Raw genomic sequence first — 71,014 nt, 5'->3', positions numbered from 1 at the left:
TCTGACAGCTCCCTGTGTTCTCTGAGTGACCCAGATTTTTTTTTTTGGCTGTGTGCACGTGTGGCATGGGGGATCTTTAGCTCCCCCACCTGGGATTAAACCCACACCCACGGCATTGGGATCATGAAGTCTTAACCCCTGGACCCCCAGGGAAAAGCTGACAAGTGGTCTGACAGCACCACGCCACCGTCACACGGTGTGGTCATAACATTAATAAGACTAATGGCATTTACCGAATGCTTCCCATATGCCAGGCATGTTGTTTTCAGTTAGGAATTTATTCACCTGTGTAGAACAGACACCACCCCCCTCAAAGAGTGGCTTAAGCAAGCAAGTGCCTTAAGCGAGAACTATTCCTCCCACGGTGAGTCTGGAAGTAAGTATATAGAATAGAGTTGACGCGGGTGTCCAAAGAAATCATTTGAAAGTCAAATTCCTTCCAGTTTTCTGTTCCACCATCCCAAGTGTGTGGTTTCATCTTCATGGTCTCAAGGTAGTGGTTGGATGTTCCACATGTGTGTTTCTGACAAGAAGATGAATGAAAAGTATATCCCGTGAAATGTTGTCCTTTTATTGGGTCTTGCCCTCGACAAGACTTCTATCTATTTGTCACGGGCCAGAACTGAAGCAACTGCCACCATAGCTGCAAGGGAGGCTGAATATTTTGGCAGGATACATTGCCATTCCAACAAAATTAGGGTTCTCTTGGTAAAAAAAAACAGGGGGAGGATAATGGATATTGAGTAGGCAACTGGTTGTGTCTGCTGTAACATATACTAACTTAATTCTCACAATTCCATGATGCAATTTTTGTAATTTTATTGTTTTTGATTATGAATGCTATTAGTTTTGAAGTTTTATGGATGAATAAATTGAGGGACTGGGAAGTTAGGTGAATTTTTTAAAAGATGGAGGAGCTGGAAATGGCATGTTTAACTATCTGTGATCTCCTTGGAGGGAGTTTCACAGGTGGCTCAGTGGTAAAGAATGCACCTGCAAACACAAGGATATGCAGGAGACTTGGGCTTGGTCCCCGGAGTTGGAAGATCCCTTGAAGAAGTAAGTGGCAGTGTTCTTGGCTGGAGGAATCCTATGGACAGAAGAGCCTGGCGGTCTACAGTCCATGGGGTTGCAGAGTCCGACAAGACTGAGTGACTGAGTGTGCATGCAAATCTGTATGAGACCATAAGTAACCTGAGGGTGTGACCATGTATTTATTCTTTAACTTGCATTGCTATATCTCCATCACTTGACAGAGTATTAATTGGCTTAAAGACTGACTGGATGCTTTACAGACAACCTGATAGAAGTCTCTACTCATTTCTTAGCTGGCTTCCCTGTTTTCTGTTTCATGACAACAGAAAGCAAGATCAGAAGGAAACTCTAACCTGGCCTGCCTTCCTCAAGGCCAAGGTCATCTTGGATTTGATTGTGAAGAGTAAGGTATGCCGACTGCCAGCCCATGCTTAGCTGAGCACACCAGGACTTAACAAGATCTGAATTGTTTCAAGGAGTGTTTTTAACAAGTTGTAAGTGTATTTCACCAAGTACCATTGCTGTATATAATTGATGCAGCTGATGGAAAGCAGTCATGATCCTGTGAATCATTTCTGTCTGTTTACAAGTACATCTCTCTCCCTGTCTCCCAGAAGGATGTGCAAAACAAACTTTAAAGGAAAATGTATGCTATTGACATATGGTAAGACTGGCTCATGTGATATGTGAAAAAGAAAAAGGCAAATTCATAATTACTATAGATTTTACTTTTTAAAATGCCCACAGATAATTGCTTTTAAGTATAAACAAGGGCATTTGCAAGAATGATTATTTTATCTCCACTTGGTTTGCTTTAAGAAATATGGCTAACACCTTGGGATGTAATTATTTGCTTTCACATCTTTCTCTCTCAATTCAAGAAGTATTAATAGAAAGCACCTCATTCCAATTTATGGCCACCCTTACTTGCCCCCCATTGCCCTTGCTAAGGCTTAGCACAAGTCTTCATTTATTGAATGTATGAACAAAATGCATAAAGGAATAAACCTGGAAGAAAAACTAAAAACTTTAATAGGGAAGCATTTCTTGCTTGTAGTGATTGAAGTGGTCTAACAGCTTGTATGGCAGTTGGACTTAGGGAATGAGAGTAGAGGACTTGAACTAGCAAGGTTGTATCAGTCAGTTATTGCTATAGTCATTCTGCATAACAAACCACCCCCTCAAACTCAGTGGCTTAAACTATTAGTGATTGTTTTCACAGTCTTGGATCTGCAAGTTGATTATAGTATGGTTTAATCTAGGTGGGCTCAGCTCCAACCTACAGGATAGACTCAGGTCTTTTTCCACTTGTTTTTTTTTCTGGGGCCCAGTCATAAGTGGCAGCATCTGCCTGGTACACAATCTTCTCAAGTGGATCACTGAAGTATAAAAGAACCAAACTCATTGCACAAGAAAACTTCAAGCCTCTGATTGCTTCCCAAATACTAACATCTTATTGACAAGTCATATGGTCCACCCAAAAGTCAAGGAGTGAGGAATAACATGAGGCCATAGAAAGGGTGGGCAAGTAAAATTTATTAGGAAGCAGTGAAGCTTTAGAACCAAAAATGCAGACTACCATGAAGGAAGTCACAGGAGTATAGAGGAGAACAGATAAACGGGATGATAGACAGAAAGAATAAATAGAAGGTGGGGGCAGATGGGATGTAAGTGGGAAGAGGCAGGGGAAATCTAAGATACATCTAGGTTACCAAACCAAGACTTTAGTCCCCTGAAAAGATAAGAAGCACTACTGTAGGCTGGAAATTCCTGAACTCAGGACACTTCCTAAGGCATCTCAAAGGCCTTCCAACGTAATGATGTTATCGTGGCATAAAACTTATTCTGTAATATTGTAATTTCCTAAGAGGTCTTAAGTCTATTGATGAGAATAGAGAACAAAAAGCAAAGTTGGAGGTAAGATGGTGGGCATGTAGCTAACCCACCCAGTATCACCTGTGGGACTCCTTCCCCAGCCGATCAACTCCCCTCTCACCTACCTGCCCCATGGCTTCTGCTCCCCTCTGGGCCCCACTCTTCTGACATGACTCGCACCAGCTCATCCGTCATTTTCTCCATGCTAAATCCAATGGACACCTGCCACCTCTCCTTTTAATTCTCTCTACCGTGGAACACTGTCGACAACTCCCATCTTGAAATTCCCATTCCCTGGGATTCTTCTTTGTGATTTCCATTTGCAGCACCCTCCTATCTCCCTGAACAATTTTTTCTCACTGTCTTTTTTTTTCCCTGGCTCTTTTGAATTTCCAAGGAGGGAAATGTTGGCAACGGAGATAGGGAAGAGAAGTAGATGGCAGTAAATGGTCCAAAAATCTTTTGCCTTGGAAACAGCTAGAGCCTGATGCTAACAATGCCTGCTGTGATGTGGAATTGGATGGATAGTGAGCTCATCTGGGAGTTATACTGCCTGTTTGAACAGTGACCCCCACCGCCCCGCCCCCAACCTCCTACCGCTTCCAGTAATAAATACAGCCAGTATTGGCCACATCAACATTTATAACTCCTTTCTGAGTTTCTGGAGGGAGATTTTGAAGCTGAACCATCTGAGTCTCCCACACAGCCCTAGGATGGGGTCTGGCACACAGTAGGCGTGCTCTATTGATGGTATCAAGTTAGCATGTATCATGCATGCAGAGCAGAAGCGGCACAGCCCTGAGTTAAAAAGCTAGAAATCTGCTTCTCCCGCTTCACAACCACTTTTAACCCATCTTCCCATTCCATCTCTCCACCCTTCACCCATTTGTGCTTCATTATGTTTCCTGGTGGCTCAGATGGTAAAGAATCTGCCTGCAATGCAGGGGACCCAGGTTCGACCCCTAGGTGGGGAAGATCCCCTGGAGTAGGGCATGGCAACCTACTCCAGTATTCTTGCCTGGAGAATTCCATGGACAAAGGAGCCTGGCCGGCTACAGTCCATGGAGTTGCAAAGAATTGGACTTGACTGAGCAGCTTGCACTTTCAGTAGTCCGTCTGAGTCACCATTCACCTCCCCACTCTCTCCTACCCTTTCTTCATTCATGTATGTGCATGCTAAGTAGCTTCAGTTGTGTCCGACTCTTTGCAATTCTATGAACTGTAGCTTGCCAGGCTCCTCTGTCCATGGGATTCTCCAGGTAAGAACACTGGAGTGGGTTGCTATGCCCTCCTCCAGGGGATCCCCACTCAGGGATCAAACCTGCATCTCCAGCGTCTCCTGCATTGGCTGGCAGTTTCTTTACCACTAGTGCCACCTGAGAAGTCCTCTTCATTCACAGTTCCGTTCAAATGCCACTTCTTCCACAAAGCCTTCACTGCTTTTCCCTCAGGAAACACCTGCTTTGCCTCTGAACTCCCATAGCCCTCTCTCTGCATTTCTTCTGGAGCATCCTTTTTTTTTTAACTTTCCACCTTGTGTCACTGTTTCTTTTGTCTGCTGCTTACATATTTCCTTACCTGATGGCCAGTTCCTTGTCATGGGAAATTTGTTTCAAGTTGTGCTTTTCCCTAGTATTTAGCTAATGATGTGAATAGAGAAGGTCCTCAATAAATTGGTCAGTAATAAGCAAATGCAGGTGGGAGCGGCCATCTGGGGAGAAATCTGATATGCTGTTAAAAACTCCCTTCTCAAGCCTGTAGGTTGGGCAGAGAGAAGAGTAAAATCAGTTTTTATTGAATCTGTCTCCTGTTTGCAGAATTATTTTGTGGTTTCATTCATTGGGCCAATTACGTTTATGAAGATGAATTACGACAGGCGAGAACCCACTTGCCTGCATTACTGTGTGTTAACTGTGTAATTAGCGGCCAGCGTCTAAGGAGGGGAGTTTGGTGGATATTTCCATCAGAAAAAAAAAAGCCACATTATGATCCATAAAAAACAATGAGCAATGATCATTTCCTTTTTATTGGTCATTTAAAAACATTCACTGATAATTCTCCCCCTGCTTAATAGGCATATGTTTGCTTCCTTCAAAATATCTCTGTAAAACTGTTACCAAAAAAAAAAAAAAAAGACTCTTACATAATCATTCAGCCTCCTTCCATCACGAAACCTTAATGAAAGATTTTCAAAGACGGAAAGTGTGGAGTTCAGCGAGGGGATTAAACAATGGTGGTACAAGTTATCCTGATTCAGCAGGTCTTTCCCCAGAATGTGGCCTAGGCCAGGCCCCAGGCAAACTGCTGCCTTGTCCTCAAGCCAAGAGACTTATCACACCTGAGAGGGTTTATCTTCTGTTTTGCATTTGAATTAGAACTGGATGAGTCCTTATGACGAGCACTCCTGGCTTTCCATAGATAATCAAGAGGGGGCTCCTGGTCCATTCAGGGTACATGTACTCCAGCCAGGCCAAAGGTAAACCCAAGGCTTGCTTTTGTTGTTTCGTTGCTGAATCGTGTTTGACTCTTTTGGACCCCATGGACTGTAACCCGCCAGGCTCCTCTGTCTGTGGGATTCCCCAGGCAAGTATAATGGAGTGGGTTGCCATTTCCTTCTCCAGGGAAGCTTTCTGACCCAGGGATCAAACCCATGTCTCCTGCATTGGACCTGAGACAGGTGATAATAAATGTTAACTGTATGCGTGAATGACCCTCGGCTGGCTGGCTGGATGAATGAATGTTAGTTGGATGGGCAGATGGAGAGCTGGCTGGCTGGCTGGATAGATGGACAGATAGAAGTGTGGAGGGACGGATGGATGGATTCTGTTGAATTGGATGGGATTTCCCATATCCTATTTCTTGTGGTTCTGGCAGAGACTGTTGATCTCACTGCCATTGGTTCCTAGCTCTTAAGGAAGGACAAGCAGATTCTTGAGCTCCCAGGGAGCTAGTTACAATCTCTGGACCTGCCTCTCAAGTTCAGAAAGGAAAACACTTTCATGTGTTTCCAAAAACACCTTAGGAAATTATTTCAATCTTCCTAAGTAGAAATTCAACCCTCCCTGTGAATTGTGTTTTCTTTTCCTTCTTGTTCTATTTGGCTGTGCAACTTTGTTCTGTGGCCCCTGTCAGACCCTTGGCATCTAGGTTCACTTTCTTACCATGTGCAAGGCCAGAAAAGTACCAAGGCTGACCATGAAGATTGAAGAGTCAATTGGCAGCCTCTTACAGGCTGGAACCCAGCTCAGCAGCCTTCAGGACATTTTGGTTTCTCTCCAGAAACAAGATCCACCAATTGACTCGTGCTTTGAAATGCTGGAAGCCTGACCAAATTTCTCAGCACGGGTGTGTGTGTGCATGTGCGAGTGAAAGTCTGTATGAGCCCATGTTTCTAGAATTCTCCCTGTGAGGGGGAAGGTGGGAGAAGGAAGGATGGAGAACACTCTAGGACTTGTTCCCCTCCTTCTGAGCATCAGGCAGGACTGGATGGCTGCCAGTAAGCCAGTGGACCAGGCCGCAGACTGTATGTTTGCTCCTGGCTGAACTGCAGGTAAATATGGCCCCTCTCTGAGCTAAGCTTGCCTGGCAAGTGCTTATCCAGTACGCTAGGTGTCTCTGGGACTGAGACACAGGTTACTCTCCCCACATTCCTGCACCAGTGACCATTTTGTCAGTACCTGTGGTTCCCTACAAGCAAAGCCCAGCTGCAGCCTGGCACCCGCTCTGCCATGGTGGCTCTCCATCTGCCCTTCTCTTCACTTCCATTTGGCTTCCTTGGGCTCTCCAGACATCTCCTGCCTGCACTGCTCTCTAACACTGTATAGCAGCTTTCAAATCAGTATTTATCCCTGGAGGATCATGGAAGGGGCTGAGAAAATGAGCCAGAAACACCCATCGCTGCTAGCCTGGCTGCAGCACTAAGTTCCTGTCTTCCTGAGGGTCATCAGAGGATTGTCCTGGATCCGAAAGGATGAGACATGTTTCTCTGTATCCCTTAGGAACATATCTGGAATGACACCCACTGGTGTGGCTTCTGTAATAAGCGTGTCCATGGAATTTTCCTGAGTTGTGAGGGGTCCACCGTTGGATGATGGAGGAAAATGTTTATGATCATTACTTAGATTCTAGGAAACGCCTTGCTTTAGTCAATGGAGTGGATAATTTTTCTATATTTGTGTGATTTTCCCCCTCATTACTCATTTGCTCATTGATGTGTTTGATTATTCACTCAACAAACATTTCACAAGCACTGAATGGAACCACTGGGTAAGAGCAGTTAGCTGGCAGCTGGGCACCCAGGTTCAATTCTCAGCTCCCTCATTTCCACACAGTTTTTTCAAGCCCCCAGTTCCTCATCTGTGAAATACAATTAGATATAGTATCTGTGTCATTTTATTGTTCTGAGGGATTCAGTAAAATCACCTTTTAAATCCTCCATAAAAGTCCACTACTATTACTGCCGCTGATGCTGTCATTGTTCAGTTTAGTTCAGTTCACTCAGTCGTGTCCAACTCTGCGACCCCATGGGCTGCAGCATGCCAGGCCTCCCTGTCCATCACCGACTCCCGGAGTTTACTCAACCTCATGTCCATTGAGTTGGTGATGCCATCCAACCATCTCATCCTCTGTCGTCCCCTTCTCCTCCTGCCTTCAATCTTTCCCAGCATCAGGGTCTTTTCCAATGAGTCAGTTCTTTGCATCAGGTGGCCAAAGTATTGGAGTTTCAGCCTCAACATCAGTCCTTCCAATGAATATTCAGGACTGATTTCCTTTAGGATGGACCAGTTGGATCTCCTTGCAGTCCAAGGGACTCTCAGGAGTCTTCTCCAACACCACAGTTCAAAAGCATCAATTCTTCAGCGCTCAGCTTTCTTTATAGCCCAACTCTCACATCCATACATGACCACTGGAAAAACCATAGCCTTGACTAGATGCACCTTTATTGGCAAAGTAATGTCTCTGCTTTTTAATATGCTGTCTAGGTTGGTCATAACTTTTCTTCCAAGGAGCAAGCGTCTTTTAATTTTGTGGCTGCAGTCACCATCTGCAGTGATTTTGGGGCCCCAAAAAATAAAGTCTCACTGTTTCCATTGCTTCCCCATCTATTTCCCATGAAGTGATGGGACCAGATGCCATGATCTTAGTTTTCTGAATGTTGAGTTTTAAGCCAACTTTTTCACTGTCCTCTTTCACTTTCATCAAGAGGCTCTTTAGTTCTTCTTTGCTTTCTGCCATAAGGGTAGTGTCATCTGCCTATCTAAGGTTGTTGCTATTACTTTTAGCCAAGTGTCTGGGGGGATGCTGGGGAAGCAGAGATAAATAGCATGGCCCCTGCCCTAAGAAAGCTCACAGTCCAACTGCAAAGGCAGATACAGATAAGACAAGGGTCACTGAGGGTTAGCGGCAGAACCGTGGAAATGGACTGTGGGGATTACAGAGGAGAGACCTGTGAACCGCACCTGGGGGAACAGAGAAGGCTCCTCAGAGGAGTTAGGTCCATTCAAGTGGGTCTTGAATGGTATTTAAGATGCTAATAGTCAGAGATGGGAAAGAATGACATTCCAGGGAAATAGAAGACCATGAACTTGGGCAAAGGACAGCTAACCATCTATAGTAGCTGAGCATCACATGAAGATGACAACAAAGAAGAGGATGTTCGTGTGGCCAGATTACAGAGGGCTTTGAATGCCAAGCCAAGGCGGGGCGGGAGGGGGCGTTTGGGTTTTATTCTATTGGCCTTGGGCAGTGCTTCCAGCACCTTCAGCAAGGGAACAATAGGATCTGATTGTTGCCAAGGGTACAACCTGCCATTATAAAAATAAATACATTCACCCGAGACTCTGAGGAAATTGGCAGGAATAAGCAGCCAGATTTTCAGTGCTTTGCCTATGTGAGTTAGCTTCTTGCCACAGGCAAAGGGGCCAAGAAGAATGATGTCACGGGGGCCGTGGGATGCCTCGTGTGCAGAGCAGGTGGCCAAATTGCGCCTAGCAGGCACTGTGAGGCTGAGGAAGTAAACAGGAAGGCATTTAGCACAGCGGCTCACTTCCTCCAATCCCTGCGGCTCCAGCCGACTCCTGGCAATCTGGGGAAATTATAGATGGGACGCCGAGGTCTGGTGGGACCGGTAACAAAGCACATTAGAGCCAGATGCATCCGAGTCTGAATCCTCATTCTGCCACTTAATTAGCTGGGTGACCATGAGGACCAATTGTTTAACCTTTCCAAGGCTCAGTGTCCTCATCTGTAAAACGGGAATAATAGTGACTGTTTCTTCCTGTATCTTCTCAGTGGGAGAAGGTACAGGAAGTTTTAAGCATAACACCAGATATGCAGTAAGTGCTCATGTTAGAGCAGGTGATATGGATGATTTTTTTTAGTCGCTCAGTTGTGTCTGACTCTTTGCAACCCCATGGACTATACAGTCCCTGGAATTCTCCAGGCCAGGATACTAGAGTAGGTAGCCTTTCCCTTCTCCAGGGGATCTTCCAAACCCAGGGATCGAACCCATGTCTCCCGCATTGCAGGTGGATTCTTCACCAACTGAGCCACAAGGGATGTTAAAAGGGACTTTGGGACTCCCCTGGTGTCCCAGTGGTTAAGAATCTGCCTGCTAATGCAGAGGACATGGGTTCGACCCCTGGTCTGGGAACTAAGATCCCACATGCCACTGGGCAACTAAGCCTGTGTGCCACAACTGGGGCCTATGTTCTGAGGCAAGAGAAGGCACTGCAATGAGAAGCCTGAGCACTGCGATTAGAGTAGCCCCTGCTCGCCACAACTAGAGAAAGCCCAGATGCAGCAACAAAGTCCCAGCACAGCCAAAGATTAATTAATTAATTAAAAGAATAAAATAAAAGGGGCTCTGGGGACTTCAAAAGGCTCTGCACACAGACCTTCCTCACCTCCCACACCTTCCTCTGTCAGATCTTCTTGCAGTTGCGCTCTGCCCACACTGCCAACAGCCCTGGAACTGGCTGGAGAAGAGCAGGAGTACAAAGATAGCTCCCCGCCTCAGAGGGTTTATTGTCAGAAAAAACAAAAGCGTATCATACATTTTTCACCACTTTTCTCCTAAGAGGGTAAAATACGCATCGTGCATCTTTTTTTCCCCCCAGAACCTTACAAATTTTAGCTGTAAATGGTAAAACACATCAATGAATTTCTCCATGAATATTTATTGAAATTGCACTTTTAATACAAAGCCATTTGAAAAGTGAAACTCCAAGGAAAATGCATTTTGTGCAGCCATTGATCTTAAAATATTTACTATGAATATGCTCATCCTAGAAATATTGCACACTGCTTTTTATTATTTGTTCTGGATGAAATCGCAGGGATTTGGCCAAGATGGTTTTTACAAGCTGAGCAGTACTGGCAAGATGATCCTCTGGATGGCATTCAGCTTGCTTCCTTTCCAGTCCTCGGTTTGTTGGTTTCTGGCAACTGTTCCATAGATACCTCCGGGATTCAGACATGACTAGTGAATGGAGACTAGAGGCACACCTGGAGCAGGTGAGCTCTGAAAACAGCTAACTAGAAAAGCATGGGTCTGAAGTGGAAGGATCGTCGAGGTCATCTTGTCCAATGCCCTCACCTGTACATGACATGAAAGAAAAGTGAAGTCGCTCAGTCATGTCCGACTCTTTGCAACCCCATGGACTATAGCCTATCAGGCTTCTCCGTCCATGGGATTCTCCAGGCAAGGATACAAGTGGGTTGCCATTTCTTTCTCCAGGAGATCTTCCCGTCCCAGGGATTGAACTCGGGTCTCCTGCATTGTAGGCAGACCCTTTACCATCTGAGCCACCAGGAAGTCCATGACATGATGGTGCCCTTAAAGACTGGATACCATTTCTCAACTCACCCGCTGGATTGGTAAACCTGGAAAAGAGTGATAATTCCTAAAGCCTGTAAAGATGCAGGGAGATAAACATTGTATACATTGGTAATGAGACTATGAATCATTGCAAACTTTTTTGAGAGCGGGCCATCAGTGTTGATTAAAGTTGTAAGTACAGGACTTCCCTGGTGGTCCAGTGGTTAAGAATCCACCAGCCAATGCAGGGGACATGGCTTCCATCTCTGGTCTGGGAAGATTCCACAGGCCTCGGGGCAGCGAAGCCCCTGCACCCCAACTACCGAAGCCCCTGTGCCCTAGAGCCTGTGCTCCGGAGTAAGAGAAGCCACTGCAATGAGAAACCAACATCCCACAACTGGAGAGTAGACCCTGTCCACTACAACCAGAGAAAGCCCACGCACGACAGCCAAGACCCAACACGGCCAAAAGTCAAGAAAATTTTTAAAAATTGTAAGTACACATACCCTTTGAATCAGTAATTTCACTTTTGGGAATCTGTCCTACAGATCTAAAAGCATTCGTGCAGAAATGCATATGTAGAGTGATGCTTTTTACAGCCTAGTTTGTAGGGGCCCTAGCTAGAAACTGCCTAGATATTCACCAAAAGGGAACTGTGTGAATAAAGCAGTCCCTGAATCTGTAGACTGGTGGTCTCTAAGTATTATTCATTGCTCATTTAATGATAGCATGTACTTTCAGAACACGGATATTTATTTGCATGTGTGAATATCTTAAGTGTAGGGTAAACAAATACAATGGAGAAGGCAATGGCACCCCACTCCAGTACTCTTGCCTGGAAAATCCCACAGACGGAGGAGCCTGGTAGGCTGCAGTCCATGGGGTCGCTAAGACTCAGACATGACTGAGCGACTTCACTTTCACTTTTCACTTTCATGCACTGGAGAAGGAAATGGCAACCCACTCCAGTGTTCTTGCCTGGAGAATCCCAGGGACGGGGGAGCCTGCTGGGCTGCCGTCTATGGGGTCACACAGAGTCGGACATGACTGAAGCGACTTAGCAGCAGCAAACAAATACAAAATAGAAATTTTAAAGAGTGAGATTAAAAATAAAGAGATAGAACTTTGAATATTTTTTCTTTGTGCCAGTGGGGTGCAGGCTCCCTGTTTTGGAGACTATCATGCTACTAGAGAATATCATGCTACCTTCCTAAAGGAGTGAAATCAAATATTGGGGACCATCATATGATTTTGCAAAAGTGTGACTGTACAATGTAGATTGTTACGCCTTTTTATCTTCCACTAACTGATGCACTATCATTCATGGATATAGATATAGTCACACTCACACACACATGGTTTTACATATTCATAAGACTATAGAGAGCAGTATGAATGGATTATACCAAGCTGTCACTATTGGGACTCTATTGAGGGCAGGACAGGAAAGTTAGAAAAGAAAGGAAATTGGGGAAAGGGGGAAGATCTTTAAAAAGACTATAGCAAAATGGAAAAATATTCCTAACATGAAACTGAAAGTTGCTCAGTCGGAATCTTTACAACCCCGTGGACTGTAGCCCACCAGGCTCTTATGTGCATGGAATTTTCCAGGCAAGAATACTAGAGTGGGTTACCATTTCCTCCTCTAGGGGAGCTTCCCAACCCAAGGATAGAAACTGGGTCTCCTGCAGTGCAGATTCCATCTGCCATGGAGAACAGGCCCGTGCGCCACAACTGCTGAGCCCCAGGGCTGCACGTACTGAAGCCCGTGTGCCTAGAGCCTGTGCTCCTCAACATGAGCGGCCCCAGCAGTGCGAAGCCCATGCACTGCAACTAGAGAGTAACCCCTGCTCGCCGACACTAGAGAGAGCCCTCGAGAAGCAACGAGGACCCAGTGCAGCCAAATATAAAATAAGGAAATCAGTAAAAGCTTAAAAAACAATTCACTTACGGGCTCCACTGTCCAGCACAGCCGTCAGATCTGAGCTGACATCCTTTGCATCTCATGTCCTCTTTCCAGTCCCATGACTTGGCCTTACCCTGAGCAGCAAAACAAAGCTCAGTCCGGTGATGAGAAAGAGAGAGAGAGAGGTTTGGGCACAGGATCCCCAGACAGGGCAGCTATGGTTGGGATAAGCTCTACTTGCTGCTCCAAGGGGCAGGAGACCAAGTCAGGCCCAGGATGCTTCCTCAGTCAGAACTCACTGGTGTCAGAGATGGTCCCACTGTCCTTGGCTACTGGGCCGTTTGAAGGGAAAATTGAATTATAATCCTAACATCTTCTGTACATCTGAAAATTTGTCATAGTAATTAAATGCTAATAAGGCGAAGGAGATTAAATGGATAGTTTCCTTAAAGATTACACTCCACCATCCAAGGTCAGGTGGAAATTATAAGTAATGTAGTGGTGTAGTCAGATCACTCCGGCTGAATAAATGTCACGACCAAAGCAAGGAGTCACTCAGTTTTCTATATTTGAACATCTCATTAGAGCCTGTGTCATTCAAAGACGTATCGGGTGGCAGAGAGGTGACATTTAAGGTCTCTCATGGACAGCCAAACCCTTAATTATCTGATGGAGGTTAATGTGGCTATGGAACAGGGGAAGCCTGAGTATAACAGGAAATAATGGATTATGCTAAGAGCTGGTTTCAATGGTAACCCCGGGGAGTGGACCATCCTGGTAGGATGTCGGGCCAGGGCCAGAGTTTTCCTGCCTTGCTGGTTCCCTGCCAGGCTGAATGGAGGGAACCAGGACAGTCCTCCTTGGTATCAAGAAGCGATGCCTGATGGAACTTCCCTGGTGGTCCAGTGTCTAAGACTCGGTGTTCCCAATTCAGGGCCCTGGGTTCAATCTCTGGTCAGAGAACTAGATCCGGCGTGCCACAGCTAAGAGTTCAAAAGCTGAAGCTAAAGATCCTGCCTGCTGCAAAGAAGATCAAAGATCCCGTGTGCCGCAACTAGGACCCAGCTCAGCCCAATAAATAAGTAAAATATATATAAAAAAATACAACACTGTTCCTGTCTTCACTGGTTTCAAAGCCAGTGAAACAAATAAGTAAATATAGCTTTTCAAGTGAATGGAAAATGTTGTTGAATTGATTGCTGCCGTGTTAGTCGCTCAGTCATGCCCAACTCTTTGAAACCCCATGGACTGTAGCCAACCAGCCTCCTCTGTCCGTGGGATTCTACAGGCAAGAATACTGGAGTGGGTAGTCATTTCCTTCTCCAGGGGATCTTCCCCACATCCAGGGATCAAACCCAGGTGTCCTGCATTGCAGGCAGATTCTTTACAGTCTGAGCCACCAGGGAAGCCCATTGAATTGATTATCGAATTTAAAAAAAGAAAAGGAAGAAGAGAAGAAATAAACAAAAATCATTTTTATGTTAAGAGGATTTTACTTCTCCTAGGGCACTATCCATTCTGGAGGAGACCTGACAAAGACTGGCTTTTTCAATATCCAGACTCTTGTCACTTGCAGTGGTCAGGATGGCTGGCATGTGATTTAAAGGGACAGCTGTCTTCAGCAGCTGGAGCCCACACCTGCATGTACACGGAAACACACAGACTGCTGGGCTCAGGTCCACCAAAGATGCTTATCTAATAATATTTTGGAGGAGCAGGGCCTTTCTGTTGCCTGGAATGCTTATGACTAAGGAATGAAAACTCTGAGTTCCTGATTTAATTGACTGTTCAGTCACTAAATCATATCCAACTCTGCAACTCCATGGACGGCAACACACCAGGCTTCCCTGCCCTTCACTATTTCCCATAGTTTGCTTAAATTCACATCCATTGAGTCAGTGATGCTATCTAACCACTTCATCCTCTGCCACCCCCTTCTCCTCCTGCCTTCAATCTTTCCCAGCATCAAGGTATTTCCCAATGAATTGGCTCTTCCCATCAGGTGGCCAAAGTACTGGAGCTTCAGCTTCAGCATCGGCCCTTCCAATGAATATTCAGGGTTGATTTCCTTTAGGATTAACTGGTTTGATCTCCTTGCAGTCCAAGGGACTCTCAAGAGTCTACTCCAGCACCACAGTTCAAAAGCATTAGTTCTTTGGCACTCAGCCTTCTTTATGGTCCAACTCTCACATATATACTGGAAAAACCATGAAGTGAAGTGAAGTGAAAGTCGCTCAGTCATGTCCAGCTCTTTGAGTCCATGGGATTCTCCAGGCCAGAATACTGGAGTGGATAGCCTTTCCTTTCTCCAGGGGATCTTCCCAACCCAGGGATTGAAGCCAGGTCTTCCGCATTGCAGGCACATTTTTTACCAGCTGAGCCACCAGGGAAGCCCCATAGCTTTGACTATATGGACCTTTGTCAGCAAAGTAATGACTCTGCTCTTTAATATGCTGTCTAGGTTTATCATAGCTTTCCTTCCAAGGGGCAATTATGGTCCCCATCTCTAACCTCAGACCTTTGAAAAGCCCTCCTCCCTCTGAGGAAGGCCCTTAACATTGAACTCAGGTGCCCACCAAAAATATCTTGGCAAAGAATTAGCAGTGAAATGAATGGGGTCACTTCCAAACAAGCTGAATGTGCACAATTGCCTCAATTCTAGAAACTTCTGGAAGAATTATAGGGATGCAATACAGGAGCAATCAGGTGGTTTCAGGGAAGGAGCCCATATTCTGGCCCTAGCCACCCCCACACCTCAAAGCTTCATAGGAAACCCACCCCCATTCCCAATCTCATTTTTCTTATCTGCAAAATAAAGGATTTGAACTTCGGGCAACTCAGTCTCAGAAACTAAATTTGGCAAGGATTGAATGAGACAATTTATGGTTTGGGTTGGTCAATCAAGAGGATTGATTTTTCCAAGGAAACCCAGGTGACCTCATTATGTACCAACTTAAAAATGCTACTTGTCCTGGCTGACAGAGCATAGCTTCCTACTGAGCATCTCACATCCACCCCCATTCCTGCAAAAAGCAACTTCTTAATCCGACAGCTCATTGTTGTTCTTATCTCTGTCTTCATCTAGTTCTGCCACAGAGATAGAGAATATCAGAATCCCAGGGTCTCTCAATCCAAGCCCTTTGTAAAAAACCCTCTGGGCTGTAAGTAACAAAAACCAAACTCAACCCAACATAAACAATAAAGGGAATTTATTGGCTCATGTAACAAAACCATCCACAGGCAGGGCCAGTCACAGGCAAAGATAGATCCTATGCTTAACAGCATCACCAAGGATCTGGTTTCCTTCTGCCTCCTGACTCTCCATTCTGTTGTCAGCTTCATGCTGGGAGGGGTCCCCTCCAGGATTCCCAAGACAGCCCCTGTCAAGACCCAAGGTTACCTACTTCTTTGTTGACATCTAGCAAGGTGAATAAAAAGAGCCTTTACTCAACATTTCCAGAAGTCTTGAAATTCCCTCTGGCTCCGTTGCCTTAGGAAACATGGCCATCACTGTAGCCAGAGAGATGGGATGAGGTGTGGACTTAGTCCAGGTCATGCATCCCACCCCAGAAATGATGACAGAGACAGCTCCAGCAGAACATAACCCGACGCTGCCAAGAGACATCAGGGGCTGCTGGGAAAGGAAATGGGGAAATGAACACCAGGGATGCAACCAACAGCCTCCATCTCATCTCTCATTTTACACATGGGGAACTGAGGCCAGAGAGAGAAAAGGCTTGTTCTAAGATCACAGCAGAGAAGAGCTGGACCATGACCCACCCCTTTAATCTGCAGACTTGATCCTATTTCCACTCTACTCTAATTCGACCTTGTTCAGGCCAACTCAGGAAATATTGAGCGGTCATCAAGGTGGGTTCAGATCAATCAATTTCTCCCAAAACCTTAATGAACTACTTTGGAAGCATCACATTTTAAACACCTCCAACAAATTTTCAGCCAAAAGAAAACAAACCTCAGTCCCAGGAATTCTTGCAGCCACAAAGATCAACCCCAGCACTTCCATCTCCCCTCTTGGGGCCCCCTAAGAACCAAGTGGCTCCTGTTACTTTTAAGGGGAAAAAATGCATTCTGGTGTGCAAACATTCTCGCATATTCATGCACTCCAAATCTAATTTTAGCTGCACGAGACTTCATTATAAGACGCTCACATAATTAAGCAGTTTTCTTCCCAGGGTTTGGAAGCCTGTCTATTCTTCTCTCTCATTAACACATCACTGGGATTATCAAGAATGAGTTTCAGTTTTTTCAAATTATATATTTTGGTTTTTCCAAATTGATCCACAACGGGAGATGAAATCCATGAAAATTACATGTTTTAACACAGGTTTCTGCAACTCCACAGCCTTGCTATTAAAATTGGAATCTGTAAACAGGATTTCTCTGTTCTGGTCTGATTAGCTACATCTGCCATGCTTCTCTCCTAAATTCAAGCCTGTTTTACTCCTTGGCTGGCTGGGACAGCATCTTCTTTATGGAGAAGCTGAGAGCTAGAGATGAGACCTAACTTGAAGAAGGACAAACAGACTTTCCCAAAAGAACAGACAAATCCCCTTCCCGTGGTTCTCAGGAGCTGGGTGGGGGGTGACTGCTGAGAACCATTAGCACAAGGGGCCTTAACATCTTACTCACCCAACGTCCAGGATCAGGTGCTGAGGTTCAGGTGTCTTGCCAGGTGGACTGACTCAACACAATGCACCCCAATCCCATCATTTCACTTATCTGCATGCCTGGCTAAGGTGCACAGTAAACTCCAAGGCCATCTGAGCAAGTGGCCCTCCACCTGAAGGGGTGAGGGTCTCTGGGTACCTGGCAGCAGGGAACAGTCTCATCATCTATCAGGAAGAACAGGCTGGGACTGCTGTTCTCCTGAGCCCTGGGGTGATGGGGGAAGCCCAGGGGGCCATGCCCTGGCTGCAGTCCTAATCGGTCCTCTAGCCACTCCACTGCCCTTTGCAGACTCCTTGACATTTGAGTCTTCTCCCCAAAGACTGTCTGGGTGGCCAGAAGAGTGAGGGTCACTGCCAGGGAGCCAGTCTCTGGACTGGCTTCCCTCTCCTCCATCACCCAGGGCTGCAGTCTCCTTTGAGATTTTAGGTTCACTCTGGGATGCAGGTATTCCCTGGACCCCCTTCCAAGGCAGGGTGAAAACTCCTGGTGGATTTCAACTGCTCCTGCTACTCAGGAGAATCAGCCTCATCAGGGCTCGTCGCATACTTGATCCTCGAGCCATGCTGTATCAATAATTGCTTATCAAGACCCTGAAGTTTCCAGCCTTGAGCTGAGCCCCAGCAATGCTTTAGAAGGATCTAAAATGGCCTCAGCATCGGTGTGGGTTTGGGGGAGACTCAAAAAGAACTTGGAGGCCACCGGAAATGGATGCTCAAGGCCATTCATTAAAAATTGAAGGCTAGGGAGGCTTCCCTCTGAGGAAGGGCCTTTCCTCGAGGGCCCTCAGCTCTGCCTGCCCCCAATGGGGTGCTGTCAGTTCCTGATCTCCAGCCAGGGAGCAGACGGTCCTACATTCCCATGCCCGGCTTTCCCAAACCCCTCACGCTGCTTTCTCCTGCTGATGCAGAGGTCAGACCAGCAGGCCCAGCCCAGGCCTGGAGAAGCTGCAGAGGGACTCAGGGGCTGCCCAAGTTCAAGCCCATCCACCTTTCTCCCTCACAGGGGTCAGTGTGTGACCGAGCTCTCAACAGCCCTCCCTGGGTCCCACTTGTCCTGGGCTGTGCTCCCAGTTTCACCTCACCCTCTAGACTTCAGACCCCTGGTCTCTGCAGCCCCATTTCTGAGCCCAAGATGTGTAGTGAAGGGTGACCCAAGAAGGTAATTAGCATCAGCACCCCTCCCCCTCCCAGGCTGAGCACTGGCTGGCAGTGAGGAGACTCCTTTTCTCTGTCCCCTCCTCTGTCCTCACCCACCCACTCCCACCTTCTTCCTGCACAGACTCAGAGGCACGCACCCACACCCACTCACCTGCTCTCAAAACACACAAGGGTTTTTCCAAGCCTCTGAGCCTTCGTGCGTGCTGTTCCCCCTGCTTCAATTCCCCTTCCCCTTCGTTCCATTGGAATAATGTCTACAGACTCCTCAGGACCACTGCAGAGCCGCTGCAATGCATTCTCTGACCTCCACACCCCGCACACACACTTGTCTCTTGCTGGATTTCTCACTCCCTCCCCCAGCCCCTCTAGGCCCTGAGCAGCGAAGAGGAGGCCATCTTCTCAGGAGCCCTGTAAGCTCATCCACAGCAGAGCCGGTAGCGCCAGCTTCCCATATCCCCGAGTGGGAAAGATGTCAGTGTCACAGAGACAGAGGTGTGACAAAGAGACCCAGTGACAGGAAGTGCAGGGTGAATAACAACCGAGAGGGCTGGCGGGTAGGGGTCAGGCAGAAGCTGCAGCCGTGGCCTCTCCCCCCAGGGTCTTGATGGGCCATGCCGCCCCCCACTTCCTCATGACCAGGAGTGGGGGGATCCTGCGAAGAGCTGTCAAGATGGGTGGAGCAACCAGCCCAGTGGCCCCCAAGACTCATCTCTCCTGGGTCTGCCCAGCCCAAGCGGCCCCCTCCACTGGCACTGCTGGGATACAGGCCCTCTCCTGGAGGCCCTGCCCCCTCCCACCCAACCCGCCACCCCCACCCCTGGTCTCCTCACCCCTACACCCTGCTTCTGGGATAAGGCGTGAGACCCCAGCTTTATGGCGAGAGTCGGAGAAAGAAGCCAGGCAAGGAGGCGCCAATTCAAGGAGTGCTGATATTGGATGGGGCGGTGGGGGGTGCACAGAGCTTACAGCCGGTCCTGAGGTGGGGGTGTCTGTGGGCGGCTCTGCTCTGCCTGTATCGCCACCAGCCCATCCAAGGAGAAGGGAGAGGCCAGGCTACAGAGCCGGTCATAACACCACGCACACTGGGGGATGCAGACGTGCGCTCAGGGCTGCCTGGCCCGGCGGCCATAGACTGTGAGCCAGTTTCCAGGCCAGGGTCCAGGCTCCTCGGGGCACTAAGCCCACCCAGCCCAGCATCCTGCAGTCAAAGCCCCTGACCAGCAAGCCTGCACTGGGCTGGCGACAGGAAACCCCGGGTCCCTGAGAACTCGGGGTGCACGTGTGTGTCAGGGTGTTGGAGAGACAGAAAGGCAGCCCCTGGGAACACATAACCTGGCGTCTGCGGGCCTGCACTGACGTTCGTGTTTGCAAGTCTGAGAGTGTCAGGCACGCCCAGGGTGGTGGCTTAGGCGCATTAACGGGACACCGTGAGCAGAAAGTGGCAGGTCTAAGCGGGTCTGGCAAGGAGTGTGTGTCTCTTTGCATCTGTCCTGCGACATCGGGTCTGCTGGCCGGGAGTCAGGCCCAGGTGTCCCTGTGCGGCAGGGACGCAGCCCCTGGGCAGGCCTCCGTGCAGATGGCACAGGCCCCTCCCCTGAGCATCCCAGGGAGGCAGCGGCAGGCGAGAGTCCCAGCTAGCACGTGCGCAGCCCCTTAGAGGCGGCCGGCTCCCGGTGGGGCGGGCAGAGCGGGCCTGGAGCCTATCATCTGGGCACGTACTCCCGGGGCAGCCCGGCCCAGTTGTGGTCGCGCAGGGCCTGATCCACCGTCCGGATGTAGCCGTTGATCAAGTCCTTCATCTCCGGGGTGAAGGGCTCGGGGTCGTGTGGGCGCCGGCCGCGCCTCCGAAAGCTGCCTTCCTTGTTGTTCTCTACGCACAGCAGGCGCTCCTCACTCACGGACACGTTGAGGAAGGTTACCATCTCCCTCAGCGTGGGCACCAAGCTGCGCCTCAGCTCCTCGTAGTGAACCACCAGCAGTCGCTTGCCATACTTAAGCCAGTCCAGCACATGCGAGGACCACCATGACGCATAGCTGTTGACAAAGTCCGGCCACTCTGTGGAGAAAAGAAGGGGTGCCATGTCAGAGCCCCGCCCAGCAGGCCTGGGGTCTCCCCTTCTGGGGGCCAGGATGCTCCATCCCCCTCTGCCTGGGACCAACCTGCCCCCACCAAGGAAGGATCTCGTGAGGGGTGACCTCGTGAGGGGGCCAGTTACTATGAGGCTGGGCTCTGAAGAGCCCCAAGCCTGCCTGGAAGATGTGACCTTGGGTCCGCCTTCCCCTAGCAGTTTCCATAGAAACACACCAAGACACATGGGTCTGAATGTTCCAAGAACTGGTTCTCCCTCTGATGGACCTTGACCTTTGGAACCATCCCTGGACAGGAAGAGCCCAGGGTCTCAGGCCTATGGGACACAGCGGAGTTAGACAAGCAAGGCTGGGCATCTCTGTTGAGATGACCCTCAGTTCACCTTGATGTTGCCTCGGCAACTGTGCACATCATCCAGTCTGGGTGATGGGGGCTGAGCAGTGTGTGAGGGCAGATGCTGGGCTTCCCAAGGACATAAAGATGCTGTGCAGGCTGGGTTTCCTGTCCCAGGTGCTCCTATGCAGCTACACGGGGTGCTTAATTGATGCTTATTGACACATGGGCGTGATCGCCAGTTTAACCAGTGATGTACAACAAGGCAAGGGTTGGAGCTGCAATCTTGGACAGATGATCTGGTCCATGACATTTTTTTTTCCAGCAAATTTAGAAAGTCAGTGCCCCCACCCCCTCCCTGCCTCAGTGAAGAGAAGGGTGCCAATATCAAGAATCACCCCCAACAAAATAAGCTTCCATAACTGGGTTATTGCACTGTGCTCAGTCACTCAGCCATATTTGACCCTTATGACTCCATGGACTGTAGCCCACTAGGCTCCTCTGTCCATAGAATTTTCCAGCCAAGAATACTGGAATGGGTTGCCATTTCCTCCTCCAGGGGATCTTCCCTACCCAGGGATTGAACCCTCGTCTCTTGTGTCTCCTGCATTGGCAGGTGGATTCTTTACCATTAGCGCCACTCGGCGATGCTGTGGGAAGCATTTGCTTTCTCTGATCTTCTTAACGACCCTAAGAGGTAGGGGCCATAGGGTTTTAAGGTGAGAAAAGCAAGGCTCAGAAGACAGGGTCTGCAGCTTGCCTGGGGTCACTGGGCTGGTAAGAGGCCCAGGAGGGATCAGAGCTCAGCCTGCCTTCTGGCTCAAGGGGAATCAGAGGGAGGCAGGAATGGCTGGAGAGGGGAGTGGCCTAGAGGGAGTGTGTCAGGGAATGGGGAGAACACCCACCAGCCTCAGCTGACCACACAGGGACAGAAGCAGGAGCCTGCCCAGCCTCGTTTCTCATCATGCCACCCAATCTGCTGGACACAGCTGTATTTCTGACAGCTTCGTTTTGTATCACTCACCGCCCTGACTTGTGTCTCTAATCCATTACCCAAAGGTTAGACTGTGCCTGCCTTGAGGGTGGCAATCGTGACCCCTTTAGCCAACCCCTGGTGCCTCGCTCAGCACCTGGCACACAGTAGGACTTCGGTTAGTATGTGTCAGCAGATGACTCCAGGAATAAAGAGGCAGCCCGTCCCCTGCCCTGCTGGCCCCTTCGGCTCACCTTTGCTCTTCCAGTTGCGGTCAGCTGCGTAGCCCAGGTGCCCGGCGCATTTTCTGTTGAACTCAGCCACCAGGGACCTGTATGGGTTCCGGATGAGCAGGATAGCTGAGTCGAACATCTCAATCTCCCTCCTGCCGCTCTCGTGGGTCTTCACACAGATGGTACGCCGGCTGCGCCAGTGGTCCTTCTCGCCCTTGAACCCTGCCCATGAGAAAGGCATTATGGAGACCCCACTGCCACAGTGGCAGACAGGTGTGAACCTTAACCTGTGCCCCCAGGGAGAGCAGACACTGGTGGGCACTGAGGGGCCACTGGGGCGGCCTCTAACCACAAGGCCTGAGCCTGCCCAAGAGACAGTGAGCGAGGGAGGCATCTAAGTGGGAAAAGATGGCATCTGCAAGAGAAAGCAGATCAGGCACCTCCTCTGGGTCCTGGAAGTCAGGAGGCAGAGGCCTGATGATGCATCCTTTGGGCACCTTCATAGCTATTTCACATGAGCATTGCAGAGAGCCTGATGAATGAACCATAGTTGCAGGCTCAGAGTGGGTATGTGACTTGCTCAAGATCACACAGCACCACAGCATCAGAGCCAGGGTGCTCTCCATGTGGCTTTGTGTGTCCCTGGGAGGCCTTTGCCATTTACCCACCTTCCCATGGAGTGGGCAGGATCCCCATCAACAGGCTCAAGGGCAGTCAGCAACTGTAGCCCCACCCTCTGACCTTATGTCCTGTAACTGAGCTCCAGACTTGCATCCACGGAGACTCTCCCCAGCCCTACACAGCTTCATGCATTTATCAACAAAGATCATCGTGTGCCCATGCCATGCTGAACTTGATGTCATGGATAAAGGGGTAAGACTCAGAGCCTGTCTTTAAGCTTATAGTCTATTGGGGGGAGGGCAGGGGGTTCAGTGGTAAAGAATCTACCTCCAATGTAGGAGACTCGGGTTTGACCCCTGGGATGGGAAGATCCCCCGGAGAAGGAAATGGCAACCTGCTCCAGTATTCTTGCCTGGAGAATCCCATGGGCAGTGGAGCCTGGCAGACTACAGTCCATGGGGTTGTAAAGAGCTGGACACAACTTAGAGAAAAAATAACAACAACAGCTATTTGGGGGACAGCCCAAGTGTATGTAATACAGAGGATAAGGGCTTATGGGGACAAAGAGTACGGGGACCAGTTTGGGAGTGTGGTGGGAGGTGATAGAAGGCTTCCTGCAAAGGTGTCCCCTGAAGCTAATCTGGCCACATCCCAATGTAGCCCATGCCATCAGCTCTGGGGACACGCTCCATAAATGTACATGAGTTGGTCTTCAGCTCTTGGAAACATAAAGGAATCCCACCCCCACCCCATGAATGGCTGGGAAGCATCTATATCTACAGCCAGCAGCGAGGGAGTCTTTGATGCCTGGAAAACTCAAGTCTCTTTTGAATCTGAAAGTCTGGGGTCACCAGCTGAAACTCAACATATGTTTTCAAACTCATCTCTGCCATGGGCAAAACACCAAAAGTCTTTGCTTTGATTCATTCTGTCAAACAGCTGGGAAGTTCCAGGAAAGAATGAGTTGATCCATGGGCCGAGGAAGCATGTGATCTGGTCTTTGACACCCTGAGACCCAGGGTGTCTTTTGTACTGTCTTAGCCTAATTCAGCAGTGACCACTCTTCCTTATAACTCAGACCAGGCTCACCCATGACAGGTTTGGTGTTTGGCACTGGAGTTGCCTTGAGAATTTCATGTGTGCATGTGTGTGTGCACAAGCATGTGTGTGTTCATTGCTCTGATGGTGCTCTGTGACCTGCGGCTGTACCTAACCAGTCCCGTAAGGCTCAGAGATGCACCCAGGTAGCTCTAGAGCCATTCAGAGACAGTGTTGCTGCGACCCTTGATACTTGGCTGTCGAGCCACTGGGTCACTTAGCCATGTGTCGACCAAGACAGCCAGCTGTTTGAATAAGGTAAAGGCCTTCTGGATGAATATGGTGGGCAGCTACAGCCTGTACACAGTAGGTGGTTCCCAGGGGACTAGACCAGAGTGAGCAGGACCACAGTCTTCATTTGGCTACTTTGCCTATAGGTGTTGTAACACTCAAGGCTCCCAAGGATGAGCTTCCCTGGTGGCTCAGTGGTAAAGAATCCGCCTGCCAGTGCAGGAGACACAGGTTTGATCCCCAGTTCAGGAAGATTCCAAGTGCCGCAGAGCAACTAAGCCCATGAGCCACAACCACTGAGCCCGAGTGCCCTAGAGCCTGTGCCCTGCAACCAGAGAAGCCACTGCGATGAGAAGTCCTTGCACCAAAACTAGAGAGTAGCCCCTGCTCGCCACTAGAGAAAAGTGTGCAGCAACAAAGACCCAGTATGACCAAAAATAAACAAATACATAAAAAGAAAACCACCCATCAAGCTTTGTGCTACATAATACTAATAAATAAACATGAGTTCAAAAAATTTTTTAAAGACTCCCAACTACGATGAGACTGGGTTATATGGATACCCTTGGCTTTTTTACCAACCAGAACAAGACTGCTGTGGGTAGTCACAGAACCTTAGGAACTTTGTATTTTTTCTAGGAGGTTACTAATAGGATCCTCTTTCCCTAAACCAAACTCTGAGCTAAGAATCCCAGAGAAACTGTTCTAACACCTGACAACAGAAAAATCTATTTCACCAAATATGTATCCCACTTGGCTTATCTGAGGTTCTTAGTCTTAAACAGCGCACAGATTTGAGCCGTTTTAAAGTTCATTTACTTGACATAATGAGGCCTCTTCTTTCTACAAGAGAAATATTAGAAATCATTAAACTCTTGAAGGTTTTTGGACCTAGTGTTAAGAAACAGTATTTTGATAAGCTACATTTACCTAGGGGGAAAAAAAAATGAACAGATGAAGTCAGTTTCCCCTAATTATTGAGGGCTGTAAAAATTAAGGAAAATTTTAAAAATGTTTATTGAGAGGGAATCTAAGTGACTAGGCTTTCCCTTTGAATCCAGATCAGATCTTGTGAATTTCCTCTCAAAGTGTGGTCCTAGAGCTGACTGCTTCAGCATCACACAGGAGCTTGTTAGAAATGCCAGTTCCTAGGCCCCATCTCAGATTAATCAAGTCATACTCTCTTGGTGGCGGGGTGGGTACAAACCAGGAATCTATGTGGAATTAATAAGCCCTCAAGGTATTGCTTAGGGCTTCCCAGGTGGCTCAGTGGTACAGAATCTGCCTGCCAATGAGGAGATATAGGAGACGCCAGTTCCATCCCTGGGTTGGGAAGATCCCCTGGAGGAGGAAACGGCTACCCACTCCAGTATTCTTGCCTGGAAAGTTCCATGGACAGAGGAGCCTGGCGGGCAACAGTCCCTGAGGTCTCAAAGAGTCGGATATGACTTAGCAACTGAGCATGCACACAGAAGGCGATGTTGACACAGATTCAAGAGTGAGAAGCACAGCTCTGGTGTTCCAAGGAGGACCTGGGCTGCAGAGGCTGCGGTCTGGGCCTGAGAGCTGCCTCCTCCCTTCCCGGCAGCCCTCGCTCACCTTTGTTGTAGAGAGTTCCGTCGAAGTAGTAGCTCCCTGTATAGAAGCCGGTGGCATGCTCGATGAGGTGCCGCGCCCATGTGTTCCCCGCTCCGGGGAAGCTCGACAGAGCCACGAACACCTTGGATTTGGTGGGCAGGAACCTCCGGTCTGTGCATCGAGTGTCTGAAAGTCCAGAAGTCATCTCAGGGTTCCCCATTTCCACTGTGACTCCCAGACTCACAGCCCGACTCCTCTTGGCGGGAAATGCAGACCCAAGCCCCCCATTTAATGGAATGGGAAAACTGAGGCTCAAAGGGGGGAAGGGGTTTGCCACCTGGACCTTGGCTGCATGGGTCTGTGGCTGGCCAGAGAGAGCCCCAGTGATGACGAGACCTCCCACTGGACGAGTCTAGTGGGAATCAGTGCCCTGTGGGTGCCCCACCTCATCTTTCAAGTGGTCACAGCCAAACCCTCCTGGCCCAGCTCAGGTAATCCCAGACTCTACAGGGGAAGTGGGTTGGGGTCGTGGCCTGGCAAAACAATGTCACACATCAGGTAGAGCAGCAAGGAATCAGGATTCAGAACTTCCGGTGTTAGTCTCTGTGCCCCCTCTTTCTGGGAGGCTCTCCAGGGCTGTGTCAGGGGCACATGGAACCCTCAGGTGAAAGTCTCCCAAGACCCCAGGGCTGTGCCGGGTCACCACAGGTGTTTGCTAAAGGTGACAATGACCTTCCCCACCTGCTCTTCCTCTTATCAGCCCCTAAGTTCAGCTGGGGCAGACCTGCTTCTCAGACAAGGAAGATGCGGGGTCTTGGCACAGTCTGAGTGACTCACTGGTCCCCAGGTATGGGCTGGCTCAGGGATGTCCCAACAGTCACTGGGCTCCCCCATCACCCAGCCCCACCACCTTGCCATGTTATCCCTCTGGACCCTGCCTCTCTGCTCTTCCTCAAACCACCTTCATCCCCAGAGTCAGATAAAAGTCAGGTGCTCTTCACATGGATCCCTGCATCCTCTGTCCAGCCTCCAGGGATGGCAGAGGCCTCTCCGTTCATATTATCCCAAGATAGGACCACCCACCAAGATGCCTTCCCCATCCCGGGACCATATACTCAGTCCAGACTCCCAGACCAAGTACAGAAGGAGAGCCCTGCATGCCAGTTCACCTCTGGGGTGGAACTCACCCTGCACGGGGGTCTGGTAGACCTCGCAGTACTCCGCCAGCCTCTGGGCCTCAGGCTCCTGGCCACACAGTGAGCTGTCCACGGCATCCCGCAGGTTGAACTGGGGGGTGGAGTAAGCACAGTAGCACTCCCAGCCCCGGAGGATGGCCAAGGGGAACTCCTGCCGGGGAGGAGAAAAAGAGATGTGTCTCCACTGAATGGTGAAAGCAAGGGCCACGCCCCCACTGCTCAGGCACTGGGGCGATCTCTGCGGATGTCCTGCCAGCTGCTTGGAATCAACATGGGTGTCTGTCCATCCTTTCAGGGCCAGGCACTGAGGCCAAACCCGGGGAGACAAAGCTCAACAAGATGGGACTCTGCCCTCCAGCAGCTCACTGCTGGCCAGTGACAAGCCTATAGTTAACACCAGAGTGCAAATGGTACTTCTAGGAGGGGTAACTCCAGCGGGGGGACTGGATCTGAGATCTTGGAGATGTCAGGAGTGCTGGGGAGGGAACAGCACTCCAGGTCAGGGAGTCACATGAACGCACGTGTGCGGGGGTGAGAATGGGACAGAGAAGCCCATCCAAAGGCAGCTTAGTGAGGTGCTCAGCATCTTTAACCAACAGACTGTGGAATTCCTGCCAGCCTTCCCTGGAGAGAGATGACCCAACCCCTGTTTCTGCAGTCCTGCTTTGGGGTGGTGGGCAGGGTGGATGACAGTTTCCCACACAGCATCTCTTCAGGACGGGAGGGGTGGACAAGGGCAGGCCTTGATTGCTCTGAGCTGATCCACTCAGTGGGGACTTCCTGAAATCTGCCAGAGTTAGGAGAAGGACAAGTCACTCCTCGCAGCCTTTATTTATTTTTTAATATTTATATATTTGGCTGCACTGGGTCTTAGTTGCCACATGTGGGATCTTTAGTTGCAGCATGTGGGATCTAGTTCCCTGACCAGGGATCGAACCTGGGCCTCCTTCATTGGGAGCACGGAGTCTTAGCCACTGGACCACCAGGGAAGTCCCACCTGGAAGTCTTTTACATACATTTTCTTGGTTCCCTCTGGGCAGGAGGCTGCACCCACCACACAGTGGTGAGAGCTGGGGCGCTGGTCTCCAGAAAGCCTGAATGTGAATTCAGGTTCACAGGCTGGGTAACTTTGAACCTCTCTGAATGTCACCATTGAGCAAAGGTAATAAAACCCACCTTGCACATCCGTTGTGAAAACTAGATGTGCGTGTGTGCTCAGTCGTGTCCGCATCTGCAACGCTATGGACTGTAGCCTGCCAGGGTCCTCTGTCCATGGGATTTCTCCAGGCAAGAATACTGGAGTGGGTTGCCGTTCCCCATTCCAGGGGATTTTCCCAACCCAGGGATTGAACCTGAGTCTCCTGCGTCTCTTGCATTGCAGGCAGATTCTTTACCCACTGAGCCACCTGGGAAGCCCGAAAACTAGATGCTGCTGCTGCTGTCGCTTCAGTCATGTCCAACTCTGTGCGACCCCATAGACGGCAGCCCACTAGGTTCCTCTGTCCCTGGGATTCTCCAGGCAAGAACACTGGAGTGGGTTGCCATTTCATTCTCCAATGCATGAAAGAGAAAAGTGAAAGTGAAGTCGCTCAGTCGTGCCCGACTCTTAGCGACCCCATGGTCTGCAGCCCACCAGGCTCCTCCGTCTGTGGGATTTTCCAGGCAAGAGTACTGGAGTGGGGTGCCATTGCCTTCTCCGGAAAACTAGATGAGAAAGGTCCAAATTGCCCAACATTGGGCCTTGCACGCAGTAGGTATTCTCACAGAGGAATGGGCCATCCTCTGCCTCCTTCCTCCCACCCTGTGGGCATCAGCCAACGCTTGCTCAACAATTCTTCCACCCATCTCTCCCACACCTATTACTTGAACACCTACTGTGTACAGGGCACCACGTTCCAGGACACTCAGCCTCATTTCCACTCTGCTTCTCCAGTGGCTCTTGCAAACAATGAGCAATTCGAGTCCCCGCCCCTCCCCCAGGCAGAGAGATGAGAGGAGTCTATTGAGTATGTGCAAAGAAGGCAGTGGGCGGAGAAAACTTCTCACTGCTTGGGGAAACGCTGAACAAACCTTTTTATTTTTTGCCCACAGCAAAAATTTCATAAATAAATAAATAAAGGAAAATCAATAGCGTTTTCTGAGCGTGGCTTGGCAGAGCCAAGGATCTCGACACTCAGAAAAGACAATGGATGGTGTCCCAGCCAGGGAGGGTGATACAGAGCCTGGGGGTGGGGCAGTCCCTTAGGAGGAAGGGGGAGGGGAGGTTGCCCCCAGTGGAGGGTGTTCTTCTGGACACAGGGGGGTTGTTCCCTCAGGTGCCTTGCAGCCCCCATGAAGGCTCCTCCCCACCTCCCACCTCCTCTGTCGAGCCTCAGGGGAGGCTCTGCCTCTGCGAGAATGTGCCCAGAATTTCACCGGGGGAGCCAGGCCCACATCTCCTTCTTAGGGTTCCTGCCACATGGGGACAGGAGACAGGAGGCTTTCACTATTCTTACACACCCCTGCACACACACACACACACACTCACACAGTCTGCTTCCAGAGTTCAGTGCTTCCTCTTGCACTAGAAAAGCTCTTGAACATTCTATGAGATCGTAAGCAAGTCACCTCCCTTTTTGAAACCTTAGCTTCTCCATCTGTAAAATGGACACATCCCTTGAGTTATCCTGCCTGGAAGAGTCAGAGGATCTTATTTCTCTCCCTCTGATCCACCACAAGGACCAATGTGACTGGGACACCTATCCCCCCATGCTTTTTCTGGATGAGGCGTGAGTTGAGGATTTTTTCCTGGATGGGAGGCTGGGGGCAAGCAGTCACTCTGGGTGTCCACGAGTTCATGTCCAGGGGCACCAGCGAGGAAGCACCGGGTAGGAGAGAAAACACCATGTTTGCAATGCAACAGACCTGGACTCGAATCCCAGGGCAACAGTTGAGTATCTATGTGACCTTGGGCCAGTAACCGGGCCCATTCAAGTCTCAGTTGCCTCATGGGTCATCGGAGGGCAATAATATTAATGCCATAGAGTGTAAGGAGACGGAGGGAAGATGATGCATAAAAAGGATCCAGCATATAGTAGGAGCTCGCCTACTCCTAGCTCTTAAGACCTTTCATCATAGAGCTAGGCCGCAGACCACCCTCCGGACATTCAGAGCATGTGAGAGTCTGGTTCCTAAAACTCCCACTTTGGCTCCCCCTCCAAGGCCTCAAAAGCTCAGGATCAAGCAAAGGTTGGAAGCCCCTCTCCCAAGTAGCACTTGTGGTCCTTTGTCATTTTTGGGGGGGGGCGAGTGTGATTGCTTTACAATGCTGCGTTAGTTTCTGCTGTACAACAAAGCGAACCTGCTACAAGTATACACGGACCCCCCACCTTGGACCTCCCTCCACTGGCCGCCCCCGACCCCGCACGCTCCATCCCACCCATCTAGATCATCACAGAGCACCAAGCCGAGCTTCCTGCGCTTTCTAACAGGCTCCCACTAGCTATCTGTTTTACACATGGTACTGTATATGTCAATCCCCATCTCCCAATTCGTCCCACCCCCATCTTCCCCCACCGAGTCCGCAAGTCCGTTCTCTGCGTCTGTCTGTGTCTCTATTCCTGCCCTGCAAATAGGTTCATCTGTCCCATTTCTCTTGATCAGTCACATAAAGAAAAGAACCGCTTTGAGGACTCAGTGGCCCCAACAGGGCCCTAACCCCGGAACCAGGACCCCCTTGGCCACAGCTGCCGTTGCTGTCAGAGCTGCAGTGACATCCAGCCCCGGCACCTGGGGCCGCTGGGCTTGCCCAGAGTGTTCAATAGCATGACAAGCCCCATCAGTATCTGTGACTAGACTCCACCCGCCCCAAGGACCCCGTGTCATTTCTCTACAGAAAGCGAATCTGTGTCCTGACCCTCAATCAGAAGGCCGCTGGCTTTTTGGAAGCCAGCTCTCCTGCTGCTGTGAATTAGTGAAAAGCCATCACAAGAACTGCGACCTCCGGCCTCTCTCACTGCCATCCATCCTCTCCTGCAAAGCCCTCATCCCACCTCGTCCCAGACTGACACCTTCATCACAGCAAGCGTCGGAAACCAGCAGCCCGGGTACCGCCCGGCAATAGAGTGCACACCGCGCTCTGCATCTGTGTTCCTGCTCTTCTGCAGACACTGGCTGGATCGTGTCCTCTAAACTTCCCATATTGACGATCTCACCCCCAATACTTCAGAATATGACTGGATGTGGAGACAGGGCCCTTCAAGAGGCAATGAAGTTAAAATGGGGCCATTAGGATGAGCCCCCATCCAGTCTGACTGGTGTCATTATAAGAAGGGATTAAGACCCAGACACACACAGACGGAGTGATGACACAGGGAAATGAAGGCCATCAGCAAGCCAGAGAGACAGGCCTCGGAAGAAGTCAACTCTGCCAACACCTTGATCTCGGACTTCTAGCCTTCAGAACTCAGAGAAAATAAATTTCCGTTGTTTAAGCCACTTGGCAGTCTGTGGAACTCAGTTATGGCAGCCGAGCAGGTCACTTCCTGTGCCCTCTGCCTGGACTGTCCTTTCCCAGACACCCTCATGGTTTTCTCCCTCACTGTCTGTAAGACCTCTTCCGTGAGGCCTTCCAGGGCCACCCCATTTCAAGTTGCAAGTCCCTCCTGCCATCACCGAGACACGCCATAACCCCTCACTGTGTTGTCTGCTTTTGTTTCATGCATGTAACTTGCCCCAGCAGAATGCTCTGGCCTTCTCTCAGTCCATCCTGCCCTCTCCTTCTCCCACCCCGCAGCATGTCCACAAGTCCTTTCTCTGCATCTGTGTCTCTATTCCTGCCCTGTAAGTAGGTCCATCATGATTTGACATATATACACTACCATTTAGTGGGAAGCCGCTGTGTAGCACAGGGGCTCAGCTCTGTGCTCTGCGATGGCCTAGAGTGGTGGAATGGGAGCAGGGTGGGAGGGAGGTTCAAGAGGGAGGGGATATATGTATCCATATAGCTGATTCATGTTGTTGTACAGCAGAAATTAACACAGCACTGTAAGGCAATTATACTCCAATTGAAAAAAAATCAGACGGTAAATATTAAAAATAAAAGTTTTTTAATGAAAAAAAAAAAAAAGAATGCTCTGACCTTGATGTACCACCCAGCCTGTTCAGGACGCACAGCACCTCCCTCCCACCAGTTTCCTCGGCCCCTTCCCACTCATCTCTCCCTCCCTCCTCCTAGTCTGATTCCCATCACCACGGATGAGTTTTGTCTATTCTAGAATGGCCTATAAATAGAATCCCTCAGCGCATATGTTTGTGAGTCTGGTTCCTTTCAGAAAAAAAATAGTTTTAAGTCCACGCATGTTGTTTTATCTGGCAGTAGATTGCTCCTTTATATCGCTGAGTATTATTCCGTGTGTGCACATAACAGTTTGTGGATTCATTCACTTGATGGACCCCTGGGCTGCTTCCAGTTTTACCTATTATGAATCTTGCTGCTATAAACATTCCTGGACAAGAATTTCAGTGGATACACATCTTCATTTCCCACGGGAAAATACCATAAGGATGTAAGGTTTCCGCTTTCTTCTTCTCCACAGCGCTTGTCATCATTCAGTACACTATTTCACTTATTTTCCCTGGTTTACTATCCGTCTTTGGGGTTTCCCTGGTGGCTCAGATGGTGAAGACTCTGCCTGCAATGTGGGAGACCCAGGTTCAATTCCTGGGTCAGGAAGATCCCCTGGAGAAGGGAATGGCTACCCACTCCAGTATTCTTGCCTGGAGAATCCCTTGGACAGAGGACCCTGGCAGGCTACAGTCCATGGGATCACAAAGAGTCAGACACAGTTGAATGACTAACACACACACACACACACACTGTCTGCCTTTACCCATGAGAATGTAAGCTGAGATTTTTGAGTGCCTGGCGTGCTTTGCTGCATTCTCAGTACCCAGAACAGTATTGACAACATGGTGGGTGCTTAATGAATGTTGGATGGAGGAACCAAGGAATGAATGAATGAACGTCCTTTCCAGATCTCAACTCCCCCCAAAGTTGTTGGCAATACACTTGGACATGAGCCTTCTGTGGGTCACTTGTGCCCCAGGCATGAGTAAAGAGAAGAAAGTCTGCTCCATCTAAGCAAACCCTCTCTGACAACAGGAACCCCAGGGGGCTCTGCCATCCTGAGACTTCTGTTCAGACAAGAATCTCAGCCACATGGTTAAAAAAAAAAAAAGAAAAAGTCTGCTCTTGGGCTGGCTCTGTCTCCCTCCCTGGTGGTAGTGGCTGATGTTGAGGCCTCAGGAGCCTGTATCCCTGGGCTGCCCCCACCAGTGACCTGAACCTTTTTGCTTCCTTGAGTGGATTAAACTGTCAAGTTTCCGGGTGTTTGCAGAGCAACGGGAGAGCTGCAGACAGTAATGTGGTTTTATTTACAACACAACCTCTTCAGCAACATCACTGGATCCTGAAAACACAGAACAGTTTTCAGCCCCTTGGGGATTTCTAAGACAGGATTTCCATAAAAATTAAATATTGATAAATCTTATCTCGCTGCCGACCTCCTTGTTTCCTGTACCTCCACCCCAAACTCCAGAGAGAGACAGAGAGACAGAGAGAATGTATGTGCAGAGAGAATGAAAAGGAGAAAATGAACCAAGAAAGCAAGGCAGAAAAATGGGAGCACAGACGTGGCACTGTTTCAAACAGATGAGGGGTTCGAAAGGGAGCCGGCTCAGCCTGTGTCCAAGGGCAGGAGGGATATACATTCTCATCCCGGTACTTCCTCTACAGCTTGAGGCTGGGTGCCCAGGATGGGAGCTCGGGTGCGGGATGGGGCTGTGGTGTGGGTGGACATTCAGCCTAGAGCCAGGTCATGACATGGCCAGGGCTGGGCTCTCCAAGTGGTGGGGCATGTACACACATGTGTGCTCAGTCCTGTCTGACTCTTTGCAACTCTACAGACTGTAGCCCGCCAGGCTCCTCTGTCCATGGGATTCTCCAGACAAGAATATTGGAGTTGCCATTTCCTCCTCCGGGGGATCTTCTGCACCCAGGGATCGAACCCGTGTCTCTTGTGTCTCTTGCGTTGGCTGGTGGATTCTTTACCACCGCGCCACCTGGGAATCCCTGGGTGGGGTGGGGATCCATATGCAAAGGCTTGGCCGTGGCCAAGGGGTCAAGGAGTGGACATTTCCACCAGGCAAGGAGTGAGGCCCCGAGCAGCAACCCCTCTGGGATCTCCTCTCCTCCATCCTTGCTCTTCTCTAGGCATCTTTCTCAGGATCTCTAGGATTACACAGCATCACCCCAAACTTCAGAGACTGGAGCTTCAGGTTTCAGAAGGGGAAACTGAGGCTTGGAGGCAGGTGGAAGGAAGCCCATGACAACCTCAGACAGTCAGGGTATGTGAGTGGGAGCAGAGGCCAGCCTTCCAGACTCCTAGTCCGGGGCTTTGCCATACACCACACTTGACCCCTGGGAGGCAAACATGTGAAGGCAGTAGATTTGTGATGAAATCTGTGAACCAGACGGAGGTTGGCTTTGACCAGTCTCTCGCCTCCAGAGGCAGAACTGGGTAACATTCAAGACACAAAAAGGAGAGGAGATGCCCATGGAGGGAGATGGGGGGTGAAGGGGTTGACTCTTGTTTTCAGGCAAATGTCAGATTGAATGCAAACCTACTAATCCTGGAACTGAGAGCATGTTTCCCTCTGACTTGAGTGCAGGTGCGGAGCTGTGTGGTTTGGAAAGGCAATTATGGGAAGTGGACCCAGTTCAGGGCTTGTCATAAGGAATCCTGGGCTTTGCCATGCCCTCCTCCAGGGGATCTTCTAGACCCAGGGATAGAACCCATGTCTCTTATATCTCCTGCATTTAGGCAGGTTCTTTACCACTAGCGCTAATTGGAAGCCCCAGGAATCCCAGGTTTTGAATCCCATTTACATGACTGTCAACAAACTATTGGGCAGTGTGAGCCTTGATTTTATCATCTGTAAAAGGGGGGCATAGCTTAATGATTAAGGGTTCTGGTATGAGTTTAAATTCAGACAGATGGAGTCTTGACTTCTCCAGCTATAAGGAGATTTGTGGATGGAATGAAATACAGTCATCTCTTGGTATCTGCAGGGAATGGGTTCCAGAACCCACTGCTGATAACAAAATCCTTGGCTCCTCAAGTCTGTGGTTCTACGTCCGTGGATTCAACCAGTGGCTGATGATGTAAACGGTGGTACCTTTTCATTGAAAAAAATCTATGTATCAGTGGACAAGTGCAGTTCAAACCGTGTTCTTCAAGGGACAACCATACTATTAAGGTGTCTTTCAGAGAGTAGATTCTCGGCAGATTGGTTGGTCTGAGTCTGGGGAAGGCTAACACATGGGGTGGCGGTGGGGGTGCTGGGCCATCTCCCTGTATCCACTCTTTTCCACTGGAAGCACCGACTCACTAGTCCCCTTCCATATCTCCAGCCTCAAAGGTGCCACCTCAAGATAGCTTGGGGCAAATGTCAGAGTGTCCCCTAGGGACTGTCCCCTTGGGCGATGGCTCTCCACAGACTGGAGCCCCAGACAGCAGACAGAGGTACTAATTCACAAAACCCAGACCCTTACAGACCCAATCCTTGGCAGAGACGTGAAATTTCATGCCCAGTGGAGGGAATGGAGCCACGCAGGATGGACTGCATCTATCAAGATCCAAGGGGATTTGGTCAGGCCACCGCCCAGCAGAGAACAAGCAGGCTCAGAGTTAATCTGTGCCTTTCCACCACACAGGCGGCTGGGTTAGCACCTCCGTTAAATGGACAAAGGGAAAAAACCTCAGAAGATACATCGATGGGAAAACATCCAGGTTGTTACTATTCTGTATGCAGAACTCACACACCCCAAAAGAGGCTAAAAGGGGGCAGTCGGAAAGGATAACACCTCTCCCTGCCTTTCTCGGTAGAACTACTAGCGGTTGCTGAGAGAACAAGCCTCAGATCACAAGGCTTAATAGCTGAAGCTTCACACGTTAGTAACCTATTTACAGATGGTGCTGGATTTCACACATCAGCCCTGCCGTGGAACACACGCTCCCATAAAGGGCCTGTCTACTTGTGCACCAATACGGGGCTTCAAAATTAATGACCCCTCACCCGAATGGTCAGCACTGCAAACAGCTAAGCTCATTCTCACCTTCTGTCCAAATGAAGGGGGTGACAGGATCCGGAGGACTGAGAATGAGCAGGTTTTCTTCCAGCTCCAACATGATCGCAGAAAATTAGACAAGATCATTTTACTGTGTTTAAAAACACATTTACATAGGTCAAGTTGCTCTTGTTGGCAGACAGTCAGATCATTAAGATGCTGATGTGGCCCAAAATGTTCTTTCCTTGTCAAACTACATTCTGGGAGCTCCCCAAATCCATTGTAACTAACTAGCAAAGAAAAAAAAAAAAGCAGAGATTTTTATCAGGAGCCACAAATAAACCTCAGATGGTGCTCAAAACTGGGGCATGGCACAAGAAAAGCACCCCCTCTTTTCCTGCTTTTGTGCCCCACCTCTGGCATCTGCTGCTCCTAGCGCCCCTGCCCAGTCAACCCTAATTAAGCCTGTAGCCCCCACTCCCCGATTTAGCTGTGCCCCATTTAACATTCTGCTGTGAGCATTTCCATCATAAAAGACTTTGAAAACATTTTCAATGGCTGTATTATAGTCCACTGTATGGCCATGGCATCACGTAACCATTCCCACATTGCAGTATATCCGAGCTTGTCTAGAAGCCAAATTAGGATGAGATGAAGCTGCAACTGGGATGTCTCTGCAGCCTTGGTTGCTGCTGGCCTTTCTGGAGAGGAAGTGCTTGGCACTCCAGGCAGGAAAGCACAGCCAGAAATCCCCCAATTCACCTCTCTCCCTCACCCTCCACATCCAGGAGAGGACAAAGAAAACCCTTCCAGCAAATAAAACTGTGACCTCTGTAGGCCTCAACTTCTGACTGATCCTCCATCCACCAGACCTCAGGGCTGGAGGTGGAATTTGCTCCTTCATCCTCCCTAAATAATTGTTGAAGATAATCCATCGCTAGGATTCAGATGCATGGCAAATGTGAGCTAGGTCTTGGCATGGCTGAGCCAATAGGTTCCAGGTGGCCCGCTGGACAGTGGTTCTCAATGGGGGTGCCACAGGGGACCCCTGGCTATGTCTGGAGACAGTCTGGGTTGTCACATCTAAGCGTGGAGGTGCTATTGGTCTGTAGCAGCATAGAGGGATGCTAAATATCCTACAATGTACAGACAGATCCCCACACAAATTAGCTGACCCAACTGATAACAGTTGCAAGGATGAGCAACCCTGATGTAGAGTGAGATTGGGGTCCTAGTCCAGCTCCCACTGAGAGCTGATAGGGACCATCCAGAAGGCCTGAGTCCAAGTCACACTCACAACCACAGGGCAGGACGAGGGAGAAAGGAGGAACAGACATTCTGGGGACCAAAGGCTTACTCTCTCAGATAGATGGTGGCTTTACCTGCGAGCACATCTGTAGCATCATCCTCGCCCTACCTGGAATCCCTAATTCCAGAGCCAGGTCACAGGCAAACTTGGGTCACAGTATTGCCAAGGCATCTCCGGGGGTGGCCCCAAGGACCACTGCCTCCCAGAGGGATCCCAGCATCCCACCCACAGCTATGAAGCCCACACCAGTTACACCGCCCTCTCCCCACACCGTCCACAGCTCTCTCTTACCAACTGAAAAACATCTGGACTGAGAGGCAGGCCTCTGAGGCCCATTGCAATCTGTCCCCGCCCTACCTTTCACACGGTGCCATGGAGCCCTGCACACTGGGTGGGCAGGCTGGCTGCTTTCCCAACCCCCTCACCCCTGCCCAGTTATGTGCATTCCTCACACCCCTCGTTTGCCCTTTGACACCACCCAGCATCAGTGACTCAGACAGTAAAGAATCTGCCTGCAATGTAGGAGACCTGGGTTCAGTCCCTGGGTTGGAAAGGTCCCCTGGAGATACCCACTCCAGTATCCTTGCCTGAGAAATCCCATGGACAGAGGAGCCTGACAAACTACAGTCCATAGGGTCACAAAGAGTTGGACAAGACTGAGCAACTAACAACCCTTCTAAAAAGCTGCAGTCCTCTTTCCTGAGCCTTCCTCCCAGTCTCCTTCATCTTCATCAGGCACAGACCTTACTCTGATGTATGCCAGAGTCCCTGCTTCCTATCTTAGCCTCTCTTCGGGGGGACTGGCACCCCCACCCAGTGTCAGCGTATGCATTTGGCCCCTGTCCCACTAAATGTGTCCTGCCAAGACCTGCTTTCAACATGAAAGCTGGAAATAGTGACTACTCCTCACAGCTGCAACATTCTGTGGATCTAAACAATGGGACCCAAGAAAACAGCCCCCACCCCCCATCCAACAATACAGGGGAGGCGAGGATAGGAGCCAAGCCGTTAGCACAGATCCTGATGCCTGGAGGGCAAAGGCCATTTATGAGAACCCTGGGTGCCCCTTCATCCTTGTTCTATCTGAACAATTCGCAGCATCGCTGCCCAGAGCTGAGCAGGTAACCCATCCACGAAATGCATCTCAAGGGGAGAAGTATGAAGCGTTAAGGTGCAAAATGGCATAAGGTACCAAGAGCCTGCAGGTCTCTTTTGGCACATGCTCCAGTGAGAGACTGCAGAGACCTGGATTTGTGTCAGTACATCTGAAGAAAGGCTGGAAATAGGTGTTAAAGAGTTTAAAAGCTTCGAGTTCTGTGTCTGGGCCCCTCACAGGCTGCCCCAGGGAAGGTGCCCCCATACACCGGGGCATCCACCTGGGATGTGGCTTTGAAACCATCCTCCCCAACAGCAGACTCTCAGGGGTGCCTTGCTTCTCTCTCACACAGAGCTGGGGCGGGGAGGGGTGCATAAAATGAACACAGCTTTTGACCAGGGCAGCACAGCAAAGTTTACTCACAGAACAAGGACCTAGCCCCTCCTACGAAATGTATCCCGCAGATCCACTACCAACACAGAACTACCCCCCTATAAGGATAGTCATCGCAACCTTGTTTGTAAAAGCAAAAGACTGGAAACAACCTAAATGCTTAACAGTGGGGTGTTTGTTAAATAAATTATAGGACATCCATGTAATGGCATAGAAGAGTGAGGAAGCGCTTCCTGTGCCAATTTGGAGCAATCTGTAAAGACATAGGGAAGGAGAGCCGGGCAGGGTAGTGCGTATGGCTCGTCACCATCTGTGGGGTTTGTAACGCCATCCTGACTCTGTAAAGGAACAACGGCCTGAACGTTCACAGAATTTCTCTGAGAGGGGAAGGGAGAAGTTAGGCCCATCACCTGCATCCAAGGAAGGACAGAGTGGACAACACAGAGGGGTGAGAGGAAGACTTTCCCCTGGACACCCTTGGGTGTCCTTTCACCGTGTTCCACGCGAGCATCTTATCTATGGAAAATAATTTAAAGCACCAAAGACGCACAGCTGTGAGGCTGCCGGCTCCCTTCCTCTTGTTTCTTTTCCTGTCTCCTCCTCGACAGCCCACCCACCTGTCCCCTTCCTCCACCGATGTCACACTGAGAGGCAGCAGCATGAAAAGCATGGGGCATGGGGTCAAGAGTGGGATGTAGGGGGACGTCCCTGTGGTCCAGTGGTTAAGAATTCGCCTGCCAATGCAGGAGACGTGGGTCCAGGAAGATCCCACATGCCGTGGAGTGACTAAGCCCGTATGCCACAACCACTGAGCCTGCATGCCTAGAGCCTGTGCTCTGCAACAAGAGAAGCCACCGCAACGAGGAAGCCTTGAATCACCCCCTGCTCATCGCAACTAGGGAACGCCTGCACACAGCAGTGAAGACCCCGTGAGCCAAAGAGAAATAAATTAATTAATTAAATTGTGTGTGTATATATATATATATATATACACGAGAAGGAAATGGCAAACCACTCCTGTATTCTTGCCTGGAACATCCCATGGACCGAGGAGCCTATGGTGGGCGGGGTGGTGCTGCAGTCCATGGGTTGCAAAGAGTCGGGCATGACTGAGCGACTAAGACAGATAAGAGTGGGATGTAAAGCCGGTCCCCCCATGCTTGTGTGTGAGGACTCTCACTCCTGCAAACCTGCACCGGCTCTGCAGCAAGCAGGGGTCAGACGATCCTCCTTCACAGAGTGCTGGGAGGATCAGAGCTGACCAGCAGGGGAAAGGCTGCAACCCAGCGCCCAGCACACAGGAAGATGCCTGTACATCTGTTGACCTGGGAGGCCAGCAGGTCTGGACCAGTTGAGTTCCTCTGATTACAGTGGGGGTCTTTGCAGGGAGCCGCTTTGAACTGCAGGTGGGAAGGAAGCCCAGAGTGGGAGGTTTGCTTCCTTGCTGTGCGAGCAGGTGTCCTTGCCACCTCTACTGGCTCTGGTCCCACCAGCGGGAGAAGGGGAGAAGGGGGCCCCAGTCTAGGTGTCTGTGAATCAACAAAATGGTCTTCTCGGATCCCAGTATTGTGTCTCATGAGCCCTGACACCAAGACACTCTTGGCAGTGGCTTTGGAAGTGCTGGAGATGGAAGAGAGCCACTTCAAAGGCTGCGCTTGTGCGAGAGGAAAGCATGTAGGAAAAAGGCTTTGTCTCCCCCCATCTCCAAGGGAAGCATCTCAAGGGGGCTGAGAGCACAGAGCAGAGGGGGGGGCGGCTCTGGTGGTGAGTGGCGGCCCATGGAGGGCATGTCTTTGTGTCCAACTCCACGTGCTTTCACTGAAGTCTACGCCTTGCACCCTTCAAAGCACCAGAAGGCTACGGAACTAGGCAGAGTTCAATTCCTGGCTCTCCCCCTTCCTGGCTGTGTGACTTCAGGCAGAATGCTTAAGCTTTCTGTTTCCTCACCTGCAAGATGCAGTTACTCAGAACACCTATCCCATTCGGTTGTCAAGAGGATTAAATGGGTTAACCCATGTGAAGTTGGAACAGAAACTGGTATGAAATAAATGAGGAATACCGGTTAGGACTGTTGATAACCATCATCATCCCCATCACAGCCAGGACCCGCCTGTCTCCTAGCCCCACTTGGTTACACTGCCACGTGTTACAGTCCCATCAAAGCCAGTGGACTCCAGAATTTGAAGCAGCCCCAAGTCCTAGCCTACTGCCACTCAGGGCCATTTCCAGGGCCACAGCATCTGGCCCAGTCTGGAGATCTCGGTACTCCAGCCTCAGATCTCAAAGCTCTTTGGGCAGCCTGCAGGTCTCACCAGCCCTGCTTCACACCCCACCCCAATAATGCCATGTGCAAACCCTATCTGGCCTTGATCGATGTCTCCCACCCCAGAGCCAACATGCGGTGCATGCGCATGGCCTGTGGTACCCAGTCCGGCACTTGCACAGAGTCACACTCCATGCCTCAGCCCTGGCTGAGGGACCAAAGGGACTTGAGCGACTACAGCCCCTGAAGTCAGATTCTTGGCCCAACACTGTCAGTGCCAATAACAGAAAATCCATCAGCACTCCCCAAGTCCCAAGCCAGCATCTTCCGGCTTCTAAACCAAGTCAATTTAACATCTGACACTTATGCCAAGAGCTCACGTCGGGAAAAGCATGATCCTTTCAGTTTTACAACCTTCACTGACAATCCCCCACCCAGGCTTGGATCTCAGCATCAGCCGGCTCCCTGCTGGCATCCTCAGCGACTCTGCTGCAAAGCCTGCCTCCCTCACTCCTCAGCTCCCACCCGGGCTCCAAGGAGGACAGAGAGCTGCAGTCCCCCACGGGCACCTGCCCCTCCCTGAGACCACCACTCTGGCTGGATGGTTAAAGGACAGAGCTGTGAAGTCATAATTCCTCTTACTTTCTGGGAGCAGAACCCAGAGCACGTCTCCACGGTCACGTTGGCCTGTACCAGGGAGTCGGGGAAGGCATGCGTGATGTTCTCTGGCAGTCGGAAGCAGCCCCGGTAAGTGACGGTCCTCCCTGCGGGGAAGGAAATGGGGATCTGGTGAGAAGCAGTGCCTGCCCTTCTTGGGGCCTGACCTGGGGGGAATGGCAGCTTCAGATCCTGAAATAGGTGGAATTGCACTCGGGAGGAGCAGATTCCAAATTGCAGAGGGTAAACTACCCAGACAGGCTATGGTCAAGCCAAGCTCCTGAGAGAAACCAGACCCCAGAACCTTGCTTACCAGAGTCACTGACAAGGGACCACTTGGCTGAAGCTGCTGAACTCATGACCTGCTACTCCCGCCAGCCCTCGGGGGACAGTGTCTATCCTTCCCCCCTCCCTCCTTTCTTCCCTTTCTCCCTTCCTTCCACAAATCTGTTGATTTTTTTTTTTTTCTTTTTCACCATGCTGTGCAGCATGTGGGATCCTAGTTCCCTGATTAGGGATTGAACCCATGCTCCACTGTGAGTACCTCCCTGCAGCCTGGGGGGAGGCGGCATCTGGGTCACCCTTTTGCACCCCACACCCAGTCCTGACCCTGACATACAGCAGGTGCCCTATACATGCTGAGAGGTAAGGATGCAGCATGAGCTGTGAGAAGTCAGTGATGTAAGATGCTGCTGGCAGAACCTCAGCTGCCTCTAGACTTCAGGTGTGGCACAGGCTGTCACTCCCATTTCACACCTTTCTCCCCTGCTCCCCAGGTGAGAGTCCCAGGCCACTTAGGGCAGGAGGGCACCTCCAAGATGGAGCCACAGATGACCTACTCTGCCCCTTCCTCTGATCTCAACCTGAAGCTCAGGTCAAACAGACAAGTTTTTCTGTCTCTGGCAGGTGTTTATTTGTTTGTTTGTTTTAATCTAAAATTTCACTGATGTACATACTTCAGTGAAATTGAATCCAACTTCACAAAGAAGTTTCAATCCAGGTCCCTACTTTGGTGGACTCAAAACCTCCTTTTCTGTCCTCCGTGGACACTAAAACCTAAGCCGTGTGGCCACCAAGACCAGCAGCTTCCCCCATGAAGACCCAGTGCTGCACCGCATCGTCGACTGTCTTCATCTCACCACCATGATTCCTAGTTCCCACTGGAGCCAGGGATTTCCTTACTTTCTTGATAGTTCAGCTTTGCATTTACAACAACACTTGTTCAGTTTTACCCAGCACTTTCATGGGCTTCCCTGATAGCTCAGTTGGTAAAGAATCCACCTGCAATGTGGGAGACCTGGGTTTGATCCCTGGGTTGGAAAGATCCCCTGGAGAAGGGAAAGGCTACCCACTCCAGTATTCTGGTCTGGAGAATTCGAGGGACTGTGTAGTCCATGGGGTTGCAAAGAGTCAGACATGACAGAGCAACTTTCACCAGAGCTTCAGGGTGTTGTATAGCTAGGAAACATTCCTACTATCTGGTCCGCCCCTGGTAATCAAAGTCTGCCTCTGCATTTGACAAAATAGACTGGAACCCAAAGATGGGAGGCCACACAGCATGTCTGAGAAACACCTAGACCAAGGCTCTGAGCCTCCTGATTGGTTTTTCTCTCCTGCAGAAGACAAGGAAAGATGTGGTTTGGTCATGAACTCAAGCGATCTTTGGCAGACCCTAACACCTCGCCCCCTGCCACAAGCCTGTCCAGGGAAGGTGGTAGGGAAGGCAGAGCACAGTTTCCGTCCCACAGAATTTAGATGAAGGGCTGTGGATGCAGAGGTGGCAGAGAGCAGGGGCAGACAGAGCTGACGGAGAGGCTGGCGCACTCACGCTTCCTGGAGCCGGGCTGCAGCTCCTCCACGCGGTACACGGAGAGCCGGCCCACACCTCCGCACACGGAGCTCTTCTCCCCTTTGCACTCGTGGTTACACTCCTCCGGCCCGACGCTCATCGCTGGGAGTCGGTTCCCACAGTAGCACTCGGCCCCGGCCTCCAAGCCAGCGTAGATGTAGGACCTGCAGGCAGAGCGGGGCCTGGGGTGAGCCCCAAGCCTGGCCCAGGGCACTGAGGTCTGGATCCAGGAATGGCCACTGGGTCTGGGGTCAGGATAAGGGTCAGTCCTGGAATCTCAGGACAGGAACCCCGGGTCTCCTGACACTGAGCCCAGAGTTCTTTCCACAATCCCCTGCCGTCTCGTCAGTAAACCTTCTTTGTTTTGGACAACTGCATCTGATCGGTCGAGCTCCAATCGCACTCCAAAAGCCAACTGGCAGCCGAAGCACCTCCTCAGGGACACCATTCCCACTCTCTGGGATTGCCTATTAGCCTTATTTCCAGTGGAGCTGACCGTTAGGGCCCCCCACTTACCGCTCAGCACATGCGTCCTGGCAGTGGGAGACAGTCATCTTTCTCAAGTCAAAAAACACAGCCCCCTTCAGAGTCCGCTCCTGGCCGTCGTCACTGAAGCATCCCACATAGGTGCCTGCAGGGGGTGAGGAAGAACCACAGCAGAGACTCAGACACCCTGGAGAGCCGGAGGGTCCTAATTCCTGAACCCACCCTTGGCATTGCCCTTCCTGGTTACGACACTTCTCAGAGAAGCCCAGGGGACAAGGCTGTGGTCCAACCTTCCCCACAGTGCTTCTGGACACTTCCAACTTATTCCCTTCCTGCCCTCTTTCTTAGTTAATGGCCAACTGTCCCGTAGACACCCTGCCAGGAGCCTGGCATCAGCCAGAACACAACTTTCTTCCACCAGCCCTCACCTGGTTTAATTAAGTCTGGCTGGTTTAGTTGCTTCACCTGGACCCCTCTCCTTTTCATCCCTACCCTTCCTAGGCCGGGAGAGGCCTGTCTGCCTCCATGAACGAACTGATAGGCAGACTCTGTTGCCTCCTCGTGATCCAGAAGGAAGAAATGAGTTACGCAAAGTCTGATCTTAGCCAATATAGAGATTTTGCAAACAGGGAGAGCTAGTCCAAGAGAAAAAACAAATCTGCTGGGACATCCCTTGCGGTCCAGGGGTTAAGACTTCGCCTTCCAATGCAGGGGGTGTGGGTTTGATCCCTGGTCGGGAGCTAAGATCCCACACGTTATGCGGCCAATAAATAAATAAATAAACCAAAGAAATATTGTTAACAAATTCAATCAAGGCTGTAAAAATGGTTCACATGAAAAAAGAAAAGAAAATAGCAGCCATCGCAGGAGGGCAGAAGCCCCCATCACTGGAGGTGTGTAAGTGGTATCTATTAACATATAAGAGGGCTGTTCTGTGTGGGATCCTTAGGACCACGGGACCCTGAGCCTCGCCAGGTCAGGCACCTCCAGCACATCCTCGGAAGGGGATGACGCTGAGGGGCAAGACTGCACAAAGCAGTGACCCAATGGAGCACATGTCAGTGGGAAATAGTCCTGCCCTGCCACACCCCAAGACAGGGAGCTGCCTCCCAGAAATGCACAGTGAAGCCTGGAGAACCTGAACGCTAACAAGTGCATTCAGTGTGTAAATGTCACACGCACCACAGCGCATTGAAGGAACTATGCATTAGGAGTTTGCAAACATGCCATCACACCGTCCGAGCTGTGAACGCACACCCACAAGAGTTGCGCCAAGCTCTGGATCGGGCACCCATGATGAAGATGCTGCCCGTCTCCGGGGAAACGTTGGCACTCAGCTCCAGGATGTCTCAAGTGGCGTTTGAGCAGCACACTGTAGCCTCTGGAAGTTGGGCATTTCCAGGAAGCATTGTGCCCAAGGCCTCCTCACAGCCGGCCAACTCCCAAACAGCTTTGCAGGGAGGAGTGACCATCTCGTCCACCAGTCCTGGATCTCCCAGATCAGGCGAGACTGGTGCTGATTACTCCTGCCAAGAAGCTGGCCCAAAACAGAAGCTCAGGGCCACGAGCTGAATGGTTTGAAGGAATGAGTCTGCCAGCCCACATTCCTGGGAACGTGAATCAGGGAGTGACTTTCCTGTATGAACAGCATGCTTAAATCTGTCTCTGACCTTGACTAAATAATTTCAACATTCTATGCCTCAGTTTCCTTAACTGTCAAATGGATAAATGCACCCCTCCCCCTCCCCTTGCTCATTTCTCCTGCCCACATGGTCATGTCCCTGCTCCTTCCTGCATATCCACTCTGCTTTCTACTCATCCTTGATGGTATGGCTTACAGCTCTGATGACTCTAATCTTTTGCAGCCTCTCCTTTCCCTGCACTGTCACATTGAGTGTCTGAAAAGCTTGCTGTCACACAAATCCTGATCATTAACTATTGTTAAAAATTGTGTACACCTGTGTGTCTCGTCTCTGTACCATGACCTAAGGCTCGTTGAGGGCAGGGACCACAACTTCCCCTTAGCTGGTGACTTGCTGCCAAGGTCAGACACGATGCCAATAGTGGGTCAGAGCTCCTAAAACCCACACTGACATCCTGTGAGGGTGCAAGAGGGAAAGCAGGGAGCCCAAATGCAAGGAGGGGCTGGTCCCACTGGCTATACCAAAGTGCAATTCCCAGGGCCCCTGGTTAAAAAAGGCCAGGCAGGGGAAGATGGTCAAGATGGTAGGAGACAGGACTCTCTGTCACGCCAGAAATGGTTGAAGATCCAGAAACCTCAGATTAGAGAACACTGGGCTGCAGCGAAAGCAAAGACCTTCAGTGTCTGCACAGGGTCTTGCTCCCTTCCAGGCTATGATCCTCTTGAGGCCACCTTCACCGGGATGCCTGCCAGCACACACATGGCCACACCCAGTGTCCATCCATGGATACAAGCTCTGCTCCTCTACTCGTGCTCCAGACACCCAGGCCCTGCAAGCTTCTCTGTCTTCATATAAATCTCAGGACTACCGAGACCAAAAAGCTTTCACCCCGGTCAGCGAGAATCAATCGTTCTCCTTAGCCTGCCTACTTAGTAAAAGAAAACTAATATTTGAGAGATTTCTGACATGTGTTGCTCAGCAAAGAAGAAATTCTATTACAGCTTTCAAGTAAACATCCAAAACACAAGCTCGGGGGTTGTTAAACATTTATCACCACTGATGGGAAATTAACCAGAAGGTTCTGGTCACCAAGAGGTGACTGGGCTCAAGACCCCTGGAGGCTGAGATTGGCACATACACACTTGCCGGGCGGGGCATGGGGGTGAGGTGGGAAGAAACATCTCTTGGGAATGGGCTGCCTTAGATTCAAATCCAGGCTCTGCTCTATCTGGCTGTGTGACCTGGCATATGCAGCCTCTACTTCCCCGTCTGTAAAATGCACATATGGTCCCACAGAATCCATGGGGTGGTTGTGAGAATTCCACGAGATAACATGGAAAGTTATCTAATGCAGGCGTGGCATGTAGCGTGAGCTCAGGGGTGACTGTTCCTGTTGTAATGTGTCATTATTAATAATAAACACTTTTAGATTACTTTACTTCCCCGAAATGCAAACCCTTCATCATTAAAATGGTGATAGCATGGCTGACATCATAAGGCTGTTTGAAGATTAAATTAAATGAGATAACAGATGTCCATCTAGGCAGAACAATGGTTGGCACACAACAGATGCTCGGATAAGCGACAGCTATTATTATTCTCATCCTACACTGTAACCTGGGGCCGGGTGTGCCGATGGCTCTGTAAATATTAGCAGTGCACATTAATAAAAGAGAAAGAAAGGGTTTCGAGCAGTCAGGGTTGGGTTCCTCAAAAACAAGGAGAGGCTAGCCAGCTCCCAGCTGGCTGGTGGGTGGAACTGACCAGTCTGGAGGAACACCCACGCCCGGCTGGCCCCGTCTCTGTTTGTAGCAAGACCCAGATACCTCCCCTCATTCGTGAGGAGGAGGTGAGCCTTTTTTCCTGGAAAAATAATGAATGGCTTTTCTAACTCCCTGACAGAGGAGAGAATGTGTAGAAAGAAAGGACTTCCCAGGGATGCACTGGGACACATTCTGAGGCGGATTTATTACTTTCGGCTGAAACGGAGGCGATGCATTATTGTCTGTGACTCTGCATCTGTTCATTTGCACATCAAAATGGACATGCCGTGAGGCTATTAACGATGGCTTCGGAGATATTGGAATGTCTTTGGAAATTACTATCAATAAAAAACAAACTGGCTATGGAGAAGTTACTATTTTTCCCCTAGTAAACTTACTGACATTTTATTCCATTATGGATGTTGTCCAAGGTATAATGAAATGCTCAGTGATTGATGGGGCCTCCTGCGGCTTCCAAGGCTTGCCGGATCCCCTTACAGGAGGATGGCGGGCTGCCCGGGGCCGCGAAGGGGCCGCGAAGAGACGCCCTCTTTGTCTGCAGCTCCAGCAGCTGTCCCGAGGGCGGGCCTCCACCAGGGAGGCCAGCCTGGCTATGCAGGGCCCCACGGAGCCCCAAGAGAGGAAGGGGGCTCCCAGAGGGTTCTAGGGCCAGTGCCCGCCTCTCCCCACTTTCTCTGAAGATCTTTAACTGCGTGACTCCACCACCTCTCCCAGGGTGAATTCTTTCTCCAATCCTGGGGGATATTCAAAATATTGAATAACTGATGGGAGGCACGTACTGGGCTGAATTGTCACCATTCAACACCAGAGCCTGACTGTTCCTGCTGAACTAGGCATTAACCCTTCCGTTGCCAGGTTTGGGGGTCCCCAGGGAGGGTCAATCAGAGTGAAGAAGGTACTCAGAGACTCGGGGCAGAAACCCTGGTGACGGTCTGTCCTGTCTGGATCTCACCACAATCTCTTCAGCTTTTACTACAGCCTCTTCCATCGCCTCTTTAAAAGATGACTTAAAGAGTGCCTGCTGGTTCTCCTGGATGTAGATATTCTACACACAGGGCTGTAAGCAAGTCACCCCGAGTCCTCCTGTCTTCTGGCCAGTCACTCGGAAGCCAGGTTACTAAGAATTTGTCACTTCTGTGTAACGAGCCCTAAGCCTTTTGCAAGTACCTCTCTTATCAGTCATGCTAGGTGGTAATCATTTAGATGCATATCTGATTCCACCACCACAGACGGAGCTCCTCAAGTGTACAGTGAATAGCACTCATGGAGACTCACATGTGCTAAGTATGGACTGAGAAAAATAAAAAGAGGAATCATGGCTAATCTGCCAAGGCCATAGCATCAATAACTGGCAACACCAAAGACAAATCCAGGTCTGTTTTCAAAATCTATGCTCTTTCCATAGCTTCTTTTTAAGAAATCCACGGTGACTTTGGTCAGTCCTTTATACTTTAGTCGGAGAAGGCAATGGCACCCCACTCCAGTACTCCTGCCTGGAAAATCCCATGGACAGAGGAGCCTGGAAGGTTGCGGTCCATGGGGTCGCTGAGGGTCGGACATGACTGAGCGACTTTACTTTCAATTTTCACTTTTCACTTTCATGCATTGGAGAAGGAAATGGCAACCCACTCCAGTGTTCTTGCCTGGAGAATCCCAGGGACGGGGGAGTCTGCTGGGCTGCCGTCTATGGGGTCGCACAGTCGAACACGACTGAAGCGACTTAGCAGCAGCAGCAGTAGCAGTTATACTTCAGTATAAATGAGCTACACTGGCATCGCCCTGATAGAGACTCGGCTTCTTGATGTGTTGGGAGGAGTTTATAGAAATTATAACTACATGAAATGAGCTACAGAAGTGGTTCCTTGATTCTCCCTCATTCTTACATGGAAGCCTTGCTGAGGAATCCCACACAAGGGCCATGACCTAGAGGATTTCAGATGAAACTTCCTTCTGTGGAAGTTTCTTCTATAGAAGGCTTAGTTCTGCAGTCTTCATTGTATCGGGCCACCATCTTCTTCTATATCCTTCCACTGAGGATTCTAAGCTCCAACCATACTTCTTACACTCAGAGAGCAGTTTTCCTGCGATTCGTGGTACAGGATCAAATAAGGTGGTGACAGATGCTGAGACACGGACTGAGATCAGTCACCTCCCGTCAATGGCTCTGACGCTCCCTGGGTGCTCACTTCACACAGGCTCAGTTTCTAGGCCCTGCACAGTCTGGATAACGCAGTGTTAAGAGCTCCGAGCTGGAGCCAGGCTGACCCCATGATGGAGTCCCAGTGGCGTGACTCCAGCAGTTCTGGTCAGTGCCCTGCCTGCGTCCGCCAGGCCTTGCTGTCTCCAGGCTGCACCCTAAGATGCAGGTTCTACCCTCATTCCAAGTCCCCATCTGCTCCATAACATACCCTGTACTGGCCACCTCCTGCCCTGTCTCACGTCCCACTCCCTACCCGTGTTCCTGGGGTCACACCCAAAACAAACCACGTCCATGTGAATCCTAGTTTCAGGGTTTGCTTCCAAGGAACCAAAACTAAGAGAATGATCTTGGAGAATTTACTTAACAATTTCCACGCCTCTTCACCTGCAAAACTGAGTTATAATAATAGTGCGTGCATGCTAAGTCGCTTCAGTCGTGTCCGACTCTTTGTGACCCCATGGCCCATAGCCTGCCAGGCTCCTCTGTCCATGGGATTCTTCAAGCAAAAATATTGGAGTGGATTGCCATGGCCTCCTCCAGGGGATCTTCCCAACCCAGGGATTAAACCTATGTCTCTTATATCTCCTGCATTGGCAGGTAGCTTCTTTCCTACTAGCAACCACCTTGGAAGCTCATAACAATAATAATAGCACCTGTAAATACAACACTTACAGGTGTGTGGTCACTGCTACATGAGTGAGCTATTGTTATTAAATAATAATAATTCCTGACTGCCAGTGCATACAATAGGCCCCCTAGTCCAGTGGTCCTCAGCCTCAGTGCACATGCAAACCACCTGGAGACCACGCTGCTCCAGACTGCAGCCCTCGCCCCAGAGTTCGAGATTTAGGGAGTCTGAGAGAACCTGAGAACCTGCATTTGCAACAAGCTCCTGGGTGGGGCTGGGGTTGCCAGCATGGGATTCCACTTACTGAACTGCTGCTCTACATTATCACATTCAATCCTCACCACAACCCTGGGGCAGGTATCTCGACCTCCACTTCCAAGGGACGCAGAGAAATTAAGAGACGTGGTCACCCAATAAGTTTGGGGAATGAGCCAGGATTTAAGCTCAGGTCTTCTCAGCTCTAAAATGCTTACACATCTCAACCCCCAGCCACATACAGTCCAGCTAGGGATAAGCAAAACTCCCAAAGGCTTCCCCTCCCAGGCCCCTCCTATCTATGGTGGGGCTGGGGGAAGCAGGGTGTGGGAAGGCCACGGGCCCTCGGTTCCTACTTCTCAGGCTGCAGCCAGGGCCAGGGAGAGGGGACACCAGTTCTGTGCCCCCAAATGGGGCTGCCAGGAATAGCTCACATATGTGTAAGGGGACCCAGGCTAAGCACCTACCTCGGCTGCTGGTGGCTGGCTGGGGGGCCTCGGGGCTAAGCGCAGGCGGCCCTGGGGGGTCCCCCATGAAGTGGTGGAACCAGCGACGCCGCAGCTGGCGCAGCTCTGAGTTGCGGCTGCGGAGCCAGCGGGGACCGGGCCGGGGCCGGGCCAGGGGACCCTGCAGCACGTCCACGCCGAGCAGCAGCTCCGGGCTGACCCGGCCATCGTGCAGGGCTCGGCTGTCCAGTAGGCCCACGCCCAGCGCCACGGCAGCCACAGGCAGGGCCTGCAGCGGGCCAGGAGCCCGGGGGCCAGGAGGGAGGCCCACGCGGGCCCGCTGCAGCAGCAGCAGGCTGCCGGTCATCAGGTAGGCAGCCGTGAGGAAGAAGAGCAGGAACTGCGTCCGGCGGAGAAACTTCTGGAGTCGGAAGAAAGGTTTGGCCATGCCCCTGGGCGGCAGGGCTCCCAGCTGGAGCCCGGGGACGGCTCCTAGCACCCAGGTGGGAAGGAGGCCGGAGCCTCCGGAGGTGTCATCCCCGCATGCCGGCACTGGCCTGTTCTCTCCTGGGGTTTCTGTTCCTCCTGCCCTGTTTCCAGCAGGTGCTCAGATAGCACCATCACTGAGCCCCAGTCCCGGGCCCTACAGCTGTAGCTTCTGCCCAAGCGTCAGGAACTTTGCCATCCTTGGGTTCTAGCGACCTTCATGTCCCAGCTCTGAAACCTGGAAAAGAGAAAGGCCACTTAGAGGCAATAGGAGGGTCCACCTCTCCCACTGCCCCAGGGTCAGGAGCCCCACACCTCTGTGCTCTGTCTGCCAAAGGGGCTGGCTATGCTGCAGAAGTGAGGGACAGAGAGCCTGGTTCCAATCCCAGCTCTGCCACTGGATGACTATGTGACAGCAGGTGGGCTATTTCACCTCATGGGGCCTCAGTCTACTCATCTGTAAAATGGAACTAAGGCTCTACCCTGGAGCCATAGGACAATCCACTAATGATAACAGGAAGGAGGAAAAACAGCAGCAGTGACCTTGTATGAATCCTTAAACTATGTGCCAGGCTCTGAGCTAGAAGCTTTATGTATCATCTCATTTAATCCTCACCCCAAAGTGATATATACAGCATTACCCCCATTTTACAGATGAGGAAACTGTGGCAAAGGGAGACAAAGTAAACTTCCCAAAGTCACGCAACTGGGGAGAAGAGGAGCTAAGGGTTGGAACAGCCCGAATTCAGAGCCTGGACTGTGAACCCCCATGTGGTCCAGCCTGTAATGAACCCCACTACCTATATGTGCACTCAGGCCAGCGCATGAGTATACAGCAGGTGCTCGATGCATGTGTGTACTGGGGTTGCATACTGTCTTTTGGAAATGCTTCTGCAGAGGTGGGTTGGTTTTAACCCAGGAGAGGGCACAGAGGAGGGAGTGGGCTTGCACAGTCTTCCCTGCTTCCTGAAGGGAGGACACCAGAGCAGGAGAGGCCCCGGGGCCATGCACCTGTCAGCAGAGGCTGGGCTCCTGGTGTAGGGAAGCGGGGAAGGCTCTCAGAGAAGCCTTCCCGGGGTGCCCCTCTGCTCCCCAGGACTCAGCTCTCACACTGGGCTTTGGTTTCCTTTGACGGCGCCTCTGAAGTGCACTGTCGGGGGTTGGCGAAGGGGCCCGCAGCTGCTGCGAGCTGGGCTGCTGGATAAGGACAGCCTGGAACACAAGGACAGGCTTGTCCCGCGGTGAAAGGCTCCGAGGAGCGTGACTAAGCCGCTGCCTGTAACTAACAAGGCCCGGGACCCCCGCCAGGACCCTGCGGCCCCTCAATGGCTGCTCTGTGCCCTGGGGACAGAGGCCGGGTGTGAGAGGAAAGACAACGTTTGGGCTCTTGTGGCCTGGCATTCCAGGGTCTGGAACGGGGTGGTGTCAGACCAGCACGACCCTTTCTGATTCAATGCTGAGTGCCACCAGGTTCTGATGCTTCTGGGGAGGGCAGGATCTGAGAATTAGGGGGTCCAGTGGGTCCTTTAGGCTGGGGCAGGGGTGGCAGTGTAGGGAGTCAGCAAATGAAGGTGGAATTAAATGCTGAGTCTGGGAGCCATTTCAGATGGGTCTCCAGAGCTTTTATTTTCTCTCTAAGCTGGTGTGTGCCAGGCCCACCCCGGCCAGCCTCGTCAGATTTATAAAACCACAGAGAAAATCCCAAGAAATCCAGACTGATCCCCTGCCTCCAGCTTTGGCCCCTCCAATCCATCCTCTGCAAGGCTGCCAGAGTGATCCTCCTAACACGCAAATCTGATCACGGCGCTCCCCTGCTTAAAACCCCTTTCAATAGCTCCCTGTGGCTTTGGGATAAACTCCAAGCTCCTTAGCATGACATACAAGGCCCCCTTCCTGATCTAGCCCAACCAGCTTGTCTCTTGCTGGACCCTTCCCTTCTGCTTCCTCATGGCATGCACATGTGTGTGTAAACACACACACACACACACACCCATGGTCCAGCAAAACAACCACAGCATGTCTGCCCTGGTGCCTTTGCACATATTTCACTTGATGTCTTTTCCTCCCTCTTTGCCTGGTGAATCCCTCTGTATCTCCAAGACTCAGCCTAGGTGTCACTTCCTCCAAGAAGCTCTCCCTGACCACCACCCACCCACTGGTATAGATTTCTCTGTCTCCCCATGCTGACCCTCATCCCAGCATTTGCCATCCTAGGATGATTTTAATTGTCCTCGTACTTGTCAACCATCCTTGCAGGACTGCGACTGACTCCAGGCTAGAGGTCATACGCTATGTACACATTTTGGTAACCCCAGCTCACAACATGAGTCCCAGCAAAATAGATGCTCAGCCCTCTCTGTGTCTGAATACGTTTTTTAAATGGATGAGAAGATACACTGATAGGTGGATCCTGATATCAGAAACCTGCTTCTGTGGGGGTCTTCTTGTTCGGTCACAAAGTTGTGTCTGACTCTTTGTGACCCCATGGACTACAGCACTCCAGGCTTCCCTGTTCTTCACCATCTCCCAGTGTTTGCTCAAACTCATGTCCATTGAGTCAGTGATGCCATCCAACCACCTCATCCTGTCTCCCCCTTCTTCTCCTGCCCTCAATCTTTCCCAGCATCAGGGTCTTTTCCAATGTTGGCTCTTCTCATCAGGTGGTCAAACTATTGGAGCTTTAGCTCCAGCATCAGTCCTTCCAATGAATATTCAGGGTTGATTTCCTTAGGACTGACTGGTTTAATCTCCTTGCTGTCCAAGGGATTCTCAAGAGTCTTCTCCAGCACCACGGTGGGGGATCTTAGGGCAATGAAATCTCAAATTCCGCTTATCCAGAGCTGTGGGGGCCTCCCTAGATAGGTGGGAGACAAAGCAATACATGAGCACGAAGGACACAGCTTCACCAGTTCAGGCCTTAGAGATACATGGAAGTTAACACAGGTGCTGAGCTTTATATTTGATCTTTCCTGTGTTGTCATTTTAGGAAAAGGGGCTTCCAAATCTGCTTGCAAAAGGCTTCTGGTTACAAGATTGAGATTCTGTCAGTGAAAAATCCTATAAAACTAAAATAAAAGGGGAGTGTGGACCCCTGCTGTGGGAAGAAAGGTTCTGATGAGATGGAGCCAAAAGGTGGGCAATGGATCAACAGTTCACAATTTTGAAGGCAAGATGCAGCCTGAATTCCATATACATTGTACAGAGGAGCTGCGAACATGCTACAAAGGGTGCAGCAGGGTGAGGTGTGGTCAGCGCTGATCATTCCGGAATTGAGTGATCACACCTGGGTTTGCCAAGGCACCCCCCCCCCCCCACCGCCTTCCACCAAGTTCTTTCTGGAGCCACCCCTTCCCACTGGGACCCTCCCCTAGTCTGGGGAGGTGGACACTGGGCAAGGGGGAGGGGACAGCTGCTTTCAGGCCAGAGCTCCACGACCCCTGCTTCTGATGAGACAGACTGCCACTCTGAACTTTTCACATTGTAAAGCTGATTCCTAGCCCAGAATACCTGCCGCTGCCTGGATGGGGGTGGGGAGTGGGTCCATGTAAACCCACAGTATTAGCAACCTGTCGCCTGGCCCAGGCTTCTGCTCTGCAATCGTCCCCCACTCTCTGCCACACTCACCTCTCCCTCAGGGCACAGACAACACCTGATTTATCATCACATCCCCAGATCCTAGCACACAGCCTGCAGTGCCTGTAAATGTCTGTTGAGTGACTTTATGGGAAAAAGCCTGGAGGGTGGGGGGAGGGGGTGCTGAGTCAAGTGCAGGATCTGCATAAGGACTCAGAGCCAAGCCACAGGCAGCTGAAGAACAGAAGCAGCCAACACCTGGGGAGGGGGGTATATCTAACCACTACCTGTCAGCTGTGCCCACTGCACCCCAAAGCCAGGAGGCCCTCCATGAGAGCAAATCCACCTTGAGCAAGTCACCGAACGGGTGGCACCTCAGGCTTCCCATCTGTGAAATGGGGGTTAATCAGCATTGTCATGGAACTGAATGAGAGAGGAAACCTCTTATCTACAGCCAGTGGCAAAAGAAGCAAACTTGGAAACTCCTTGGAGGAGAGGCCTGCAGCAGTGAGCTGTGGGGGACATCAGCCACCCTCACCTCCAGTTAGCCTCCAACTCCCTGGGGTGGGACCAGTATCCCACTCTTACCTGCAGCTGCCTCCATGCTAAGATAGGTGTTAGCGAACTGCCTGCTATTTCTTTCTTTTTGAATATTTATTTACTTGCCGCACCAAGAGGCACATGGGGTCTTAGCTCCCCACTAAGAGATTGAACCTGTGCTCCTTGTACTGGAAGTGTGGAGTCTTAACCATTGGACTGCCAGAGAAGCCCATGCTTGCTTTTTCAATGCTGAAGAATCTGCCTGCAACGCAGGAGACCTGGGTTTGATCTCTGGGTCGGGAAGATCCCCTGGAGAAGGAAATGGCAACCCACTCCAGTATTCTTGCCTGGAGAATCCCATGAACAGATGAGCCTGGCAGCACAGTCCATGGGATCGCAAAGAATCAGACACAACTGAGCGATTAACACTTCCATCCCTCTTCTTTTGCAGCATTTAGTAATTAGGCTACACTGGGTTGTATGTTTCACCTGCACCATCTCATTTACTCCATATCTCCCGTTGAGGGGGATAACCTGATCACCCCCATTTAAGAGCCTGGGTCTCTAAAACTCAGCTGGTCAAGGCCAGACAAACCAGGGCCAGGATTCAGACCCCAGCTCCCTGGTCCCAGAGCCCACCCTGTGTCCACTCAGCGGCCCGCCTCTCTCCCCACCCCAGCTTCAAAGGAGGCAAGATGAAATCCTGAAAGGGGGTTGGTATGCCTCCATCAGATCTCTTTGAAAACATGCCAGGATGAAGCTCCCAGGCATGGCGCCACACACAGAGCACCCCCCCCCAGCCAGACTCCCCAACGCTGCCATGTGGGGACAGCCCCAGCCTCCTGGCCCCTCCCCTCCTCCGCAGGTCTGGGCCATTCTCCCCCAAGGCACGCTTCCCATGTGACACCTCCCATCTGGGAACCATGCAAAGTGCTTCAGAAGAATGATGGGGGTGGGGGGCAGAGGACCCCCAGCCCTGCCTGAGACTCCAGGCTTCTCAGGAGGGAAAGGGCACCAAGGAGGCACAGACCCTCAGGCTGGACAAGGTGGACACCAGATGTCCTGCCTGGTCTGCCAGAGGCCCAAAAGCCACCCTAGAGGACACCAGGGCCCAGGGGAGGGAGACCCTCAGCTTCTTCCAAGGAATGAGAAGAGAACATTGGGACAGGGAGGCTTCTGGGGGGTCTCTGGGAGGGAGCAGGAGCCTAGCACAGGTGGGGACACAGACAACTTGAGCTGTTACTTTGTTGTCATCTGGACCCAGGTGGCACCTGTGGCTCAGTCTGAAGCGGGGCAGGGGGTGGGGGGTGCGTTGGGCAGAGGGCACCAGGCTAAGATTTCCGCGGGACTGAAGAAAGGAGCTGTGGTGACAGCCGGGAGAGGACAGAAGGCAGCCACTGGGGCCCGAGGGCTGGAGAAAGAGCTCAGAGAGGGCCCAGGCCTGACCAGTAGCCACTGAGGTTCAGTCACACGACTCTACCACACCACCCCTGCCCCCACCAGAGAGGACAGACAGGGAAGCAAAGAACACCAGCAGCCTTAGGAACGCCGCGGCCACTGCCATGTGGGCTGTGACCATCTGCGGATCCAGAGCCGTGTGCTCTTAGCTGGGTGAGCCCCAAACACAAGAAACAGGGACCCACGTGTTGCTCCCGCAGACAAGGAGATGGGCATTCATGGTCCAGCAGCTCAGAGCCCCAGCCTCCATAAAAGGAGGGTGTCTCAGCCTCTAAACTTCAGCAAAGCCCCACTGACAGCCTCCAGCTGGGCTCGGCGCTATGAATTAGCACCCCTCCCCATTTCTTCCCACCCTCAACCCCTGCCACTGCCCTGCCCAGTCTCAATGCCTGTCATCTGGACACTGTCCCCTCTCCCAGAGGCTGCCCTCTCCCAGCAGCCTCACAAGAGATCTTTCTAACACCAAGAAAGAGCAAAGCTCCAGGCTCCAATGGCTCTCCAGGACTCAGATAACCAAGTTCAAGCCCCTCAGCCTGGTATTCACTGGCCCTTCCTGGGTCGGTCTCCCAGCAAACTCCTTTCAACATTCCTTCCAGAACTTGATACCCCACTGGCCAGCATGTGATGCTTCAAGCCCCCTTACACATACTCTTCTGTTGGCCAGGAATGCTAATGGGTGCCCTGTCTTGTGGCTCAGAAATGCTTTGTGGCCACCAACCTCAGCTCCAATGCCACCTCCTCCGTGAAGCCTTGCTCAACGGGGAGGCTGGATGCTCAGGTGACGTGTCCTGCCTTGAGTCCCAGGTACACTGTCCACTTCTCCTCCCAGCCTATGGGCCCCTCATAGACACAGGCAGTGCCTGTTGGGTACAGGGCAGGCCCCAGAAATCTGTGCCCATGGGTCACCCTCCCTCCAGTGCTCAGGGCCACACTGCCCTCACCCCCAGGTCCCAAGGCTCTGGGTCTTGGAAGCTCAGAAAGAGAACAAAGGACCCACTAAACAGAGATCTGCTGGGCCCTGGGATGGGACAAGGTTTGGGAAATGGGAATGCAGTGGGGTCCCTGCCTTTGAAGAGGCAAATCTTTTGATCTTCTGAACTTCAGAACTTAAGGGAAAAGTTCAAAATTAAAAAGTGGTGCTTAAAAGATATAAAACGTAATACTAAGGTCAAAACTCCAGTCAAAGCAAAGGAGGTAGTAGGAGGGGGGATTCTTCCAGTAAACTCAGTGCTCTGGATTGGGAAGACCCCCTGGAGAAGGGAAGGGTTCAGATAAAAAAGACCAAATCCGTATGTACCACCTTAGAGACTGCAAGACTGCTTTCACACACTCTCAAGTGTGCTGAAAGATTCAACAGATCATCAAATGAATGAGTGATCTTCCCATAAACTTGTGAAGTCAAAATCGTTACCATCTCCATCATGGACAGGCAGAATTTGAGAGACAGGCCAAATTAACTTGACCAAAGACAAACAGTTATTGCTAGACTGAACTCAAGTTTTCAGATTCCAGGTTTGTGATATCATCTACCATATCACGTGGCCTTCCTCCATCCATTCAACTCCATCCCTTCCTCCAGACACTCAGCTAGGGGCCAGAGCTGCCAAGAAAGAACACCTCCATGGGGGTGGCATCTCCCCTTTTTAGTTGGTTGGTCTGGAGCCCAATGCACTCTTGCAAGAGCCAATTACAGACTCTTTTAGGCTATCTCTGGGCCACCTCTTTGGTAGAACCCTATTTTGTTCATGTGCTTGGATGTTTCTTCCACTGAGTGGCAAACTCTTGAGGGTTGTCCAGACCTCACTGAGTGATTTGGATAAATCTGCGCAAGTGGGTAGAGCATCCAGCCAAAGTTAGCCTCAACCTCGTCTGGCTCTGTGTCTGAAGTCATGGGATGGGGTACTTATGCTGGGGGGTGGGGAACACCTTGGACCCTCCTGTCCTCAGAACCCTCCTGGCCCCCTCATGAGTTTTCAGCAGTAAGAGACAGAGAATCGAAATGGAGGAGGAAAGCTTTAATGGCTACCATGAGGCTCGCAGTATTTGAAGCCACATATGGTTAACCCAGCCCATTCTTCCAACCACTCTCACATCCACCCTAGGAAATATAGTTCCTCCCTGACTATGTTCTCCAAAAGAGCCACCCTTCGAACAACTTCCCAGGTGACATGTCAACACGTGTGTTATGTTCAGTCACGTCCGACTCTTTGTGACCCCAAAGACTGCAGCCCGCCAGGTTTTTCTGTCAATGAAATTTTCCAGGCAAGAATACTGGAGTGGTTTGCCATTTCCAACTCCAAGAGATCTTCCTGACCCAGGAATCCGATCCAGTGTCTCTAGTGTCTCCTGCATTGGCAGGCAGGTTCTTTACCACTTCACCACCTGATATGTCCACATGCTGATTACTAAAGCCAAGAGGAGGAGAGATTTAAAACAGCAGAGTGAAAAGAAGCCCAGGGAGAAGATAGTCCAAGGCCACGTTCCAGCGCTCACTCCCCAGATGAGCGGGGCCTGCCTCCATCCCAGTTCTGCCCCCACTGGTGGGTCTGATCATTACTCACATCCTATGGATAAAGGTCTAAACACTGAGCTGTATTTCTGCTTTGCAAATAAGATCATCTATAGACACAGAAGGCAATGGCACCCCACTCCAGTACTCTTGTCTGGAAAATCCCATGGATGGAGGAGCCTGGTAGGCTGCAGTCCATGGGGTTGCGAAGAGTCGGACACGACTGAGTGACTTCACTTTCACTCTTCACTTTCATGCATTGGAGAAGGAAATGGCAACCCACTCCAGTGTTCTTGCCTGGAGAATCCCAGGGACAGGGGAGCCTTGTGGGCTGCCGTCTATGGGGTTGCACAGAGTCGAACACGACTGAAGCAACTTAGCAGCAGCAGCAGCATAGACACAGAGAACAAACTTATGGACACCAAGTGGGGAAGCGAGGTGAGATGACTTGGGAGATTGGGATGGACATGTAGACATGACTGATATTATGTATACAACAGATAACTAATGAGAACCTACCATAGAGCTCAGGGAACTCTACTCAGTGCTCTGTGGTGACCGAAATGGGAAGGAAATCCAAAAAAGAGGGGAGCTACATTTATAGCTGATTCACTTTGCTGTATAGCAGAACTAACATGATATTGTAAAGCAACCACACTCCAAAAAAAAATGATTGAAAAATTAAAAGATAAACACAGAACTGCTCCAGAGTCCTTTGCCCTGGCCTCAGTGAAGCTCCAGATGGAGAATCCAGGGGACTGGCCTCGCCAAGGCTGACTGGGGTCTGAGCCGGATGGAAGCACAAGCCAGGTGTGTCTATAGAGAAACATACCTTCCCAAGAAGCACTGCTCAGACACAGTTCAGTCCCAGCCTGGAGGCTTGGGGCTGCCTGCTGAGGCAGACTCTACAGGAAAGCAGCTCTGCAACTCACTCCCCAGTGCTCCGAGGGCTCAGGCTTTAGCAGCCAACTGGTGGCCCACAATATCTGCTTCTGCCTGACTAGGCAGACAGGAGGGAAGGGGAGGGGGCCAGCCATCTGCTTAATCCAGGCGTCTCTTCACTTCCAGCCAGACACACAGGACACAGGACAGCACCCCACAGGGCTCCAAGTGAAATAAGGGAACCCCTCACCCTAAAATAAAGCATGCTTCCAGAGGAGCTGTGGAAATAGTCCTGGTGAAGACTGGAAGATGCTGCAGCAGGGAAGGGCCAGGGGGCTTCTCCTCGAGGAAGATGAGGGCTGCCAGGCTAACCCCACCAGCCCAGCTGTCGGCCAAGCTTCCTTTAGCGAGTGTGCACAGGAGATGAACACAGCTGCTCTTCCCCCATGGAACCACTGGGCTCTGGGGGAAACCAGTGGGCCCACCGGGGCATCATCTCCAAGGGACTTGTGAGGCCAGAGCTAAGTGTATGGGGAGGGTGAGGGCGGTGAGGGGAATACTGGAAAGAACCTCCCCCGACCTTGCCTTCTCTCTAGCACTTGCAACCGCCAGGTCGAGGTTGCTGCAGGCAGAGCACAGCAAGCCAGCCCTCTGCTGCCTGTATTCCCCTCTCTACCAGCCCTCACTTCCTGTGCCTGAAAACCTAGGCGATTCAGAGGAGAAAAAGAAAAAGTCACTCCCTCTCCCCATCTCCTGATCCCAACCATGGCGTTCTGACATGGGATAAGCCAAATACTCCATAAACTGAAGCCTGCCTTCCAGCGAAAAGAGAGACGACAGCGTCTAATGTTGTTAGAAAAGTGCAGTGGAGTTCCGAGTCTGTCCATATTAGGTGCTGCTGGGGACCAGGCGAGTGTGGGCAGCAGCGGGATCCCAGGGCAGGGCTGTGAGACTGGAACCTTCACGTCCAGCCTTCCCAGTGCTCAGAGAAGGGTCAGAGGTCTCCCTCCCCGCTCCTGCCTCCCCACTGGCGCAAGCCGGCACCAAGCCGGCATCATTCGTCGGCACAGATGCTCAGGGAAAACAGACACCCGGGAGGTTATCCGGAGCAGAGGACCCCCCGAGGCTTCTCCTGAGAAACGAAAAACCGCAATTAGCAGCCTCCAGTCATGAATCTCCTTCTACACTTAGGAAGATGCAAAAGCTCTACTTAGGGTAATTTTCCGGACAAAATACATACGTTTCGCCTTTGCCCATGCCTCCGTTCAAGTTCACCAAGAGACGGAGAAAAACCTCCGCTGACCGGAAACCTGGCGTGCTAGCCGAACGAGAGGGAGCTGCCGCTAGGTAAACGTCTGCTCTAAGAAAAGGCAGTGCGCACCCCAAAACCTGTCCTCACCCCTTCCCCGGGCCCGGATCCAAGGCTCCATCCCGGAAAACGGACAGTCTCTGAGGGTTCCAAGGCGGGTATGCGGCTTGGGAAACTGCCTTGAGCACCCCCGCCCCATCCCGCTCGTCCGAAACCTCCCTCCACCCAAGTGCACACACTCCCGGGCGAAGCCGCCCCGGCCCCGCGAGAGGCACCCCCCGCCAGCGCGCCCCGAGCCGGAGCAGGTGCAGCCCCGCCGCGCTCCCGGCCGCGTCTACACAAACTTGTTGGCCCGCGGCTGGGGGAACCCTACCCGCTGCCCGCGCAGGGGTCCCGGCTGGAGCACCCGGAGACCGCACTCACCCACGCGATCGCGGCCAGCTGGGGCGCCCGCTCCCCGCCTCCCCGGGGCGCTGAGCCCGCAGCCCCGCAGTGCCCGGAGCCTAGGCGCCCCCGGCGCCCGCACGCCCCCGGGTGGCCCGCGGCGAGGAGCGGCCCAATGCGCCCCGGGCACAGGGCGCCGCCGCCTGGCTCCCTGGGCTGCGGACGTCCGGGCTGAACCGCGGCGGCAGAGCGAGCGGGCGCCGAACGGGCAGCGGGGCGAGCGGGCGAGCGGGCGCCCGGCTTTGCACATGCTCACTCGCGCGGCCCGGGGACAGCGGCCGGCCGCCGCCGGGTCCTAGAGGCGACCGTTCTCCCGCCGCCCGTGGGAGGGGTCGCCCCGGTCCTGGGGACCAGCCCACTCGGCGCAGCCACACTCGCTGCTGGGAAGCAGAGTAGCCGGCACCCACTTCCATACACACACTCCCATACACACACAAAGAACCTCCCTTGCTGTAATACACACCAGGCTAATGCAGTAGCGCTCACACCAACACACGTCTACACAAACACACTGGACACTGCCACACAGAGGAACAGGCTCCCACACTCGCCCAAACACACGGGGACACACAGTGATGCAAACACACTGAACCACTGCTTCACAGACACTCTGACACCCACACTCACACACACAACACACGCACACACACAGGGCTCTGTCCTGGGACACTGACAGCTACCCAGTTTGCAGCACTCTGATACCAACCCACAGAGGCAGACAGACACACGTTGGCTCACTGTCCCATGCAGAGCTAGACACTAACACTCACATCCTTATGCACACACACGCACACACACACACTCACACACGCACTCTGAGACAGACACCCACAGATCGCTACCCCTCAGACAAATACACCGACACCATCTCCCATGCCCACACACTCAGGGCTCTACCACCAACCACTGCACTGCCCCACACAGACCCACAGTGACAGACCCACACCGAGGTGTGGTGATCCACACACCAGAGTCCACTGACACACACATTGCTGGTAGAGAGTCATACTGGCCATTGGCCCACAGACCCCCTGAGGTGGATAGGCGCTGATACAGACACACAGGTATACAACCACACTGCTACACACCCATCCCCTTTTTAAAATAACGACTGGATCCAACCTTCAGGATTCTCCCTCCACGCCCCACTCCTGCTCCTCAGAAGTCCCCAAGCCACCGTGCTGCCCCTGCCCTGCCAGGCACATCCTTGGCCCTTGTCTCACCTGGGTCTGGCTGCTGAGATGCTCCGAAGACTGGGGACCAGCAGAGGCTGCGGGAACAGGTGGCGCTGGCATGGCTCTAAGCGGGTCTTCCTGAAAGGGAGTTGCATACCTCCGACTCCCACTAGGGGCAGCACTGCTTGGCAAGGCTGGGAGGAGCCGTTTTCAACAGGTGGAGGGCAGGCGGGGAGAGGATTAGCCTGGGGACCAGTTGAAGCTTTATGTAGGTCAGTCAAGTGGCACCCAAAGGGGAAAGGGAGGCGCTTAGGTTAGCCCGGCTAGTCAGGCCAAGTGCAGGAATTCGGAGAGTCAGCCCCCCTCCCTGGGACGAAGGAGGGGAGTGCTGGGGCCGGGGAGGACCTGGAGGAGGGAACAGGAAGTGAGGGATGATGCTTGCAGGAAAGCCCCCATACACATCTCTTTGAAGTGTGAATGTGTGTGTTGCTATTATTGTTGCTGTTCAGTCACTCAGTCTTGTGGGACTATTTGCGACCCCATGGACTGCAGCATGCCAAGCTTCCCTGTCCTTCGCTATTTCCCAGAGTTGGCTCAAGTTCATGTCCATTGTTGCTATTATTACCAACAACAATAATCCACTGTACATTTTTTGCATTGTGTTTTGATTTTCGAAGCCCTCTCCAGGACAGCTACATCATTTGTGGGACCCAGTGCAAAATGAAAATGTGGGCCTTTGTTCAAGAATGGGTAAGAACTTCAGGAAAAGAGAACAGACGCGTGAAACCCAGCGTAGAGCCCTTCTGAGCTCAGGCCCCATGCCCTGCACGAGGCTCATGCCAGTGGAGCTGGCCCTAATTCTTTCATGCCCTTGGCCCCCCCTTAGAACTCAAAATAAGTGCTGCATGCCTTCACCATCTTCATCTGCAAATTAGAGAAAATGCACCCATTCTTGGGCTTTTGTGAGGATCAAGGGAAATGCTTGGTGAGCTTGTAGCACTGTCTGCCACAGGATACACGCGTAATGCCTTTTAGTAAACATGATATGAAGAGCTTTCTCCCAAGGCTTTGCTACGATCCAGAAATGCCACCTGTGCAATGGTCTCTTGATCCACAGGCTTACAGTACCTTCTCATCCTCCAAATGTCACCTCCCCAGAGGCCTGCCCAGACATCCCAGGCTGCATAAAGCATACTCCGTCCTCACCTTGTGGATTTACTTGCTTATTGTCTGTCTTCTCCCAGACCTTCCCAGCCCCCACAGCTAGAATTTCAGCCCCCACAAAGCCAGGAAAATTCTCATCTCATTCAGAATTATATCCTTAGTATCTAGCTTAATTCTTGGCACATAGGCATGCCCACCACGTATTTACTAGATAAATAATTAACTGGTTTTTAAAAATGCAATATGCCTAGCATGACGTATTTTTAAGGAACCCAAACAGTTTCCCAATAGTCTCCATGTGTCTTCCCAAGAACTCAGAGACTGCTTATTCCTGTTCAAGTTACAGACAGATCCACGTTTTTGTCCAACCACTTTATAATGGTCCATTGGGTGCTACTGGCCAGTAGGGAGACCAAGATTGAGTGCCTGGATGGCACATGGCCTTTCATCCCCCTGCCAGGGGCCTAAGGTGGGTTATGGAAGCAGGTGCCCCTCCAGTACCTGCCAGCATCTGCATCTGAACACCCTCCTCCTTCAACTACATAGTTCTTGGCTACTGCTCCATCAGGACCCTGGCAGGTGACACAGCCTTGACCATCCCAGAGTAGCCTGTGAAGGTTGCCTTACGCTCCTGGCGGAGCCCTGCATCATTGGAAAAAGCATCATTCAGAGACCCAGGAAACCTTTGGCAACATCTGAAAAGACGAGGATGCAGTTTCTTCTCTCCTCCTTTGCTTTTATTCCCCCGTGGTGCTATGACTGGTGCTCCCTCTGTGCACTCAGACCTGAAACTGACTTCACCACTTTGCTACTCTGCCTATTTACCTGCTCTCTCCCATGAGCACGCTGCAGAGGCTTAAATATGCCTCTGTGAAGACGCCAGCCACACAGATGGTAATTGTACCCCCTGCTGAGCTGTGTCTGCAGATATCAGAGTGTGAGGTGGGGAAGGGTGGGGATCTGTACCCTCCGCCTGGCAAGGTCTGGTCTGGGAGCAGCTGGACTTCCTAGGTAGGGGCCAGAGGTGCCCTGAAAGTTTCAGGAATCCAGAGGCAACTGGGATCAGAATGAGGAGGAAGCCTGAGTTGCATTTTTTTCTTTTTTAAAAAAATATTTGTTCTTTCTTTCTTTTTTTTATAAATAAAGAAATGTGCCAGGTCTTAGCTGTGGCATGCAGTATCTTTTAGCTGCAGCATGTGGGATCTAGTTCCCCAACTAGGGATTGAAACCGGGCCCCCTGCACGAGTCTTAGCCTCTGGATTACTAGGGTAGTCCCCCAAGTTCCTTTTCTGACTAGACTAGAATAAGCTGTGTGACCTCATGCCGAACTTACCTTCTTTTGTCCTGGTTTGCCTTTCTGTAAAATGCTGCTGTTGCTGCTGCTGCTGCTAAGTCGCTTCAGTCGTGTCCGACTCTGTGCGACCCCATAGATGGCAGCCCACTAGGCTCCCCCGTCCCTGGGATTCTCCAGGCAAGAACACTGGAGTGGGTTGCCATTTCCTTCTCCAACGCATGAAAGGGAAAAGTCAAAGTGAAGTCGCTCAGTCGTGTCCGACTCTTTGTGACCCCATGGACTGCAGCCTACCAGGCTCCTCCATCCATGGGATTTGCCAGGCAAGAACACTGGAGTGGATTGCCATTGCCTTCTCCTTCTGTAAAATGGGCGGTCGTCTAATTCATAAGTGAAGGGCCTTGCTTTGAGAGAGGCAGGGGAACGAAACGAGAGCACTTCTCTGGTTGGGCAAATGGAATCGTTTTGCCCGAATGTAGTTTTTTAATCTGCAAAATGGGCAAAGAGTCCACTTTCTAGTGCAGAGTTCCTGGCACAGGGCAATATATTCAGTAAGTGATGACATGAATGATTCCTCCAACTGGTGGTATGATGACAATTCTTCCTGGCTGTGGTGTGGTGTGGGGTCTAATGTTGCAGGTGCTGGCCAAGAGTGTGTTGGATTCAGTTTAGAACTGCCTGACCCTGCGACCCTTCCTGTCTGCAACGGGTTGGGGCTGGGGAACAGAAAGCACTGAAGGATCACCAGCCAAGGGCAGAGGTCTGTCAGGTTAGACGCAGGGCTCATGGGCTCAGTTATCAGCCAGAGGGTGTAAGGGTGCTGGGGCAGGAAGTCGGGTCTGGTGGAGAGGGTGGCAGAGTGGACCCCCACTCTGCTCCTCCTGCCTGGTGTGCACGTGCGTGCTGAGCAGAGGAAGCACCCTATCTTTGCTCCATTTTTATGAACTTCTCTGTAAGTCATTCATCAAAGGCCTTGAACTTGGAAGCTGTCATTTAAGAAAAGCTGCTGGAGCACCTCAAGCAGATGGCAGTGATTCAAGAGGAGATGGGTTCATGTTAATGAACTTCTTATTTGGGAATAATTTTAGATTTCCAAAAAAGTTGCAAAGATAGAGCATTCTTGTGTGCCCCTCACTTAGTTTTCCCTATCGTTAATGTCTTATAGGGCTTTCCCTACGGCTCAGCTGGTAAAGAATCCACCTGCAATGCAGGAGACACCGGAGACGTGGGTTCAACCCCTGGGTTGAGAAGATTCCCTGGAACAGGAAATGGCACCCCACTCCAGTATTCTTGCCTGGAAAACCCCACGGACAGAGGAGCCTGGCAGGCTATAGTTCATGGGATTGCCGAGTCGGACACGACTAAAGTGACTTAACACAATATCTTATGTGACCAGGGCACCTTGCTCAAAGCTGAGAATTTCAGCTTGGCATGCTGCTTGCTATTGACTAGACTCCAGACTTGATTTGTGTTTCCTCTTTCCTCATTTGTGTCCTCTTTCTGTTTCAGATTCTATTCAGGGTCCAGGGTACCACATTGTGTTGTTATCCCTCTCCCTAGTCTCTTCTGTTCTGTGACAGTTTCTCATTCTTTCCTTGACTTTCATGACCTTGACAGTCCTGAGAAATACTGGCCAGGTACCCTGTGAAATGTCCAGAGGGCTCAATTCAAACGGGACATCTCAGACTAGAAGGATTTTTGAACCTGGTGGCATTAAGTGGCTATTTTTTTTTTTAATCTACATTGAACTTGCTACAATATTGCCTCTGTTTTATGTTTTGGTTTTTTGGCCATGACGCATGTGAGATCTTAATTCCCCTACCAGGGATTGAACCCACATGCCCTGCATTGGAAGGTGAAGTCTCAACCACTGGACCACCAGGGAAGTCCCTCATGTGACTATTGATACCATCTCTATGCGTGAGCCTATTACGGTCCATTACAAGAGACCTGGTCAGCATCCTAGGGAAAGAAGACGAGGAGAGGCCACAATGGAAGAAATTTCAACAGGATAGGGGCTGGCAGATGGCTAGTGGCTGGAGGAAATACAACATGAAGTTCCAAATGTAATACTAGCCAGTTCCTGTACCTGATATGCAGGTTCTGCTCATTTCCCGTGTTTCTCTTCAATCTGAGTGTCCTGGCCACACAGGGCATGTCACTGGGGAAGGTGAGCTGCCGCCCTGAAACTCCCACTTCAGCCCTGCCCTTCCATCCCCCTACTCGCATGGGGCCCATATTCATCCGCTTACATAGTTGGCCATCTCCCCTCACTTCAACCTGATTGAAAACAGCACATCAATGGTAATAGGCACAGTAAAGTCTCCATAAACATCTTCATCAAGGGAAATTAAACCTTCGTTTGGAAATATTTTTAAGAACAAGAAACACACAGACTTAACAGAATAAGCTATGGTTGCCAGGGGAAAGAATGGGAGAGACAGTTAGGGAGTTTAGGATGGACGTGTACACACTGCTATATTTAAATGGATAACCAACAAGGACCTACTGTATAGCACATGGAAATTTGCTCAATGTTATGTGGCCACCTGGATGGGGGGGAGTTTGGAGGAGAATGGATACATGTGTACCTATAGCCTAGTCCCTTCACTGTTCACCTGAAATTATCACAACATTGTTAATTGGCTATACCCCAATACAAATAAAAAGCTTAATAAAAGAAAGAGAAACATGTTTGGTTCTTTCCAATCCCTTTCTCTCCCTCCCCTTTGTAGGAATTTCTATTACAGAACCTTAAACACAGCTGTGCTGCTATGCCAAAAAGTGGAGTGGCCACTTCAAGGCCATGAGATGACAAGCCAATCCTCTATGTGGGGCAGAGCACAAAGACAGAAGAGACCCAGGTGTGAACCAATGGATGACCCCCTTCCCTGTGGACACTTGTTAGAAAAATAAGATCTATTTGTATAGAAATATACCCTGATCTCCTATGTGCTTTTATCCTTCAAATTGTGAGCCACCAATATTCAGCAAAGGAACAGCAAAGTCCTAATAACTAAGTTTGCGAACCAAGTGAGTAGAAATCTAAAGATCTTGCATATTTTGAGTTTCTCCCTTCTGGAAGTTTTGGTGTACAAGCAGGTGGATGAGTGGAAAGTGAGTGGAAGGGCTAGGGCCGTGCAGATGGACATAAGGAGAAGCAGGCAGACAGGAGGCGGAGGGTAAGCAGAAAGGTTGGATTGTATAGATGTTGAGCTCCATGACCACAGGGAGCTCATTTGTCTTCAAGTTCACGGCTGTCACCCCAGCACCCTCCTGTCCTCTGCCCTGAATAGCCTTACCTACTCAAAGCCCCTTCATGTGGCAGCCCTGCCCCCATCTTGCCCAGGTCACCATCCACCCCTCTCCATCCTCCTCTGGCCCCCCACCTTGAGGTTTTCCCAAGCTCTTTGTCATCTCCCCCCATCAGCCTTTGCCATCCCATCTCTGGAGTTCACTCACCCTATCTCCTTTGCCTGGAATGCCCCTCTCCTTGCAATCTGTTGCTCTTTCAGGGCCTGGAACAAACTCTCCCTCCTCCTTGAAGTCTTCCCAGATTGCACATCCAAATTTAATCTCTCACCCCCACCCCCCATCAGTGTTTCCACAGCTTTGTGCTTGGGATAAAAGCCAGGATGGAGAAACACAGAAGCCAAGTAGGAGGAGAAGGTGTATGTGCATGTGTGTGTGTGTGTGTGGCAGGGTGGGGGGAGGCATGTAGAGCCATTCAGAGATTTACTGACAGAGGAAATATCTATGTTACCACCTGTCTGCCCTAGGTGAACGTGACAGGGGAAGATGGTGTCACTTAGGAAGAATCATGGCTTGCTGGGTCCTATGCTAGGCATTTTACATATGTTGATTATGTAATCCTCTTCACAACTCTATTAAATATGTACTGTTTTAGCCCCATTTTACAGATGAGAAGACTAAGGCTCAGAGGAATTAAGTGACTGAGCCAAAATCACATACCCAGAAAGCAGAAAAGCTGGGTTGGAGTTCAGATTTGGTTGGCCTCAAAGGGCCTCACCCCCATGGGCTCTAACTTGGTCACTCATGTCCACCCACCTGTCCATCCTCCCAACCCACCCAGGGGACACACAGGGACAGCCTCCTGTCCCTGCTCGATCATCCCAAGGCCAACACACATGTGCTTGTCCTCCATCTCAGATCATGGAGGAATTCTCTGGAAAGGGTGCTGCTGAGTTGTTACTAAAAGAGGACATAGTCAACATCATGGCTAGAGCTCAGGGGATCATGGGAAGGGGAGGAAGTGGGGAGGGATAGAAGGAGGGAGGGAGAGCAGCTACTCTCCTAAAGATCGTTGAGTGGGATCCAGGAATCCTCTAGGGAGACGGAGAGAAAAGAGCTGCTGAGGAATGGAATTCCCAGCCCTGCCCTGCATGCACCCTGGTGCCAGACACCCCAGATGTGTGAGCTCACCCACAGGAGGAAACTATCCTATAACAGGACACACACGGGAGTGGAGCAAATTCGGCTGGATAAATAAAGTGTTCCCCCATGTTTTGTCTAGTTCCTTCTGCTTCCTTTTATGTGTGTTCCCCAAGGGCAGCTGGGGGATAGGGGAACCAAGGGACAGAAGTGCTAAGAAGGAACAGAGATGCACTGGAGCAAGAAATTCACCAGTCTCTGGAAGAGCAGACAGATTCTCCCGTTCACTAATCATGTGGTGTGTGTCCCTGAGCAATGTTCTTCACCTCTCAGAGCCTCAGTTTTCCCATCTGTAAAATGGAGATAATAAGAATGCGAGGAGATAACATGTATGTTTGGGGAGGGGGGAGTTGGTCCTGTGCTTCCCACCTTACATGCACCAAGTTACTTATTTCTTTCCCTTTGGATGTGTTCTCACAATTTTTAGTCATATTTTTGGGGGGGCAGGGGTGTAAAGAATCCACCTGTAATGCAAAAGACCTGGGTTCAATCCCTGGGTTTGGAAGATCCCCTGGAGAAAGGCATGGCTACACACTCCAGTATTCTTGCCTAGAGAATCCCAGGGACAGAGGCTACAGTCCATGGGGTCACAAAGAGGTGGACACAGCTGAGCAAAAAACACTTCCACTTCCACTTCCGAGACTAGACTTTGAAATCCAAAGGCAGAGGTCGTTCTAAAGTTCATGAAGGCTGCTTTCCCTGGACCTAGGACAGCACCTGCCATGGGCCAGGGAAAGATGAGAGCAGTGAATGATGCTTGGAGCGCCCTCTTACTTCTTG

General features: G+C 51.0%; 1 protein-coding gene across 4 annotated transcripts; it reads right to left on the bottom strand.

Annotated features, from left to right (window-relative positions):
* Positions 1-15,827: 15,827 nt before the first annotated feature.
* On the bottom strand, positions 15,828-63,514 carry WSCD1 (WSC domain containing 1). 4 transcript variants are annotated; one of them, XM_044939405.1, is made up of 9 exons: positions 63,376-63,514; positions 50,973-51,675; positions 44,026-44,140; positions 43,489-43,673; positions 41,646-41,767; positions 26,825-26,984; positions 25,659-25,823; positions 22,131-22,331; positions 15,828-20,537 (listed from the first exon to the last, which is right to left on the bottom strand). In XM_044939405.1, exons 2-9 carry the CDS (start codon positions 51,397-51,399, stop codon positions 20,185-20,187), a joined length of 1,728 nt encoding a protein of 575 aa, XP_044795340.1. In that variant the 5' UTR covers positions 51,400-51,675; positions 63,376-63,514; the 3' UTR covers positions 15,828-20,184. The 4 variants fall into 4 exon arrangements, with proteins under 4 accessions (XP_044795340.1, XP_044795341.1, XP_006060084.2 ...); XM_044939406.1 differs by lacking the exon at positions 63,376-63,514 and adding an exon at positions 62,082-62,385; XM_006060022.3 differs by lacking the exon at positions 63,376-63,514 and adding an exon at positions 62,132-62,385.
* Positions 63,515-71,014: the final 7,500 nt, after the last annotated feature.

This window comes from Bubalus bubalis, chromosome 3 (genome assembly GCF_019923935.1).
Source record: "Bubalus bubalis isolate 160015118507 breed Murrah chromosome 3, NDDB_SH_1, whole genome shotgun sequence".
Taxonomy (NCBI): domain Eukaryota; kingdom Metazoa; phylum Chordata; class Mammalia; order Artiodactyla; family Bovidae; genus Bubalus; species Bubalus bubalis.
This window is presented reverse-complemented; position numbering and strand designations above follow the sequence as displayed.

Coding starts and splice junctions, on each gene's coding strand:
- WSCD1 (XM_044939405.1), bottom strand. CDS start 51,399: ATGGCCAAACCTTTCTTCCGACTCCAGAAGTTTCTCCGCCGGACGCAG. Junction 43,674..44,025: donor CAGGACGCATGTGCTGAGCG/GTAAGTGGGGGG, acceptor CTCTGCCTGCAG/GTCCTACATCTACGCTGGCT. Junction 26,985..41,645: donor CTGGGTTCTGCTCCCAGAAA/GTAAGAGGAATT, acceptor CCTCCCCGGCAG/GAGTTCCCCTTGGCCATCCT.